Source organism: Impatiens glandulifera, chromosome 3 (assembly GCF_907164915.1).
Source record: "Impatiens glandulifera chromosome 3, dImpGla2.1, whole genome shotgun sequence".
Lineage (NCBI taxonomy): Eukaryota > Viridiplantae > Streptophyta > Magnoliopsida > Ericales > Balsaminaceae > Impatiens > Impatiens glandulifera.
This window is the reverse complement of record NC_061864.1, coordinates 28,799,682-28,871,770: the sequence shown is the minus strand read 5'-3', so window position 1 is coordinate 28,871,770 and position 72,089 is coordinate 28,799,682. Positions and strand designations below refer to the sequence as shown.

The window sequence follows — 72,089 nt, the reverse complement described above, 5'->3', positions numbered from 1 at the left end:
AGAGTAACCTAGGAACTATTCCTTAGGTTGCATTCCTGGTGATTAAGCCGAGTTCTTCTTGCTTGAAAGGAAAGAATTTATACCATCAATAATCTCACTTGATGAGACTTTACTTGTAGGATTGCACTTGAGAAGACCTTTAAAGAGATGTGAGTAAGGGGGGTTTGCTTTGTGCAATCTTAGATCAATTCATTCGCGTTAGTAAGCTAGCTTTGGTTGCTAAGCAAGCCTGGTTCTCCGGGCACTACGGTAGGACGTGGATCGACCATGAGAATGAACTTCTCTGTAATGTAATAGAAGAGTCACAGTCCAATTCCTCAGGCTTTTTGCCCTAAAGACCAGAGGATATATTCATTCCATTCAGGCGGACTTGGCTTGAGCGTGTGTTCTCTCCTGGTCGGGTCGGAGACGAAAACTAGAAAAGTTCATCATTCAATGGTAGTGAATATCAAATCAGGCTAAGCCCAACGAGTGGCAGATTTCTCTTCCGTCTCGCTCATTTCAGAAGAGTACGCGCGCTAGCGCGCTATGGCTTATGCAGCTGATCGGATCAGATAGCCCTTCGGGCAACCAACCGCACATACAATGTAATTCTGATCAACAAGATGTATGGCTGAGTGGCTTAAGGCATTGGTTTGCTAAATCTACATACAAGAAGATTGTATCATGGGTTCGAATCCCATTTTCTCCGGTCGGGAAGTCCCTGGATGGCTCTCAGTTATTGAGCATGTTGGGAGATTATGTAGTAAAAGAGTGAAAGCTTGACAAACAAGGGAAAAAAACCCTATATCAACTATCATTAGTAAAGCATTTTTCCCTTACCTTACTAGTAAAGTGCCCACGGAGCGTCCCCTTCTATCAGCTCTGGGCAAACATCCATTCACATTCCTGCCAGCAAGGTTGATTCACATCGTCGGTCATTGGCGATTACTTTCTTAGTGTGGCATCTTTTTATTCGCTATCCACTGGTTTTGAATAAAAAAATAAATGTAGATAGAGAAAGAGGCTAAGCTAAGCCTTCGTAACTCTAAGGAACATTTTTTTTGTCCGCTTTCAGACATATAGATGCGCTACAAGGTGTAATATCATATAAAATTAAAGTAGCATCCAGAGCAGCTAAGAAAATAAAATCGAGGGGATTGCGTGTTGGTCTTCATTGCGCACTAGCTTCAGTGGGAGTTATAAAATGTAGAGTTAGTGTTTTCAGTGTGACCTTTTCGAGGGACTATTGCTGTAGAATCTATTAATAGCATTTAAGGTTAAACATGACTCAACGAAAGTTCCCAAAACCCGTTCAGTTTCTGAAAGAGATAAGCTTTAAAATAATAAATGCAAGTATTAGTTCAGAGCCTCGGAGAGGTTGGGTTGAGCCCAGACCAAATCTGTATTCTTCTTTGTATAGTTCTTGTTGTTTTCATTTTGTCTCTTTTTTCCTACTTCTATAGACTATTGACTCTAAAAAAGTAGATGCAGTCATGGAATGGAATAAACAGTTTCTGATGCCAATGTATTTTAAATACAGTTGGCTCAGAGGCGTTGAGATTTCAGTCGTGAATGACAAAGCGTGACGAGAATTATAAAAAAGAGATGTTAGAAGGTGCAAAATCAATTGGTGTCGGAGCTGCTACAATTGCTTCAGCGGGAGCTGATGTTGGTATTGGAAACGTCCTTAGTTACTCGATTCATTCCGTGGCGCGAAATCCCTCATTGGCTAAACAATTATTTGGTTATGCCATTTTGGGCTTTTCTCTAACAGAAGCGATTGCATTGTTTGCTCCAATGATGGCCTTTTTGATCTCATCCGTATTCTGACAAAATACTATTGATTCTAGAAGGACTATAATGAGGAGGACGACAGACCCACTCAGGACTAAAGGGATAAGTCACCCGGTGATATTGGTTCGAATCCAATTCGTAAGCTAGCTACCCTTCCTTACGGACCTTCACTTCACCTGTAACAACATCTTATTTTCTTCGTGAGAAGAAGAGAACGAAAAATGAGGGAAATTCAAAATCAAATAAGGACTGGTAAATATACTCTTTCCTCACATCAACTTATTGTAAATCAAAATAAAGAACATCTTTTAGAGTTTTCTCATATTTATGATAGATGATTCCATTTTCTATGGTATTTTAACTACAATTCAGGAAGATCAACTTGTTCTCGTTTAATAATCGTTGATATCCTTAATACCCGTTCAGTTGATGAAAGAGATAAGCTTGATAAATGAGATTGAGTTTCACGAATATGTAGGATAGAAAGATGTTATTTGCTGCTATTCCATCTATTTGTGCATTAAGTTCGAAGAAGATCTCAATCTATAATGAAGAAATGATAGTTTCTCTATGTTTTATAGGCTTTATCATATTTAGTCGGAAGAGTTTAGGTCAGACTTTCAAAGTGACTCTCGACTCCAGAATCCAAGCTATTCAAGAAGAATCATAGCAATTCCCCAATCCTAACGAAGTAGTTCTTCTTTAATCCAATGAACAACAACGATTAATTAGGATCAACTTGTGAATTTGTGTCACCATAGTAGAATTATTACTAATGGCACGCTGTACGTCTAAGTGCGAAAAGACAGTGCAAGCTTTGTTATGTCGAAACCTAAATGTTAAGTCAGCAACACTGCCAAATGTCACTTCTTCCCGTCGCATCCGTCTTCAAGACGATCTAGTCACGGGTTTCACTTCTCTGTAAGTGAAATATTTGTCCCCGGGCGTACGTTAAAAGCTTCTATAGTAGAACTCATTCGAGAGGGCCTAGCGGTCTTAAGAATGGTTCAGGTGGGAGGTTCTCTTAAAAATAAATTAAATCCGTTCGAGTAGTGATTGATCTTGGTTTGACATGGTTTACGCCTTACTGGTTCCCGGAAGAAATAGAAGCTCGAGAAGGAAAAAACAACCTAGTTCACTCGCTGAGTTTTTTTTGCATTCGGTTAAAGCGGCCAAGAGGCAAATTCATAGGTTACACAAGGAAAGCCCACCAGTTCAGTTGCTGAAAGAGATAAGCTTGAAAAAAAAGAAATGCTAGAACTGAAGCAAATGCAAGTATTAGTTCAGAGTCTCAGAGAGGTTGGGTTGAGCCCAGACCAAATATTTATGCTTTTTTTTACTATTTTAATAGTAATTCTAGTCGCAATTTTGGGCTTTTTTTGGTATCCCCATCAACTGTTAAGCATATATTCTCAAAGGGTAGATGCAGTCATGGAATGGAATAAAACGTTTTTGATACCAATGTATTTTAAATACAGTTGGCTCATAGGCGTATCCATTTCAGTTCTTGATAAACAAAAGGGAACCTCTGACCGGAGCTCTAGTGCGCCTCAAAATCCAAAGGCAAGCTAGAGAGATAAAAAGGATAGTCCCTCGCGCGAACTACTAGAAAATGGTGAGATCATTAGTGAAAGAAGGACCAACAATGATCCTATCCGGCAAGGAGAAGGAGGAGTAGGAGGAGTCAGGTTTTTTGAAGATCGATGAGAAAATTGCACAATTATGCCATTCAGAATCAGCCTTCTACAGAGGGAAAGCCTGTTACAAGTAAGTGGAGAGGAAAGATCTCCGAAGATTCTTATCTTATTCCATTCCAGTGGCTCGACAAGTAACCAATGGCGAAAACTAAAAAATCTATGGTTTCCCGGTAGAACCCTATTTTGCCCAAGTTGTTGCGAAACCGGAAAAAAGAAGCAGTTTTTTGCACAGCTTGCTCATAGTGCAGGTCCTACTTGTATATTGTATTTGGCCGAAGAAGCATCGGACATGTTGGAGTTCTTACCTTCTTGGGACTCCATAGACCAAGATCTGCTTTCATTATATGGGCAATACCGATCTACCTTACTTTAGTAGATCATATGAATTTAGAAGAAGCTTCACATTTTGATGAATTGGAAACATCTCTTTTCCATTTCTATTTACCCATTTCATATCTTTCTTTCATGTTTTTCCGGGAGGAATTCGATCTCTTCAATCTCGGGATACCACCTAAATATCTGTAGTCAGAGAGTTAAATAGGTCGGGAAGAAAGAGTCTGAGGTCGGGATAGACGACATACATCTTGGCCGGTCTCACCACCACTAGAGATTAGAGATATATATAATCTTTCTTCTAAATAAAAAAAATAAGAGATTGAATTATTATTTAAATAGCTACAAGACCAAAACAGGATGCAAAGAACTGAAAGCTCTGATTTTAAGTTCCTCCCGCTTACATCCCCCACAACATTCTTGGAAAACAATCGAATCAAAGATCCGGAGGAGAATTGGCCATTCAATCTTGTGAACTAATCGAGACCAAAATAGGAAAAAGAGATACGAACGGAGAGGAATAACCAATCAATAAAAGACCATGAAACCATTATGTTTCAATAGAGATACGAGAAAAGGTTGGGGGCAATGAAGTAGGTGAAGTGGTTGAATTTTGCGAGCTGCTCCAACCACTGCTGGATTGAATTTTGCAAGCTGGCTAGCCAAAGCTTCTTGAATGAACAACTCTTGCTCGTCCTTTTGGCCCTTTACTTTGAGTTCACCAACCGAATATAACAGTTCTTCCATTCTTAATGCATTCAATAAGAGGTCTGAGGCTTTCGAAGATACTGAATTTTACGATACTTTAAAGTCTCCGGCTCCTAGCACCGAGGCCGGTACAAGACACAACCGCAGCAGTTCGACTAAGAGCATGGTTCCTCCAAATGGAAAGTTCTTTGCCTCGGGTCAGCGGATGGAACGCGGTCAGTGCAGTAGACAGGGTAATATCACAAACTAACAAAGCGGAATGGATAGGGATAACTCGCTTACTACCTTCTGGTCTCATCCAGCGTCTATAGTGGAGAATTAGTTGTAGCATGGAGGCAGAAAGAGGAAAAGGAAGAATGTTGCGTCAATCTTCTTTTCGCTCTCAAAAGCTTGAAATAGTTTATCCTTCGGGATTGGCTATTTCACTAGTCTTAGTTCGATGAAAGCATTCCATTACTACTAACCCAAAGAAATACGACCTCTCTTAGATATACGGTTTATGTTGTAAAGGTACGAAGTTTGACTAATTTGGAAACATTGGGAATTTACTTTATACCTACAATTTTGTCTGATTTTTGGTTCCTAATCTTATTTTATTAGTCGCCATGATTGGGACTATAGTACTGACTATGCATAGGACTACTAAGGTGAAAAAACAGGATCTATTTCGACGAAATGCTATTGATTCTAGAAGGACTATAATGAGGAGGACGACAGACCCACTCAGGACTAAAGGGAAATCCTTGTTCGAAAAAAAAAAATAGAGCTCGAACGGCACAAAAATCCACTAACCCGCGGGAAAGGGGGAGGGGGAAAACCCATTCAATTGGATGGGGACCAATAGCCTCGATGGTCTTATTTCAGCCGGGCAGTCAAGGCCCCTTCGATTGGATCTGCTATCCGGTCCAGTCCAGCGCTTTAGTTCCTTAATGCAGCTGGAGGGCTTACTGGCTTTACTTAGTCCAGAAAGTGCAAAAATATAGAAAGTAATTAGACGATTCGTACCATCAAATAGGAGCTCGTCAGGATAAAACAAGAGGTGAGGCAAGACTTTTCAAGTAGATTAGTTGAGTGACCGGAGACCAGTAAGAAGATAGAGAGAAGACAACTAGTCAAATTACACTCTTGACCGTACCAACTATTATATCTTTTCTTGTCTTTGACTAGAAGAGATTTCTTTCGAGACCGCCCATTCTTATTCATCATACGCCACGAGAAAGCCAAAACGAATAGATCAAGTAGAGTAAAAAGCATAATATAGGGAATCCGAAGCTACTTGCTGGTTTATCCATCATCCAATCCATAACAAATCGGGTGAAAGCCTGATACTTCTCACCTACTCAAATGAGATTGAAAACTACCATTCCGTCGAATTGGAAAAGGTTTCGAAGAGCGCGGAAGGTCAGTTCGGTGGTAAGATCTGAAGGGGACTTCATCAACAGAAAGAAATGACTGATACTCTTTCATTTACATCCGTTGGAATACTTGATGCTAGTAGATCTACTTACACAGCAACTAGAACTATAGAATACGCAGTTCTTGGAACAGCAACAGAGACTATTGAATTTCCTGTACCCTTCCGTTGAATATACGTATATATAGTTGCAGAAGATTCTACTACTGGAAAAAGCCTTCTCAAACCGATCGACCATCCCGCAATTCGTTCTGAAAGGTTCATCGGTGATGATTTCCACTCATTCATCATACTCAAAGTCGAAGTCACGGCATGGGGGGCTCGGAAAAATAACAAGAATTGGTGTCGTGGTGGTGCTACGAGATGGCGATTTATCGTATATAAGAATAGGTAGGAAAACTAGGTACTTTAAGTACAGACGATAGGGATAGAGAAGGGGAGACTTTTACAGTTCCTACCCGTATATAAGATAAATGAATTGATTCTTCCAGTGGATCGCAGATCGGAGAAAGTTTACCATTAAGAATGGTATTTGGGTCTGTGTTCATCAACCAAGTCAGCGCGGGTCCGGTCAAACTGCGCTGGAATAGTTGGACAAGTAGCTCATTGTCGATTCCCATGGGCTGTAGAGTTCCGACATACATTCTGCCTGCTCCGAGAAAAGCCTCTTTTTTATCCTATTTCGTTATGCATCCGGTTCCATTATACTTATCTATTTCTGGCCACTTAAAACCGCCTGACTTTGGGGTATAGGGAGATATTCTCAAGATCTGCAACATCATACTTGTCCCCACTTAACTTATTAACTTCCCGTTCAAGGCGACGGATCTTCTCCATCAGAGGATCGGACGGCTGTGGTGGGACGTATGGCACTATCTGATTCATGGGAGTGGGAGCCAAGTACACGGCCGTGTAGGATTCTTCGGATCTCTTCTCTTCCTCGTATCGTAGTGATCCACAGGTTCAGGAACTGCGCTGCGGGCTGATTCTGAACTGGATGGAGTACTGGGTGGGTCTACAGGTCTAGCATCTGCTACTCTTGGTTGGCTTTGTGGTTGTGGATCTGTGTCCCCTGAGTCGGGGTGGTAGATGGAGGGTTTGTTCCTTGAGCAGCAGGTTCGCGATTTACAAGTTCTCCTTATTAGAAGTCAAAGCCCTAGAGCACAGAACTAGAAGTCACTTGCACTTTTTCTTACCGGACGAGCTAACCTAATGAGCTTCCCTTCTACTACCGGAAAGATAAGTTTTCCACTGCCTACGCCTACATATTCCACTCACTCTATCCTCTTTCTTTATCCTATTCCAAGGCGAGGGAACGGGACTTCTATCTTTCTATACAAAGCGGGACTTTACTCTGAAGCTAACTAAAAAGAGTTCCGTGACTTCGCTCTTAGTTACACTAACTCGGATCTCAGAACCCAACCTCGGGAAGTTCTTTACTCAACTTTCAATAGTTGAGTTGGTAAGCTTTCTTCTTCTCATAGTACGGATGTTACTCACAGTAAAGTAAAGATAAGGTAACTAGTGGGATTCTAAGCTCTCACCCCTATGTAGCGAAGCTCTAGTAAGTGTACTAGCTTGGCAAACCGGAGTTATGTGTCCTCCTCGGGGAGGGAGAGGCCAGTAACCGATTTCTAAGAAGTGCCTTTTCCGAACAAAAGATTGAAGTTCAGCAGCAACCTTTTTTGGGGTACATACGAACGAGGGCTTGTATCTTTTTAAAGAAAGAGCGGGATTCCATGGAGGAAGCTTCCCAGGGCTTAGCTTTCTTTCCTTACTGGTGGTGTGAAATCCCTCAATCAGGGGGGCTACTAAGATAAAGGGATGGTTAGCAGAACTAGATAGACGGAATATATTACCACCTCTAGCTTCTAAGAATTTACCTCAACTTCAGAGGAGAATTAATTACTTACCGGATTACCTGCTACTATTAGTATTTACTACTATTATAGTAGTACTAATAAGACATCTTGTAATAACCATCCATTGGTAGAACAGATTCTCAATATCTTTACTCTGTGTGTTCTATTGTTGTCTTTTTCTTATGCCTTTACTTTATAAAACTATATTAGTAGTGTATAACGTTAATAGTAGCTGTTTATTCAGCTCTTGCTTTACTAGTATTTCAATAGCATCAAGTATTCCATCTTCAGTAATAGATGAATAGGGTTTAAGGGATTGTCTTTAGCTGAGTAAGATAGGTCTTGAAGAGCCAGGATATTGAATATCTGGCTCGTCTAGAAGAACTATTCAATTAGGAGCTACATGACTAAGGGTTATACATCCAGTGGCTACATCTAGCTGAAGCAAACTTGTCCTTATACCAGAAAGAAGGTAAGAAAGATATTCTTCCCCTTACGCCTAGCAACCGGAGGGGCTAGCTATCCGCCTTCTCTACCTAAGGCCTTCCATTACATTAGTGCACTAGCAAAGAAATGGATTCCCAGGAAGCACTCACTACCTACGCTACGTAGACTTCTACTTCTTTTTTGGATAGTGCCTGCTAACTTAACTCATTTACTAGCTTAGCCTTAGCTACTCAAAATCCATCTAGCTAATATAATAGGACAGCGGAAACATCCCATTGGGCTTAGAGTCCTTATGCAACTACCTGTAAGTTAAGCAAGTGAAGCTACCATCCAAAACCTAAGATATCTTCTTTCTTATCCCGCTCGTCGTCTAGCAGACTGTTAGCAACATGCCTCAGGATAGAAACAGATATTAGATATTCTCTAAGCTTTAGCCTTACAACAAGCTAAGACAACTTAACTACCGAAAACTGCTTGATTTATATATAAAAGCCGACTACCGAACTTCCGGAGATAGGTGTATAGATTTTTGCACTCCCTCTGCCCATCTAAAGAGATGTTAGAGATTCCCTTATGAAGCCGATCTTCAGCTGTCCTTATAGCTGATAGCTAGCCCCTCTCAGGGGATTTATTTATAAAGACTTGGAAGGCGGCCTGCTTACTACTTACTAGTAGGGAGACAGCCCAGAGCTCTCCAAGTTCCCGATTCTATGGGTATCGGCAAAAGTAGCTCGTTCGGCAACTACAATAAATACCTGCGAGGCGACCATTAAATAGGGGTCAAGTCCTTCTACGCCCCTTCCTACGTAAGATTAACCTTGTTCTCTTAGTTTATCTTTGATATTCCAATGAGGCTAAAGAGTGAGAAGTCTTAGACTCCAAGAGCTGCAATGCATATCTAGTCTAATTGATAGGTTTCCGCTTCTGCTTATCCGCTCCTCCCTCCTAGTAGCTAGTAGTTCTGGCTCGCTAGTTTTGTTCTCTCCTCCTGCCTAAGCGAAATGAATAAGTCTCGTCATCCTTTCTTTTAAAAAGTCCTCCCGAGGGCTTTAGCAAGAAAGATTGGGTTAAGCTTCCTCCCCTACCCAGGTGGGCCCTCGTCCAAGGCAAAAGAATATTTCCAGAGATACATCACAGAATTCCACCCGATCCCAGAAAAGATGTAACCTTGGACTAAGTGAGAGAATGGCTCTAATGAAACTCAATTTCAGCTCGCGCATACAAAGAATCATTCTATCCCGACTTCTATTACAAACTATTACACTTGGTTAGCGAGTTTTGTTCATACATAGGCCGTAGAAGCTATTTCCTTTGGCAGGAAAATCCACGCTTTTATGATGAATTTATGTTTGGGTTAGCGCCCCTTTCGGGCATGTTAGCTAAACCCATCCCCTAGCGAGTGAAGTGCTTACGCCCCTTTCTCCTTCTTTATCTAGCCCTGCCTCCAACCTTGAGCTATCCTTGTGAATAGCTGAAACAAGTCCTACTGCCAAGCTATTGGGATCGATCCCTTTAGTTCATACCGGGCTCCAGGCTAGAGAAAAGATAGGCTATTACTGACCATTCCATACCCAAACGCAACTCAGAATGGCTATGATTAGTATAGTTAACCGCTGGTGCCACTTCCTTAGTGAAGTATCCTATTCCGACTTCTATAGGGTTTGTTTACCGATCTTTCAGCATTGCACAAGGACGGCTTTCTTTCTTCCCTTAGAGTCCTTCTAGCGGGTCTTAGTGCCTTCCTCTCTTCCACAAGAAGTAAGATCTTAAAAAACTTCAAATACATACTTTTCTTAAAGAATTGGATATAACAAACATAGCATAGAATTACCTTCAGTCCCTTCTCTTCCGGGCTAGGACGATCAATAACCTCAGACGAAATAGCTTCCAAACCCTTAGTCAATCAGCTACCAATATCTCGTTCTTGTATTTTTACATGGAAAAATACATAATGATGAGATATCCTTTTTGTCGGCCAATCATCTGAATAGACTAATTGCTTTGAGAAATATCTTAAGAGAATAAAATCTGATCTTGAGTTGTGTGACTTCAACTAGGGCTGCACTGGCCTTCTATATTGTCCTTCATACTATCATCAATGATCACCGGTAGATCTTGATGCGAAGGATCATTTATTTCTCGTCAGACTTTACTTGCTGTTGTCGATATGATCTTTTCTCTTCTTTCAGAAGTGCAGTTTGCTGCTATCTACGATAAGAGTTACGGAATTGATAGAGCGGAATCCAATCCCCTAGCTAGGTTTGAAAGAAGAACCCCGATTTGAGATGAAATCTGGCCTCTAGGGCTAGAGGGGCTTAGCATTCACCACTGCCGCACTTTCGGAGAAAGATAGTTAGACACCTAACAGATAAAGATATCTAGTTAGCTTCCCCAGGTGACCAAGGAACCAATATTCACTATGTAAGGGAAGGTAGAAAGACTGACACTATTTCAGGATATATAATAATAATAATATATCTTGTATATTTCCTAATGTAATACTTTATTTAGATCTTATAAGCCTCTATACGGTAAACCCGGAGAAGACTTGCTTTTCCTCGAAAGCAACCTATAACCAGCTTTCTAAAAATCCCTTTTTTCTAAGACGGGCCTACTCTACTTGCCTAAAGGATGCAAACGAACTTGCTCGGAGAGAAGGCATCTTACACTCTTTCTCAGAGGGCGTATATTCCTTAATTCCTCATATTCAAAAGCCCTATTACAGACTTTTTCAAGCCGGATCATACCTATTTGTTCTATCGATATAGAAAGTATCCTATTATTCGATCGCCATGGAAGCACTTAAGTAAGACTGGCAGAAGAGATTATATTAGCACACTGGAACGAACCCCTAGACCCTTAGACAATGGCCTGCCAAAAGTCGAATCAAGGGAGGCTTTGGGAGAAAGTGAACTGGGGGGACCCCGCGACAGGTTAACTAGAGGAATGCCAGGTGATCCAGGCGTCGGCTTTCAAGGAAGCGGTTGAAAGATCCGCCTTGAGAGGACATTCTCTTTCTCGATCGTGGGTTACAAAATAAAAGAGCACTCCAGCCTACCTACTCTATCGACAGTCCAGCCAGATGAAGGAAAAAGTAGGGATCGGCTGCCTTTACTTTTTTACTTTAAAGGGTCGATAATCTCATGTCATCAAAAGTAGGCAGGCTTTCCTTCTTTCGACTGATTGCCTCGGAAATAAGAATGATTTTGAACCATAAACTGAAAGCTCCTCGTTCCGAGCCGTCCTACTATTAGAAGTGAGGCTTTTCCCGCTCTGGTGACAAAACTTATCTCTCCGTCCGACTAAAAAATGTAAAAAAGATTCCATCGGCACATCAACGGAAGTGTGCACGCTAGCGCTCTCCTCTAAGCTTCTAGTTAGCTCATCGAAAAACGGACTCCCCTAAGTGGGGGACATGGGTTTGTGAAGATGCGTTAGTTGATCCGGAGACATGGCCACTACTGGCCTACGGTCCTGTCAGATTGCATTGCACATGCTAAGAGCTGCGATGCCTGCCAGAGGTATGGGCCAATCCAGCGCAAGCCGGCTTCCGAATTATACCCGATTCTAAAGCCTTGGCCATTTTACATAAGTTTATAGAAAGGTAAAAGCTAATAGAATATTTTATGTAATTGCTCCATGTGTAAGCCCCAAGGGGCCCTTTATTCTATTTAAACGGAGGATCTCTCACATTGATAGAAACATCCTTCTCCTCATCACTTAGTATCCCGTCCATCGCCAACTTTGGGGGCAAAAAATTGACACAGACGAACTATATATCACGGAAAACCCAGGCAATGTCGTTAATTGAAGCACAAGATCTTCTCAGTTTCGTTGATGGAACTGAAAAAGAACCAAAGGAGTTGATTAAGACTGATGACAACAAAGGTGAGATCATGAACCCTGAGTATGTCACCTGGAGAAGAAAAGAGACCGACTACTCAAAAGTTTAATGATAGGCACCATGGCTGAAGACGTTCTTAGTCTTGTCGTTGGGCTAAGAATGTCTCGTGATATTTGCGGTTCAAATAAAAATAGTAGTGAAAACGAATAACCAGTATGTATAAAAACCAGCACGAATAGGAGTGATTTTACTAGAAAGGAAAGTTCTACTCGATGTAACTAAAAAATACAGGCATTTGTGGGTTCAATGCTCAAATTTTTATGGAAATAATTATAAGAAATTTTAAAATGAGTAGTTCAGATAGAATCGAACTTTTGATTGATCCAGGCACTTGGGATCCTATGGATGAGGACATGGTCTCTTCCCATTGAATTTCATTCAGAGCGGAGGAGGAGCCTTATAAAGATCGTATCGATTCTTATCAAAAAAAGATGAGGCTGTTCAAAGAGGCATAGGCCAATTAAATGGTATTCCCGTAGCAATTGGGGTTATGGATTTTAAGTTTATGGGGTGGGATCCGTAGTCGGGGAAAATACCCTTTTATAGCGAGTTTATTCCAGTCTCCTCAGGAATGATTCTCATAAGTTCCCTCTCCGGGAGGCATCATTCGGATACAACTGTCACCGCATCTTTCTTATCCAGAAAGCAAGCACCTCTGAGGCCTTTTGTTTTAATTCCAAGAAAGAACAATCGATCAGCTGCACCATTGTTCTTGATCTGAAGCAACGTTTTCAAAATGACTTCCCCATTCTCCAAGTTCAGAAGTGCCACAAGACCACAGGGCTATAAGAATAAAATCGAGGATCTGAAAAAGATGCTACCAGGAATCAAATTAGATCGACGGCACCAGAAACCATAAATACAACTAATTAACTAGAACCAACCAGATCAGACCGAGGAGAAAGAGGAAGACCTAAAAAGACCTTCCCAGCGAAGATTCCAACCATGACACAGACTTCCAGAATGGCACGGTCTCTAGGACGAAGAGAGGCAAAGATAAGAGGGATAGTTCGTTCCCCTGCAGATGATACCCGGACGGATATCAGTATGCATATGGAGATTCACGATGGTTCAGATTCGAGCAGCTAAACTAGTTCCCCGTGGGAGAATACTTTTTATATTCGTAGATCGGCTATTTTTAGGAATAATTAATGTTAGCTGATCTGGTAATAACTTGAATCTTTAGGCAAGTCTTTAACTTGTTGGGTACTTTACAAAGCTATGAAAAGAAGAGGGAAGAGATCTGCCATTGTTATAATGCTCTCGCGCGCGAAGTGCAGCAAGCAATTACGCCTTGCTTTAGTGAGTGATATCGTATTCTTCCTCAAGCTTGGAGTGGCTCTTAGCTAGTCGGGTTGCCGGTCCGTAGACCCCGCCATAGTTAGTTGCGGGCGCATTGGGCCCTCCAGTTTATCGATGACAGTACCTTAGACGATGAGTGGAAACAATACCACACCACTAGATATAGCTAAGGAATTTCACCTTAAACCTTTTTTGGGAATAGAGTCCATCCTCTCTTTCTATACCCACCCTTCTCTTCATTTCATTGACGGTAGTTCGGATGGATGGCATATCTCACAATTGTTGAGCAGGGGTCTCGCTCTCTTTGAATGAAACCTATCTCCGCGAATGAGATAGATGCAGGGGAAACAAAACCAGAAGACTAGTAAACTTACATCTCGGGTGAGATATATCGAAAAATTAACTTAGCCTTCAACCACAAACGGGTCCTTTTGGCAGCCGATTGCCTGTTTGCTTCCACTGACTTACCTTACGTCGTGAACATTTCTCCAACCCCAATGAAATGAAGAGAAGGGCTTTCCTCTTCGATCCATCCTATGAGCCCTGCGAGCTCACGAGTCGTCACGTCAGTGATGGTCAGTCACTCGATTTTTTCGACCGGCCTGAACTAACCTTAATAAGGAACGCAGCGATGGAAGGCAAAGACTTGTGTTTAGCATATAGCTAAGAGAATACGGGGTTGTCTCTGTTAAATCGTTTATAGTCCTTGTCCTAACTTTACTGAAATAGTGAGGAAAATCCTCGACTGAGAGGAAGTTTTCTTTTAATAAGAGTGACCTTTCAAAGACATTGCGATAAGGCCCGGCCCATCTTAAAGGAAGGGATGGGTCACTCTCCTTTAAAGGTGTCCGCACGCACTCTAAGGATGACATATGATTAACTAGCGCAGGAGAGAGAGTTAGCCTTGGCTTTGGCATTTCCTCGCTCAATCTCATATCAGTCAGTCTACTTGCCCGAATCCACTGCCCTATAAAGAGAAAGAGTTTCTCCCTCAATCAAGGCAGTTCTTCAAGCCCCCACGGAGCGGTGGGTTCGGTTCAATCTGGGATTGACGGCTTTGGCATGCATGGATGAATTGCTTATAGTAAGGTAGAAGCGATGCGGGATGGGATAAAGATTCTCTCTTTCTTTCTTCTAAGCTTGAAAGCCGAATATCTGTTTTATCTCCCAAGCTACTGGCTAAGGAAAGGAAAGCAGAGATACTCCACTCCAAAGTGCATAGAAACTTTCGTTCGGGTTAACCTAATATAATAGAGCAAATACCGATAACAGCTCCTGCAGTGCAGCTAAAATCGATGCGTCTAGGTAGGGGAAGGAGAGAGAGCTAAAGAGGCATGAAGGAAGCGACTAGTCCCTTCTTTCTTGCCGAAGCTTAACGAAGGCCGACCACTACATAGAGAGTACAAGCCCCCTACTTCTGGGGGAAAAGGGCAAGCCAAAACCTACCCCTAACAAGAAAAAAGACTTTTTTTTAGCGGACTACTTTAGGGCTTTTGTAATATATAAAGAATAGCCCTCTGTTGGCCTTTTGTTTAAGGGTTGCTCGCCTTTTTCCTAGAAGGAAGTGGGATATCAGAGGTGATTTCGGTAAACCAATGCATGAGCTGAGGCTCCCATGTCCCGCTGACCTTCCGAAAAGTAAGGTCGTAAAACGGCTCATAGATAGTAAAAATCAGGTCTCACATATGCAGGGGGAGATACATTCATGAAAAGCGAGAAAACGTCTCATGGGGGACTAACAAAGTATTCGTAGATCTTACTTAGGGGTAAGAGTAGGAACATTTATTAGTCCGTATCGTGGGTCTATTTGTTACAAAAGGCAAATATCCCCATTCCAAAACATTTACATAGGTCATCACGCAGACATAAAAAAGGGAACAAATAAGCGTGAGGGAGAGGGGGGCTATTTCATTATTTATAGAGATGTATATTCATAAACTTAAACCAATCCTATTAAAACATAAATTATAAATAAATAACCTCAAACATATATATTATTAACAATTAAGTAGGATAGTTTAACAAACCTTTTGGGACAAATTTTGTTTTAAAAAAATAATCTTGAAACCTTTGATTTTGTCACCAACAATCTGAGAATAATTTATCGGTTTTGAATCCTTTTTATTATATTTTTTGGGCATTCTTTCATATTAAAGAGTGCATCATTGCCAAATAACATAAATAGATATAACAATATAGAAAAGTTTAAAGTTTGTTGTTTTTCCATGATGAATGAATGGGTAATCCATTTGATTAAGGGAAGAACCAAACCACACAACTCTTGAGAATAGAAAATGAAGTAAATTGTGAAAGCTAACTCAAACTAAATAAGATAGATAATGTTACTAACCAGTGTAGCACCAAACAGTACTAGGTTGATCCAAATTATTCCCAATACCTTAAACTACTGCTTAACATTAAACCTACTCCACATCCAGCAAAATATCACACACTATCCAAGGAAATCCCAAGCAATTGGCACTACTCTCCCAATAATCGGGATGATAAGCCACATGATACCACGCCGACGCCAACTTGAGTTGTTCCCATTCCTTGCAACCGCCTTCAAACCACCCTTTCGCCTCCTTATTTAGACTCTTAACCGATACTAAAATCCGATCCCTCATCTCTATATACCTCCTATTATCCCTCTGCAAATAAGCCGATTTCATCTTCAAATCGCCAGTCAGTATCTCAACTTCACTACCCGCTTCGTAAAAGTTCATCAAAGCGCTCATCCTGTCCGTATACATCTCCTTATGGCCTTCCGCTGTTTTGATAAAATCCTCGTAACCGCTCACGACAATAGATTGGTCGTAAGCAGCCTCAGCTATCTCTTTCGACCAAACAGGCCCCCAACTTTTGCAAAGATTCGAGCTTTTTGTTGCTCGATAGAGTTTTCCAAGGACACCTTGGGATATGTAAGATGGACGGTCGTCTCTTTGCATGAAATCAGGGAATTCTCTCGGTTTTAGATAATTGGGCATCTGTGCCGGTGCCCCGGTTTTCGCAAAGTCAACAGCCATGGAGTGGAGGTCTGCAAGTTCAAGACATTTTGGACTTAAAGCTTTCATTGGCTCGCGGTCCGCATGGATTAGATGTGCATTGGATATGGCACCTAAGGAGTCGTTGATCATGTAGTCCATGAAAAATCTTTGAATTTCCTAAAAAAAGGAAAACAAAAAATGAGAACCAATTACGTTAAGTTTTGTTTCTTTTCTTGAAACCCGGGTTTACTCCTTGAAAACCCTTCCAGGCACTCTACTTCCAACAAAACTTTCTTACTAGGAATTTAACCCGAGAACTTTAGAAATTTAGGGTTGTTCTGTTAACAACTCTTTTTTAGGCGTTTCATTATCCAAAAACTCTACATTTGTTATAGTCAAATGAAAACAATACTTTACAAAAGTAATCGGATCATGACACAGCAAAAAATCTCTATACCAAATGAATCAGCATAGAATACATTTAAAACATGGTTCTGATCAACATCCAAACAAAAATCTTATACCATCAAATAAGGTGTATTTACCTCCATAGAAACGCGATGATCTATTATTCGAGGCCTTCGTGCAGTGTAGTCCATCGGTGCAACAGTTTCAGGTGGGATAAGAGTTTCATCCCACGATATAAAGTATAAGTCACCATCGAGATCTCCACCTGAACACTCATTAGGATGCGGCCTGCATAATAGTAAAGAATGCAAGACAATAATAAAATATACAAAGGATGATTTTTCATTTGAAAACACTTATGTTTTATGTATTTCAATACGTTTCCAACGGATAAAAATTCGTTTTCATAAGAAAAATATTTATGATTCTGAATCTTGAAAAAGGTCCCAATTCAAAAGCAAAAAGTGTTTCCAATTGGGTTCATTCATACCTCGCTCCATTTTGTGGGAAGAGAAGGCAATCGACGAGACCTTTTTCTTCTAACCCCACCTCAAAGACGGCATCCAAGACTCTAACATCTCCCGGGTGAAGACAAGGATTTTTTGTGACAACAACCTTACATGTTAAAACAGCGGTTTCATCATCAAGTTTCTTAAAGTATTTGTTGTCTCCATTTCTCAACTCGGTTTTATTCAAAGTTATTCGAACATAAACTTGTCCATATTCCAAAATACCCGTTTCGTCCAAACATCCAACAAGTAACCTCCCTTTCGGTACATGTAACCTACATCTGTTTCTCATTTCCGACAATTGGCTATCGTGAAGAGCCGAAAGAAGCATGGAAAGGTAAGGCTCCTTATTCGGTTCATACCCATGAACCAACATTTTCATCTGAATACTCTTACCGTCTTTCCCAAAACCTAAACTCTCTAACATTTCCAAAGCAGATTCTCTACTATTCAACATTCTATCCAAAAGACGAAGATGCCGATCTTGTATCGCAAGCAAGGATTCGTCTTTCACATTCAATGTGGAAAACAATGTAATGATTTCCCTGTTCAAGTAACAAGGCAAGGAATCGCTCCATTTTGTGATATTAAGCATTCGATTCTTCGATTCGAACTTGAGCATGCTATTTCGAAGAGAGAGCTTTCTGAACGAGTTACGATCAACCGCTATCACTCCTTTATAACCGCCAAATCGAATTTGGAAAGCGGAAGGCGTGTGTTCTAACCCGCATTTCTGAGCGACTTTCCTAGCGAACAAGTGCGAGATCTTCCCGATTCCATCGGAGAAGCAGTAACTGACTCCTTCGGTCTTAACTTCGATATCAGGAATGGTTTCGACATCTTGAGCCATGACTTCGAACGATTGCCTTGAGGAACTGAACAGCTGGCCCATCCTAGCCGCACATTTCGAAACACTCTGGATCTTCTCGAAACAACCCATCCATTCTCTTATGTCGTTCGCTTTCACCTTCTCGTTTGAAGCGAACATCCAAACGGAATTGTTTCGGAGTTGGCTTGCCGAGAATGCGAGAAACTCGAATCGTTTTTCCCCAATCACGATTCCATCTCCGAGAATCGACAATATCCTATGATATATATTCGTTTGGTAAGTCTTCGAAAACAAACCTTTCTGAATATTCGTCGAGATGGCATAAGCATGAATTTTACTCCAATCCTCGTCTACAAACGTAACCCGCAAGAAATCAGAGGAATTGGAAGAGAACTTCTTCACGACGTAATTCGAATTCTCGAGCTCGGGTCCCAAGCAGAAAATCTTTGAAGGCGTGACTAACACTCGATGACACTTCATCGTATTAGAATTCGACGAAGGATTCTTATTCCCGTTTGTTTCAACAATACTTGACCTGTTTTCTATATAGGAGACGGGATCGTAACAAGTGGAATGCAGCTTATGCATTTTTCGCAGAATTGTCACTGCTGTTTCCTCTTCTAAATGGCTGAGGATTTCAAAGAGATCATCATTTACAGAAGCAAGGCTTATCTTTTGCATTTGAATTACGGAATTGAGCTGGAAAAGGACTTCATATGATAATCTGAATTCCTGTTTGGATTTCACTAAAGGCACGAGCACGGATGTAGAACCTAATTCTTTACTGTCCTTGAGAACTATGTCTTTCAAATCATTCTTAAAATATGGTAATTTACAAATGTCCAAAGTTGTTGTTGATGCCTCATCAATTTCCCAACAAAGTACAGATGATTGTCCAATTGATTTGAGACCAGAAAAATCAGTTGTGCGTATCCAAAGGAACTCGACGTTTTCCTTGCAAATATGGTATCGGTCAGTAGCGAACTTTGATGTGACACCAGGACCAGAAAATTTCTGGTATATTTTTGGGGCGTGCTTGAGCTGGAAATCATAGAAATGTTAAAGAAAAAAAATGAGAACACGAGAATTAAAAACATAGTAACTAAATCCTAACGGAATAAGATGAAAAAAGGGGACATAGGATGAGTCTATTAGGAGAATATGTAAAAGGTTGAACAGTATATAATCTAACCATAGACAATAGTATAAGCAGGCTATTGAATGAATAGGCACTGCCCTCAGAAAACTTCTTGTTGCTTCAAGTAAATATTTAGATCTCTTCCAGCTTGAGTCTCAATCTCAAGTCAGGACAAATCATCGAAATTGTTGACCCAATCAAATGTGTGTGTCTTTTGAGGGCAGTTCGAGTGGTGTTGTGGGAATACAATGAAAACAGTTGATAGTTGGAAACTGATATGAAATGGCCAATCACATAACCAACACTTTTCATGAAGGAGGAGAATTTATCTTTTGTGCTAAATTGTGCATATTACCAATATTTTGATATCTAATATGTTTGATCACGCTGTTGAAAAAATAATAATCCTAATAAAATAACTCAATATTAATCATAAAACTATAGTTTGTCACACCCTTCGAAACCCTAGTCTCCATTCCATATCAGAAACCTTGCACTATTATTCTCAACAGAAAAGACATGTGATTAATTTTGGATGTGCAGGCCTCGTTTCGATGATTATCAATAACATGTAGGTGTTGTTTTGGTTGTTTGGTTTGTCAGGTTTCTGGAAATCTAAACAGGGTGATGTGGTTACTTGATTTGTCTGTTTTTGGGAAGAAAAAAAATCTCAGAAATGGGTATGGATGATTATTGATTAGTCTGATCCATTCCCACTTTGTGTTCCAAACACAATAATAATTAGGAATACACATTCAATATAATGCAGTAACATTTCATAATTTTGTAGAACACATTTAGGTTATGAAATGAAGTTTAAATAAAAGTAAGCAAAAAGAGACAAATCATACCTTAAAGAGAATTGCATTTGATTTTCCACCATCCAACCTGCAAACAGAGCTCTCCCAAACATGATCAAAAGGTATCTCCAGCTTATAAGAGTTTCCATCGTACTCCACCCAGAATTCAAGACTCCTTCTCTCAGGAAGAAACGAACCTATAACCCCCTCCCAATTCTCCAAAACACACATATAATCATCTTTCTTCAATACCCCACAATGCAGACGCCCATTTTCAACCCGGTTCAGAGCCTCCACCGGTCGAAAGATAACATCATCGGTAGATTCTACAGATAGTGAAGAACCCTTGAAGATTAGATTACCCTCTTTCGAAAGAAGTTCGACTGCCGATTTACCGGCGAGGGTTTCGAACTGAACCCGGCCAAAGCCTCGAGATTTCCAATTTTTATGGTCGGTTATGATTTCACAAGCAAAGATGGAGTCTTTGCCGATTTTGGATTCGAGGAAATCGAAGAGGTCTTGGGCTATGGCGGTTTTGGGAATGTTGGAAACCCTCAAAGTGCCGGTCGGTCTATTAGCCATCGTACAACCCGACAGTAAAGTGAGAGGGGAAACACTAAACAAGGTTCATTCATGGAAGCTCTGTTCTTATTTATAGGAGAAAAACAATCTCTTTTTCTTTCTTTATTTCCGAGAAGAAAGAAAGATACTTATTAATCAGAAAATAAAATAAAATATTTTCTCTAAAATCTTTCATTTTAGGTAATGTTAATCACATGAAATCCATGATTCAGTCAAACAGTATCACTAATCTGTTATAGAAGATTTCATCTCTTAATCCAGATTATACGATAGTTTATTTTTTTTATTTGTAATAAAATTTAATATTATATTTTTTATTAACTTAATTTTAAATATTAATAAACTATTTAAATTTAAAAACAATTCTGTATTAAAATAAATTTTATGAATTAGTTTTCATAAGTTTTTATTAAAATATAATTTTAAATTTAAATTAAATATAAAAATGTAAGTAAAAGAGTATGTTTTAGAAATAAAATGTTTAGTGTTTATTTTTTAGATTTTGTTTGATAATATAAGAGTATGTTATTTAGTTGTTAATGTTTTGTTTATGTGCTATTTAAAAAATGTATATAATTAATTTTTTTTTAAAAAAAATATTATATTATTTTAAATAATAAATAAAAACAAAGTGAAGATATATAAATTTAAATTTATCATGTGATCATAATTTTTGTATGTAATAAAAAAGAAGAATATATATATATATATATATATATATATATATATATTTATTTGATATAAATAATGAATTTAATTATTTAATGATTTAAGAAAATTATATAAAAAAATATAAAATGAGAAATTAAAAAATAATTAATAAAAAATGAAAAGCTGATAGAATAAATTAAAATATTAAAAAAAAGTTATGAAAATTAAAATGATAAGACAGATAAGGAAGGTAAAGAAAAAAAATGAAATATGTTTAATTATAATATTTTGAATTAACTTATTAATTAAAATGATAAATAAATTATTATGCAATCTCAATTTATAAGGAATCAAACACGTTATTTAAATTAACATAACTAGAAGAGAAATAAACCGTTAATTTTTATTAATAAAAAATATTAAAAAAAGTATAATTATATTTTATTAATTCAGTACAAATAGACCCACTAAAATTTATAAAAGGTTGCAAGATATGTATATAAAAATGATCATTTAAAAAAAAAGAGTATAGTTTACTATACTATATGTGTCATGATTTAAAAAATAAATTTTATATCAACTTAGTAAAATAAAAAAAATAAACAATTCAATAAATCATTTAAATATATATATTTATATATTATATCATTTAATCCAATTTTGGAATATATATATATTTATATATTATATCATTTAATCCAATTTTAGAAGTTTAGCTCTTCCACACTAAACAAGATTTTCTCTACTAAAATCATTATTAATTTTTTCTTCATAATTATATTTTTAAAATTATATATATATATATATGAAATTTATCAATCTTCTCTCATTATATTTATTCTATCCCTTCTTTGCTCCACCAATTTCTCTTCCTTATCGTTAGGTTTATTTTTAATTTAAAGAATATCATATTTATAACTTTCCAAACTTACAATATAGCATTTAACTTGACGAAATTTATATACTCCACTAATGTTTTGCCAATACCCAAACTATAATTAATTTTGCCACGTTAATATTCAAGTTTTTTATAACAAAATTAAAAAATTTAATTTTAATAAAACAAACTGAGCTTTTTTATTTTTCATCAATGGTATTTCTTCTCAGTCTTTTCTTTCACCTTCTAACATAAACTCAAACCCCTCTTGAATCTATCGGATCCTCTATGGGTGCTCATGTGGGCTTTGTTGCGTCTGGATCTGAAACAGGTAGTAGAGTGGGTCCTATCGGGTCCTTTTTGGGTGCTCATGTGGGCTATGTCACGGTTGGGTCTGAAACAGCATGTAGTTTTGATGCTTCTGGGTCTGGTGGGTTGGTTGCTCCGTTGGGTTTTAGTGTATTCGGATCAGGTGTCGTGCATGGTGATGTTTTGAATGCAAGTTCTGGTTGCAATTTGATATCGGGTAATGTCAACGATGTCTTGTTGGCTAGGTCTGGATGAAATCTGGGGTTGAGTGTTAGTGTTGAACAGGTTCAAGTGCTAAGGTTTCAGGTTATGTTGATGTTGTTGGGTCTGGTTCTGTTGGGTGTAGTTTGGGTGCGGATTATGTCAAGTCTGATGTTGTGTTGATAGCAGGGTCTAGGTATAATATGGGTTTAAGTGATGGCAGCTCTAGTCATATTAGCGTTGGTCCTGGTAGTGTGCGGAGGCTTGCTGTTTCAGGTGTTAAGTTGGATCGATGTGCTGAGGTTTCAAGTCTTTCTAAGGCATCTGGAACCGGTGGGGGTGATGGTTTGCTTGATATTGTTGATCAGCTTAGTTTTGGTGTTGTTGATGCTATCGGGTCTGCTAGTTCTGCTTGTTTGGTGTCCGGATGCTGTGGAGTGCTGGTTAAGGCTGGGATTCCTGACTCAGTTTATAATGCTTGCGGTCCCAGTTCTGGGTCTAATGAGCATCTGCTTTCAAGTAATGTCCTTGGTCTGGACCGGTCTATTATGTTGAATAATGTTCCTACTGAACATCCTATTATGAGGATAATGGATAACCAGTTGTTTGATTCTGAGGATGTCCCTAATACTAATGTCGTTTGTCTGACCATGGACCTGTCTGTGATGAAGGTTGGTCCTAACATGTCTGATGAGCCTGATTCTGGGGCTTGTCGGGGTTCTTCTGATACTGAGTTTGGTTTGGAACATGGATCCTCTTTTAGGCCTAGTGCTGTTCATAATTTCGTGTTGCTTGCTGAGGATTTCGCCCTTGCTTATGACATGGGACTTGCTGCTTTTGTCAAGAATGCTAGCCTGGTCTTAATGCTATTTCTGCAAATCATGTTGGGCTGGTGGGTAGCGGTGCTTATACTATTGATCCTTCTGCGTTAAAGATCTTGCCTGATTTTTCTAAGGCTACTTCTGCTGCCGTTAGATCTTGTGAAGAAATGTTGGACCCTGACTTTATTGATGGTGATAAAATAGATCATGCCATTCCTAGAGCTAGAACAAAAAGGATGAATAAAAAGTTGAGAAGGAGGTTGAAATTGTTTGGTTCTAGTTCCCGGTCGGATGGCTCTGACTCTGCTGGTTCCCCGTTTCCTATTCCTGGGCTTGTGTGCTCTACTGTGGTTGTCACTCGGTCTCCTGGCCCTATTGTCTCAATTCAGCCTGGGAATGAATCTGATCCTAGTTTCATGGAGACTGTAATCTCTGTTGCTCACACTTCAACATCACATGCTAGCCTCGATCCTATAATTCGATCTGCTGACCCTACACATGATATATTACTGCAGACCACTACGGGCAAACAGTCTTCACAGGCTGATGACGTCTTATCTCGGTCCTCATGTTCTAAAACTTCTGATAGTGCAGGTTTGTGCACAAATTCTAGTTTTTCTGGGTCAGTTGAGGTCAATAATAGCAAATCGAAGGCTAGGAGGAAGAAATAAAAAAAAAAACGGGTGAACATTGATCTTATGGAGAACGTAATTGCTGCGCTTGATTCAATTAACAATTGTCATGGGGTTGAAGACACTACGTCTGATTTGGAATGTGATGGTGCAATTATTGGTGAATCTGAATCTCATTTGTCCAAGCTTGCTGCCTTGTTCTAGACCTGCAACAAGTCAAGGTGTTTGTACTGTTAATATAGTCAACTCAACTGGTTTTGAATTTTCAGATTCTGTTAAAGAAAGGCAATGTGATGTTTTAATTGTTGAATTCAAGTTAACTAACAAAAAAGATGGGATTGATGTTAGTCTCTCCACTCCAGTTTTTACCCCTGATCCTGTCCCCAATGTAAATTTGGCTGCTGATTTTGAACTTCCAAACTTGGGGTCTGATTATATTGGCATTTATTCTCCTCTTTTTGATAATGACCCTGAGTCAATGGTTCATGATGGGAAAGGTTCTAGCGATTTGTAACTGTGGATGGGACTGGTCCATGGCTGAAGCCTAACCAAAGTAAAAGGGTGAGACCTCAAACTGGAGGGACAGATACTAATACTGATATTCTATTAAGGGTTGGGTCTGCTAACATTGCACCTGCTGGTAGTAAACGGGTTAGGTGGGCTGAAAAAATTAATAATGGGCATAAAGAAGGGGTTGCCCCGGCTGGGTCTGCACCTGAAGCTAAATGTAAGGCTTCTGAAGCAGATGCTTCTCATGTTCAGAGTCAACCAAAGTCTGCTGGAGGTCCAAAACCTGCTGAAGTTGACGTTACTTGGGGGGTCACTAAAAATGAGATCTCTAACTTAATTGGGTTACGAAATCAAATTAGAAAGAATTTGTCTCAGATTAGACGGCAAGAGATTATCATGGCTAGGGATCGGTGTGATATGCTCAATGTCCAATTTAATGCTCATTATATGCGGAACTGGAACCTTTTCAATAAGGACCAGTATGATACTGTTGTAAATTGGTCGGTTGATTTTATTAAAGAGGTCTCCAAATGCCCCGAAACCCAGGTTTATTCTGTTAGAGATAATCCCAACAAGTCTTGGCAAAAAGGCAATGTTTGGAATAATTCAACCACCCTAGATCCTGAGAAAGGGAAGTTTAATATTGACATTGCTTCTTTGGTAGCAATTACCCTTGATCAGCCATACAAATTCAAACTTCCCCTGAAATTGAAGAAACATGTGTCAAGGCTTGGGAGTCCGTTTTGGTGGGTCATTTTATGGGTAACACAAAGGTCCAATTCAACATTATTAGAAATTCTTTGCAAGAATTATGGGGAAAAGAGTGGGCTTGAGAGGGTGACCATTAATGATTTTGGGTTTTATTTTCTGAATTTTCGCAATGGAAGTGAGCTCCAAAATATTATAAATGTGGAATATGCCTTCATTAGAAATCGCAGATTCAAAATTTATAAATGGACTGAAACACTTAATACAAATTGCAAGCCTCCTAAAATTGAGCAGATCTGGGTTCAACTCAAGAACATTTCTCTACATATATGCAATCCTGTTGGACTAGCTTATGTTGCCAACATGCTTGGGAAACCCTTGTCGTTTGATCCATCCATGGAGGGTTATGAAAGGGCCTCGGTGGCCAGGGTCTGTGTGGAAATACTTTCGGCCAGCAGTCTACCTTTGAAGCTTGAAATGCAAGACAGATTGGGAAATGTTTTTAATATTGGAGTGCAGTATGAATGGAGACCAAATCGTTATATCCGATGCAGCACTTTTACCCACTCTATCAAAAACTGCCCTATCAATAATGCTTGCTCTCTCAATAGTGCTAATCACTCAAATTCTTATGCTCCCTCTTCAGCAACTGAATCATCTCAACAGCCTGATCCGAACCATATTAATACGCCCCAGGTCGAGAGCTTTGGCAACCGGTCTTATGCTGACACGGCTGATGTTGATAGGGTCAATGATTTGTTTAGGGTTTTGAAGTCTGGGAGGATTGTAGGTATTGGTGCTGGAAATGAAATAGTCGTTGGTCTGGAATAAATTCTTGAAATCTGGGAAACTGGTTAGCATTGGTGTTAAAGCTAAGGGTAAGTCAAGTTTGAAGCGTTTGATGAAACAAAACTTGTTAAAGCTAAGAAAGCGATTGTCAAGCGTGATTGGGCTAATAATAGGGTTAGGAGTCATGGCAAGTTGAATGTTCAGAAACGGGACCTAATAGTTCATGCTCCTGGTCATACTGTGAGAATGGTCACTCTCTCGGCAAGGATTGTGTTCCTCCATGTCAGAATGTTGGGTATGATCAGAAAAACAGTTCTACTAAGACCGTTTTTTGTGCTGGTAAGGATGTTAGTATTTAGTGCCTTGATGAATTTATACAGAATCGAGGATCTATTCAGCGGGACCGCATGCTAGCCATTAAGGACTTTGAGGGTCATTGTCAGGATCTTGTCTTAAGGTCGGAAGCTGTTGTTTCTGGTGGCAATCCTAACCTTCAAGGGCATGAGCTCCCATCAGCATTAAATCCTCTTATGAATGATGTTGGATTTGATATTTCAGGAATTGCTAAGGTGTCTAGCCGTGAAAGCATTAGGATTTCTGATAAGACCGAGGTTGGCTTGCGAACTGATGTCACCCCTCGGTCTGAAGGTACTAATTGGGTTGGTATTGCTATTATGGAGGATAAGTTTGACATTGCTGGTTGTGATCTGCATAAGAAAAGGGCTGGGCTTCAGTAGGTTTAAGCAGTAATGATCTGACTAAGTCAATAAATAGTGAAAGCCAACACGGTTGGTCATGAGATTGATGGTTCTGAATTTGGTCGATCTGAGATTGGGTTGGTTGCTCCTAAAGCTGATTTGGTTGGTTATAATGGGTTGGATGAAATTGATAATGCAAGGTCGGATGGGTCCTTTGAGTTGGCATTGGCAGATCGGTCTAATTCCGGGTTTGTTGTCTCAAAGGCTGATTTGGCTGGGCATTCTACTGCTCCTGATATTGATGGGTCTGTTGGATATGAAGGGGTTGATCTGAATGAATCTGGGCCGGGTTTACTTAGAATTTCTATTGCTGATCCTATCTCAATAAATATGCATGCTGGAAACAAATTTGACAACCATGAGCATCATGTTGACTTATCGGGCAGAAACTTGATTGAATGTGGTTCTCATTCCTCCAGCAGGCCTAGCGTTGATGTTAATCACTATGTGGCTATTGATGACAGCAAAGACAGTGATTCCTATGGTTAGAAGTCTTGCTAGCTGTAATGACGTTGAAATTCAGGAGTCCAACCCGTATATCCATTCATGAATATTATGACATGGAACATATGGGGCCTCAATGATCCTATCAAATGTAAGGAAATTCGTAGAATCATTGAGGAGTATAAGCTTACTATTTTAGGTATTCTTGAAACTAAGATAAAGGACCGCAATGTTGATCGCATCAAATGCCTTTGTATGGGCAGCAATTGGAATATTTTACACAATTCTAACAGCAGAACCGGCAGAATCTGAATTGCTTAGAATAGTGATGTGGCTGACATCAAGATGATCTACTCCTTTGATCAAGTTATTATGGTTGAAGTTAAAAGCAAAGTTGACGACAATCTTTTTCGTTTGAATATTGTTTATGCCTGTAATTCGGGGTCGGATAGGAGAATTTTGTGGAGCTGTCTGAAAGCCAAGATTATTGATGAGGATCCTTGGGATATTATTGGGGATTTCAACGTTACTAGATTTGAAAATGAAAGGAGTCCTGAATCTGATATCACCCAAGACATGATAGACTTTAATGAGTGTATTCGTGACATTGGGTGTGTCGAACAGACCAACTCCGGCAACTTGTTTACTTGGTCTTCTACGAGGGGTGATGAGCAAATTAGAAGGAGCAGAATTGACAAAGGTCTTATTAACTCGACTTGGGCTGCTAAGTTTCCTAGAAGCCATGTTCATATTCTTAACCTGAGAATCTCTGATCACTGTCCACTTAAGCTCTATTGGGAAAAGAAAAAGAGAGTGAAGCGTCCTTTTAAGTTTTTCAACTTTTGGATGGAGAATGATAAGTTTAAAGACATTCTCCATGAGGTCTGGAACACTCGCGTGGATGGCTCCAATATGTTTTGGGTGTCGGAGAAATTCAGACTTCTTAAGAATTGGCTCACTAAATTTGATCGTAAAAAATTCAGCAACATTTCTAAAAGAGTCATGGCTGCGAGGGCTGATCTTGAGGTTCAATCCCGCTTTCTTCATGAGGACATTGATGATCTCCTTCGGGATGAGGAAAAATCTACTCTTGCTTCTTTTAGAGAGCTCAGTTCTATGGAGGAGAGTTTTATAAGACAAAAATCAAGACAGAAGTGGGTTTCTCTTGGGGACAAAAACACGGCTTTCTTTTATCAGAAGGGTTCTTCTAGAAATTTTCAAAACAACGTTCATAGACTCAAGAAGGATAGTGGGGACTTTGTGCATGGACAGGAGCAAATTCAGAACTTGACTGACCAATTCTACCGTGGGCTTATGGGTACTAATAACGGGCAGAATCTTAGTCACCTCAACACGCTTTATTAGATTGTTGACAAGAGGATCTCTACTGAGGATAATTGGGATCTTATCAAGGTTGTGTCAAGGGATGAAGTCAGAAAGGCTCTCGCGAGTATCAATGGTGCCCCGGGCTTGATGGTTCCAATGCGAAATTTTTTAAGGTCAATTGGGATATTGTGGGTAATGACATTACAGAAGGGGTGCTTGAATTCTTTCATAATATGAAAATATTAACCCAATGTATTGTCACTATGCTTAATCATATACCAAAAAGTTTCGTGCCTGAAAAAATACAAGGCTTTCGCCCCATTTCTGGTTGTAATTTTGTGTATAAAATCATTTCCAAAATTCTTACTAAGAGCTTTCAAAGAGTTATTTCTAAGTTAGTGAGTCTAGGACAATCTGCATTTATTCTCGGTAGGTCCATATTGCATAACATTCTTCTAATGCAGAATCTTCTTAAGGGTTATGGGAGAAGGAAGATTTCACCTCATGTTGCATTTAAAGTTGATATTCGTAAGGCTTTTGATTCTGTTAAATGAGGAACTATTCATGAATTTCTTGTTGTTTCTGGTTTTCCTAGAATATATATTGGTTGGATTATGCAGTGTATCTCTACCTCCCGCTTTGTTGTCTGCGTTAATGGTGTACACGGGGGCTATTTCAAGGGAGAAAATGGTGTGAGGTAGGGCGATCCTCTCTCTTCTTACATCTTCGTATTGATCATGGAGGTCTTTGAGAGTGTCTTAACGACATTCCGAAAGAATCACCATTACACTTTCCACCATTTCTGTGAGAAGGAGGAGATCACCCATCTTTGTTTTGCAGACGACCTATTCTTGCTTGCACATGCTGATGTTGAGACCATTCAAACTATAAAAGATGTGCTTACATTATTTTATGATGTTACAGGTTTATCAATTAATGTAGATATGAGTGCAGCGTTCTATGGTGGTGTTGATGATGAGACAAAGGCAAGGATACAAGACATTATGGGCATCTCTGAAGGGTCGTTTCCGGTACGTTATTTGGGTATTCCTCTCACAACAAGGCAGGTCCAAGTTATTCACTGTAGGCCGCTCATTGAAAAGGTCAAGAACGTCATTATATGGGTTGGGCGGCTAAGAAGCTTTCGTATGCGGGCATAATCGAGTTGGTTGGAAGCGTGGTCATGGGGTTAATTGGATATTGGTCTCAACAAATTGTTCTCCCGAAGAAAGTTATGAAAGAGTTGGACACCATTATGCGTAACTTTATTTGGGGCAACCAAGGTCGTGGGGGCAAGAAAGTCAAGTGGACTGACGTTTGTAAACCGAAAGACGAAGGTCGTATTGGGCTGAGGAGCTGTGTGGAATGGAACCGGGTCGTTACTTACAAACATCTTTGGGAGTTGCAAACAAAACAGGATTCCTTATGGGTCAAATGGGTGCACTCCAAGTTCTTGAAGCGTGAATTGAGCATTTAGACTTGTAGAATTATTGACGACATGACTTGGTCTTTGAAGAAGATTTTGAAACTAAAAAACAACATTGATTTGATCTTTCATATTCGTCTTGGAGATGGGTGTGGCACTCTCTTTTGGCACGAATCTTGGTTCGAAAACCGACCGTTGATCATTAAAGAGGAATTCCGAGGATTGAAAATTAGAAAGGATTGTGCGGCTTCCACGGTTTGCGATATTGATGTTGGGCTTTGGGCTTCAATTATTAGACGGGTTCCGGAAGGAAGACGAGTATTAGATTATTTAAGTAGTATCCGTCTAAGTGATAGGACTGATGTTCACTCTTGGGTAGCTGAGGAGGATGGTAAATTGAAGTCGAGTATGGTTGGGAATGCTATAAGAGAAAGAGGTCAAATTGTCAATTGGGTTGCTCTCGTTTGGTCTTCAAAGGTTATTCCAAGGCATTGTTTCATCCTTTGGTTGGCTTTCCGTGGTAGACTTAGTACCCGTGATCGTATTCTTGCTTATATGGATATTCCGGACGCCAATTGTGTTCTTTGTAGTGGGTTTGCGGAATTCATTGATCATCTTTTGGGTGGCTGTGTTTTTGCTAAGTCTATTTGGAATCTTTTCACTTTAGCCATGGGAATTGTGAGCTTGTCGGGGTCTTGGGAGGATATAAAAGTTGCTGCCCAAGTCTTATCTAAAGGTAATAAATTTCATGCTAACGTCTTTAAGTGTGGGTTTGCTGCCATCGTTTATCATTTGTGGGCCGAGAGAAATGCTAGAGTCTTTGGTAGAGTTCGTCGAAACGTTGATCATGTGTGGAGCGACCTTGTATTTGATTGTGGTGCGCTAATTAGAACGTGGAGGTGGGTTCCTAAAGGCGAGCGGGAATGGGTCCTTTGTCGCGAATGGAAAGTCAATTATGATGAAGTCACATCTTTTAAATGTTTTAAGGCTAGCTAGTTCTTTATGTTTAGTTTGTAAGTCATGTGTGTTGCTTTGTTAGAATTGTTTGTTTCTTGATTTTTAATCTAATTTTCTAGGTTTGTTAGAAAGTTAGAGGAAAATATGTCCGTTTTCTTTCCCGTTTTTTTTTTTTAAAAAAAAAACCCTAGACCTTTCATTTTCTCACCTCTCCCACCATTTATACTCAAATTTCACATTCATGTTTCAGGTTTATTGATTATTAATAATGATGTGAACTGATTCTTATTCCTATTCCCGTGATATTTACCTCACCACTATTCTTACTCAAACTTTACATTTTCGTTTCAGACTTATTGATAATTAATGATGATGTGAACTAGTTCTTCCTCTTTTCGTGAAATTCGTTATTTTGCCTGATTGCATTTTAGATTTTGTCGTTTTTTATTTTAGTTTGACGATGGATGATGATGTTTTTAAGCTAAAATTTAATTTTTGTCAACAGTAAATTAGAGAATACGTTTCAAAGGAGATTTCGTTGTTAGTTGTTGAAATTTGTTTTCCGTCGTAGTCCTAATCCAAGACCTCACCTAAGTTAGTAGTCAATATGGATTGTGAAAAAGAAATGTGTCTTTATTTTTACCATTTTTCCATTATAAAACTGTCTGTAGGTATAATTGAAAGAACAATTTTGTAATGTTTTTTATTACAAAATTACTTGTACAAATTTAAATTTCAAACATTATATGTTAACTTATAAATGTTTCTTTTTGTTTGTATTTAAAGCTAAAAATAAAGTAAACATATATAAATTTAAATTTATCATGTGGTCATATAATTAAAAAAGAAGAAGAGGTATATATATTTAAATTTATGTTTTATTATTATTATTATTATAATTTATATAAATAATTAATTTAATTATTTAATGATTAAAGAAAATTATATAAATAAATATAGAATGAGAAATAAAAAGAAAAAATTAATAAAAAATGAGTAGCGATAAAATCAAATCAAAATATGAAAAAAAAAAATAATGATATATACAGCACGGAAAGAAAAAGAGAAAATATTTTTCTTTCTCTTGTATTTTTTTTTTTAAATTTATTTTCTCTTTCTTTCCAAATGAAGTAGGTGTTATGTGAAGGTACTGTATAAGGGTGTTATATGTATCATTACTCTAAAAAAAAATTATGAGAATTAAAATGACATGACAGATAAGGAAGATAAGAAAAAATTGAAATATGTTTAATTATAATGTTTTGAGTTAAACTTATTAATTAAAATAATTAAATAAATTATTATGTAAGCTCAACTTATAAAGAATCAAACACAATACTTAAATTAACATAATTATAAGAGAAATAAATAGTTAATTTTTATTAATAAAATTATTAAAAAAAACATTATTATATTTTTAATTCCGTAAAAATAGACCAACTAAAATTTATAAAAGGTTGCAAGATATTTATATAAAAATGATCATCATTTAAAAAAAAAATAATTTACTATAATGATTTAAAAAATAAATTTTATATCAATTTAGTACAAATAAATTAATAAATAATACAATAAATCATAAATATATATATATATATAATATTAATATATATATATATATATAATATTGTTTAATTCAATTTTGGAAGTTTAGCTATTACTCACCTAAAATAATTATTAAATTTTTATTATTTTTATATGAATATTTATTATTGATTATTTTTATTTTTATTTTATTTTATATATATATATGAGCATTTATCATTAATTATTTTTATTTTTTTTATTTTTTTTTATATTAACATTAATTATTAATTATTTTTAAATTGTTTGGTCCCAATGATTAAATATAATAATGATTTATACTTTCAACAAAAAAATTATTCAACACAAAAATAAATTAATTAATATTTGAATAATAATAACAACTCATTCATCGAACACCAAAAAAATAATAATCAAATATTAGACAAAACAATGTTCCTTACTATTACTATAAATTATGAATAAAAATTAAATAAAAAATTAATAATTTCATTTTTGTTCATATAAAATTAAATAAGAAAGAAATCCTTTAAAAAAATATTACAAAAATATTACAGTAAAACATAAAGTTCAAAAATAAGTTGCTAAATTTTTTTCATAAATGAGAATTTAAAAATGATGAGAAATAAAAACCGATAAAAAAAATGGAAGATTAAATATAAAAGAGAAATTAATATAAAAATAATAAAAAAATTAAGAATAAAATAAATTATCTGGTTTAATTAATGTAAAAGAAGGAAATAGAAAATATATTAATATTTAATTAATAAATATATAAATATAAAAATAAAAATTAACTATAATTACTAAAATAGGTTAAAGGAACCAAATTTTTTGATATTACATAAGTTTAAATGATATTTTATTAGTAAATACGTTTAAGTAAGTCAATTTTACAAGTACATAAGTGAGCTTTTTTTTTATCTAATTACTTAATTTTATTTATTTATTTTACTATTTAATGTTTAGTATGTTCAATTAACTTAATTATAAACAAAATATTTATTAAATTTTAGTATTATAATTAATTTTATTTATTTATTTTAAAACCTCTAATTTGTTACTTTCTAATACTTTAATTAACTAATTAAAATTGGATAGTAAAAAAGATATGAATCTGAAAAAGAAAAATATAAAAAAAAAAATCTTATTAATAAGTGATGCGGAAATAAGTAAAATAAATTATATTTATGTGAAATATAATTGAGAGAAAAATAAATTGAAAATTATATTTTTATTTGGATAATCCTAATTCAATTCGAATTTAATTCAATCTGAACTAATCCGATAGGATCTCATTTCAATCTGAAATATCTAATTCAAATTCATATCAGATTGGATTTTAGATTTTGGATTAATCCGTCAAATGCTCACCCCCTTAGAGGAAACACGCCATCACTAGGTTTTAGAAGAGGTAGAAGTCGAGAAAAGGGAACGGTTGTAATTTGTGCGAAGAACATACAACATGGTATTGGGCCATCATAATTGATGTGGAGAGGTAACGAAACACTCTCAACTAAAAAATTATAAGAAAAGGGCCACCGGAAAAAAGGAAATTGTATGATAGAATTCAAACCTACATAAAAAAAACTTCAACAGATTTACAGTCTATAGCTTTTGACCACATAGTTCAAATTTTGGATGTAGAATAGTTTTGGTTGATGGATTTGATGATAAATTATAGGTGATGATTACTTTTTGTTATATCTTACGTTGGATGAAATAGATTGTTATATTTTGTAAGTGTCGAGATGGAGGTTATGTAACTGTCTGAATACTATATTATTATATTTTGTAAGTGTCTATAGGTTTATTATATAAGATAAGCTTATAAGATCTCATTGTTAACATATTGAAAAGTTAAGTTAAGGAATCATGGATTAAGTGTTTGTTAAAGTATTGGTTTGTTGTGGTATTAAGTATTTGTTAAAAGTAATGAATCAAAGATTAAGTGTTGGTTAAAGTATTGGTTTTGGTTGTGGCATCAAGTACTTGTTAAAGTATTGAAAGTGGGTAAAATTTTAGAAAATAATAGTTAATTGATGAATATTCTAAATAGTAAGATCATGTGAAATTGAGAGGAAATACATTAATCATTGTTTACTTTTGTTTCAATTGTATTATTTCATTTTCTATATAATTTTACTTAGAATAAATTAAATACAAACATTAAAGTAATAAAATAAACTCCAACAAATAACCATTGAATTAAAATCTTGTTAGCCATTAGTTTAAATAATACGAAATTGATCACACATCTTGAAATGTTGCATATTTATATTTTTGTTCAAACTAGCATGTAGCCCGTGCATTTGCACGAGAATGATATAAAAAACCGTGAAAAAATATTACAGTAAAAATATGATAGCATTTTTAATTTTATTTTTAACCGTTTTAAGTTTATAGGCGAGTCAACCCACAATTCGACCCAAGTATCTATTTACTCACATACATGATAGTTTTTTTTCCTAATATTTATAATATATATATATATATGTGTGTGTTGTGCAGAATGCAAGAAAGTGATGAACAATGAAGTGTGGAAAAAACAGATGAAGAGAGATATTTTATTGTCAAAGATAAAGATAAAACAGATTACAACTAATGAAAAAGAATTACAGCTATCTAAAGTCAGAAAGAAAGAAAACGTAAAACACCTAACTTGATAAGCATAACTGTGGAATAAATGTGATGTAACTGAAATTATTAATTCCTATACTAAAGACAAAATGTTACAAATCTCCACCTTGCCTTAGTATCACCCAACAAGAAAAGCCTTATCAGGCTACTTCCAACTGTCAACATTTAGCAAATCCAAACAATGAGTGAATTTTCTAAGTGGGACCGGCTTCGTGAACATGTCAGCAAGATTATGATTTGTGCTGATCTTCTTCACTTTGATTCTCCTCTCAGTACGAAGAAAATGATAACGAACATCAATATGTTTGGTTCTATCATGATGCACTTGATCTTTGGCCAAACAAATAGCACTTAAGCTATCACAAAAAACAATTGCCTGATCATGATGTATACCAATGTCACTGATTAATCCTTTCAACCATATACCCTCCTTGGCTGCTTCAGTTAGCGCCATATACTCAGCCTCTGTAGTGGACAATGTCACCGTCGATTGTAATGTTGCCTTCCAACTAACCACAGAGTCACGAAGGGTGTAAACATAATCAGTCATTGATCTTCTACCATCGATATCTACAACATAATCTGAGTCCGAATAACCAGTTACGAGACACTGGTTATTACTCCCATAAATGAGACCAACATCGGATGTGCCTCTCAGATAGCGAAATATTCGTTTTACCGTTTGTCAGTGTTCCTTACTAGGTCGAGACATAAACCTGCAAACAACACTAACTGAATACGCAATATCAGGTCTAGTGCATACCATGACATACATTAAACTACCCACCGCACTAGCATACGGTACATTAGACATGTATAACTTCTCAGCTTCAGACTAGGGTGCGAATGTAGACAAATGATCAGTAACAGCTGCAAGAGTATTGAGAGCCTTTGTTGTACTCATCCCAAAACGAGACAACATTTTCAAAATATAACTCTTTTGTGAAAGAAATAGCTTCTTTTGAACTCGATCTCTTACTATTTCCATGCCTAGAATTTTTCGTGCTCCACCTAGATCTTTCATATCAAACTCAGAACTGAGAAGGTCTTTCAGCTTTTGAATCTCCGACATCTTCTTGGCTACGATTAACATGTCGTTTACATATAGGAGTAAATAAATCAAAGAACCATCACCAATTTTGTTGTGATAGACACAACAATCATATGCACTCCTATTGTAACCATGTTCAATCATAAAATTGTCAAACCGCTTATACCACTGTCGAGGAGACTGTTTAAGTCCATACAAAGACTTCTTCAGACTACAAACATGTGTTTCCTTACCAGGAACAAGAAATCCTTCAGGCTGACTCACCAGTATATCCTCCTTAATCTCACCATGTAAGAAATCCGTCTTCACGTCTAATTGCTCGAGTTCCAGATCCTGATGTGCTACTATAGCTAGTAGTACCCTGATAGAAGTGTGTCGGACTACATGTGAGAATATCTCATTGTAGTCTACGCCTTCCTTTTGACTGAATCCTTTGCAACTAATCGTTCTTTATATCTGGTCCCTTCAGCACTAGATGTTCCATCTTTCCTTTTGAAAATCCATTTGCACCCAATGACTCTTCTTCCCTTAGGTAAAGTAACCAGCTCCCATGTATTATTCTTGTGAAGTGATTCCATCTCCTCACACATGGTAGTAATCCATTGCGCAGAATCAGCACCATTAACAACTTCAATGTAAGAAGATGGCTCGTTATGTATGACATCTTCAGCTACCTGAAGTGCATAACTTACCATTTCTTCAGTATCATTCATAGAGGGACTGGTTGTCCTATTTCCAAGACCAGTTGAGATCTTTCTTTCCTCGATTGAATGAATTAACTTTTCAGAAGCTTTAATTTGCCTTCTAGGTCGTGTTGCAATGTCAGATTGACTTTCAAGTGCTCCAAATTGATAAACTTCCTCATATGGCTTATCAGTATCGTGTGTCATGTCAGTTGTCCCTTGAACTGGAGCCACCTCAAGCTCCACCTGTTTCTCGATATTATTATTTTCTCCAGAAAGTGATGGCTTGATAGAAGAGTTAAGTATAAACTTCTAATTAAAGGTGACATCCCTGCTGAGGATTACTCTACCTTCAGAAAATGACCAGATTCTATATCCCTTGACTCCATCTCCATAGCCCATGAAAATACCCTATTTTTCCCTTGGTTCCAACTTTCCTTCATTAACATGATAGTAAGATGTGCACCCAAAGACTTTCAAATGAGAATAATCAACGACGTAACCAGACCATACCTCGTAAGGGATTCTGCAATCAATCCCATTGTGTGGTGCACGATTTATCAGATAGCAAGCTGTTAAGACAGCCTCGCTCCAATACTTTCTAGCCAATCCAGCATTAGAGAGCATGCTTCTAACTCTCTCTAACAGTGTTTGATTCACCCTTTCTGCTACACCATTCTGCTGTGGTGTACCTCGGACAGTGTGATGTCTTACAATCCCCATATCCCTGCAGAACTCATTAAACTCAGATGAACAGAATTCAAGTTCATTATCTGTTCGCAGCCTCTTAACCTTCTTTTCAGTTTGATTCTCCACCAGTGCCTTCCAATGTTTGAAGGTCTTAAATACCTCGCTCTTATGTCTTAGAAGATACAATCAGGTCATCCTTGAGTAATCATCTATGAATGTTACAAAATAGTTATAACCTCCTATACCTTCAACTTGAGCAGGACCCCAGCAATCAGAGTGGATATAATCTAGTGTGCCCTTAGTTTTGTGAACTCCCTTACTGAACTTACGGCGATGCCAGATAAAAGATCTCGTTTGGACAGAATTTGCATCCCCCTCTCCCCCATATGTCCAAGTCGCATATGCCACAGCTTGGTTACATCAGGGTGCCGATTCACAGATTTGGATGCGATCGCAGCGGAACCTGTCAGCGTCTTACCTTGTAGTATATACAAGGTATTCTGTTTAATACCTTTCAGTATTATTTTTGAACCTTTACTAATGCACAATGTCCTTATTCACCGCTAAACTTGAAACCTTTAGCATCTAAAATGCCTAAAGATATTAAGTTCTTCTTCAGTTGAGGAACATGTCGAACGCTAGTTAGGGTCCGTATCTTACCATCATCAGTCAGAATTTTGATAGTCCCAATACCCACCGTTTTACATATGGCATCATTTCCCATGACAACGTTTCCACCATCATAATCTTCATAGGTATCAAACCATTCTTTGTTCGGACTCATATGATATGAACACCCTAAATTCAACACCCACGTATCAATAGGGTGTAGAGAAGCGTTAGCTACAAGGGCAATGTCCTCCTCCGAGTCGGTGTCTCTGTCTTTATGTGCTATCGCAGCCGTAGAATATTTTCCCCTTTTCTTAGGACAATTATACTTCCAGTGACCAGGTTCTTTACAATAATTGCAGATGTCTTTAGCACTAAGGCCCTTAGCTTTGTATTTCTGATCCTTCTTCTTTCCAGACCCTTTGTAGTTGACTGTGCTGGCAATCAACCCAGATGCTTGACTGTCTACAATTTCACCGCTCGCCTTATGACACAGTTCTCTAGTATGAAGTGCTGACCGAACTTCCTCTAGAGTTACAGAGTCTTTACCCACAACGAACGATTGAACAAAATTTTCAAACGAGTTGGGTAAAGATACCAACAGAATTAATGCAGCATCTTCATCTTCGAACTTAAAATCTATATTTCTCAATTCAAGTAATATAGTGTTTAACTTATCAAGATGTTCACGAAGAGACTTACCTTCAAGATTACGAACACTAAACAGACGTTGCTTCAATAACAACTTGTTAGTCAGTGACTTTGTCATGTACAAAGCCTCTAACTTCGACCACAGACCGATTGCGGTATCTTCATCTGATACCTCAGTAATCACTTCATCAGCCAGACAGAGTAAAATTATTGAGTGTGCCTTCTTTTCCAAGACCTCAAGCTCAGTAGTGATTTTACCAGAGGAAGACTCATTTGCAGGACCTGCAACTATCTTCGCCTTTTCCTTCGACAATGGTGCCCAGACGCCTTGTTGTTTAAGCAAGGCTCGCATTTTGATCTGCCATAGACCAAAACTGTTTCGCCCTGTGAATTTTTCGATTTTCAGATTCATTGAAGACATTCTCTCGCCAAAAAACAAAAGTGATAATCTAATCGGATCTAACCCGCTCTGATACCAATTGTTGTGCAGAATGCAAGAAAGTGATGAACAATGAAGTGTGGAAAAAACAGATGAAGAGAGATATTTTATCGTCAAAGATAAAGATAAAACAGATTACAACTAATGAAAAAGAATTACAGTTATCTAAAGTCAGAAAGAAAACGTAAAACACCTAACTTGATAAGCATAACTGTGGAATAAATGTGATGTAACTGAAATTAGTAATTCCTATACTAAAGGCAAAACGTTACCATATAAATATAAATGAAAGAAAAAATCACATTCATTAATTATTTATATATATATATATATATATTCATATATTTTTCACATACAAAATATATTTATACTAAAAAAAATTAACATAATTTTTTAGAATTATTTTCATACATTTTAAAAATAATTCAATGTTGGAGGACATATTTTAAAAAAAAATTATCATAATTTTTCAGAATTGTTTTCATACATTTTCTTATTTATTTTTGTCCAATCATGGAAAGCATGGTTTCTTGGCTAGTTGTATTAAAAAAATCAATCTTAAACTAAACAAAAAAATAAATCAATTTCAATTAAGCTCAATATACTCTTACAAGATTTTAAACAAATTGTTCTCCAAACTTTTGTAAAACACTATAATAATCCTAATAATAATTCCCCACTAAATGCAATTTGATGTTAAGATTTTCAGTTAAATAACTCACATTTACTTCATAATTATTATTTAGCCGGAAAGGATTACTTGGAATTTTCAAGGGTCGATTTTTGTTCTCCTTCAAAGGATGGATCGAGTCGTAGACTACTAGGATTTAGAGGGGTCGGGCTTAGTGGGATTTTTTTTCCTTCTAAACATAAGATTAATAGAAAAAAGTTTGTCTAGAACTCATTGCAAAAAAAAAATGAATCCTTGTGTTAGAGCAGGTTGATCAATGATCCAATCCAACTAAACTTTCATAATTGTGTCATCTACCTTAAAAGCTAACAAACATTTGCTTCACATGAAATCTATATTCAAAAAATGGTGGGACAAAATTGGAATTATACCATCATCAGAGATTATTCGAAAGTTGATATCTCGATCTTAAGGTCAGCCGACATTGCAGAAGCTATACCATGAGTTTTAAGGATGTCTGGGGTGGCTGCTTTCGCAGATTTAGTTCTAAGCACAACTATCTGCAATGAAGTAAAATTTTGTCAAAATAATCGAAATTTATTTTCTGGGCAGGAAGAATAAATAATAAAAGACACTAAAGAAGCATACTTACATGGTCATATTCTAAATCAAACTTTAGAAACTTGTCCTTGCAGTTCTCAACCATGGTGGCCAAACTCTTTAGATTCTTAACAGGCTTACCATTAAAAGAAACAACCTACAAAAACTATCCTCATTTCAGAAAATCCTCGTTTTTTCCATTGTGTCAGTAAAGAAGAAGAAACAATCATGACCTGCTCATTTTCTATTGTCTCATATCCAATATTAATATCAGCCACAAGAACCTGTAATAATGAATGAGTAAAATTTGCACTAATATTTAAGAAATATATCAGGAATCCAACATGGGAAAATCAAGAACACCTGAGAGATCACAATTAACTGCTCATTTTCTGATTTTGGCATTGCATGCAATAGTTTGTCCAACAGTTGTATAGGAGCATCATGTTCAAATTCTTCAGTATACTGAGAACAAGACAACAATTTTCAAATGCACACACAAACAGAGAGATCACTTTAGGCCATGTTTCGTAACTAGATTTTTTGTGTAATAAAAGAAAGTTTTCACCTCAGAGAGAAGATAGGGTACAGTCACATTGGTGAAAACAAGACCCGCGACAATATAATAGGATGGAGGTTTGCCATTACAGTGAGCTGGAATTAGTCTTCTGTGACTCATAAGCATGATATCAAATTCAAGAGTTTCAGAGTTGCGAAGGACTTTGAGTTTTGCGACATCTCCAACATATTTTTGGGAAACCAAATAGCTAAAACCAATGCGCTCACCATGCCTGAAAGGGACTAAGTCCCAAATGAAGGTCAATATTTCTAGTCCATGGAGCATATAAAAGGAACAAACATTCTGATATTATAGATTAAAGAAAAACCTCAACACTAAAATTCAAGTGAATGCAACACTAGTCCTCAAAATAAAATATTCATGATCTAGTGCTACAGAGAATATCTTGAAATCTAGCAAGGAAACAGCTTAGCTTATGGATGTGTTTCAATTATGAAAACAAGTTTAAAAGAAGGAAAGCTAGACTAAATTTACAGTTCAAAGAAATATTGTTAATTTTATACAAATGTTACCCAACACTCTTATATAAAAGATATACAAAATATACAAAACCAAAAGTGTTGAAAGAAAATGGAAATGAAACTTTTGTTGATCAGTCATGAGTGAAAAAGGGAATTGATATTTAACTGTTTAATGGTTATTTTAGCAACCTGGAGAAGTTTCATATCTATTTGGAAAATTTTCCATTGATATTGATGGTGAACTGAATTGATCAATAAGAACTGTAGCATAATTCAAGCTGCAATATTTACTTAACTTTTTTCTATAGAGAAGAAAATTTAACTGACCCACAAATCATGTACCAAACTAGTAGTATTTCACCATTAAAAATGCAGCATTTCTTTTAATGAGACGAAAACTTGAGTTGGTGATGTAGGCACACAAAATACATGTAGTTCTAAACACATGCATTTCAAATCCCATTAAGCTATTGATTGCTATTCTTTAGTACTAATAAGTAAATTACCAAGTCCATAATGGAACATAAAACTTTATACATGTAGTTCAAAGCAATATGAATTTCAAGTCCAAAGCTGGTGTTTGCTGTTGGTTAGGACAAATAAGAACTTTTATCAGAGAAATTTAAAACCTGAGAAGAAACAACGACTGTGGAATGTGGATATCAATAAGCAACAAATACTTTCTTTATCATTCAAATTGTTTTAATACCCTCTTAATAGAAGAGAATCAGGAACAAAATCAATATTACCTGTCCCATCATTCGCAATATTAACCCCATCAAAGCTTAAAATAATATCGGATGGCTTTAAGACCTTTGATCCTGGAGCTGTGGGGTCAAGTCTTCTTATGCGCACACCCTTCTGGCCATGCTTCATCCCCATTGACTTGCGCAAATCTGAGTTTTCCATCATTTGCAACTCAATCCCAAGAACAGGGAACCCTACCAAAAGAAAATGGTGCTGTTTCATATATATCATGAAGTAATAAGAATAAGACTAGTCTAAAGATACTTCCACTTCTACTTAAATTTATTCTGTTATGGTCTTTCATAGCCACAATCCCAATGAATGTAATTTCACATCAGTAGAATATTGTTATACATTGGATAGTGATATACATCTAAACGAACAAGCGAATAAAAGGCGCCATGTGTAATGGCATTCATAAGGATGGAAAATAGATAATTTATAACAGCTACAATGAGCAGATATATAATGCAATATGTTTAACTGATGAAAAGTTTAAGCAAGAGTATGGACCAGTGTATGCTCCATTCTTCTCATAATCTTGAATGAAATGCATAATAACTGGCATGGGAATAACATAGCCAATATTCTCCGCATCGTCTTCCTTAAGTGATTGAAATGCAATACCAACACAATTGCCTTTATCATCGAGAGCTGGTCCTCCCGAATTTCCTAAATTTATTGCAGCATCTATCTGTTTTCAATAATATTCGCTAAACATCAAGTCACTGGACTCACAAATAATGGAGTAATAGAGAAAGAAGAAGAGTGAACATGAAGTCATAACCAGACACCTGCAAGCCCAGAAGTTCCATTGATCCCTGATCATAAGACAGGATCTCAATTCGGGATACCACACCACTTGTCACAGAGATAGTATCCCCACCAATTGGGTATCCCACAACTGTCACTGCATCTTGGAGTGCAGGCAAGTCCCCAAATTGTACAGGGGATAACCCTTCCCAAAATTTATCATTATCAACTGTAAGCATAGCTGTACCTCGGAGAAAAAATAAATAAATATCAAAGTCATCCAAGTATTTTTGACAAGCACAGTATGTCAATAATTACTTCATTTGCAATCATCGGCTGATTCCAGTTTGTGCAAATAATCAGCTTATTGATGTTGTATGTGAATCTTAAAACCTTGCTCTATGTAGATTTGTTTTTAAATAATCTGATGATTTTGAAGAAACAAAAATAATCACCTCAATTCTATAGATCTTTAGATATCAATTCAATCCTAAGAATCGCCATCTATCAGACTACTTACTAGTTACTACAACAATGACAAAAAGTTCCTCTACATAGATGCATCTTATCCTCAAGAATGTACCCAAGAACAAAGATTATGTGGACTGCAAACCCTAAGAACCGCCATCTATCAGACTACTTACTACAATAACAATGACAAAAAGTTCCTCTATCTAGATGGATCTTATTCCTCAAGAATGTACCCAAGAACAAAGATTATGTAAACTGCAAATCAAGAAAGATGACATTAAATGATTTAAATTCTGTTTTGTTTTTCTTCACTGCAGAAAAGGGATTGGAAGGTTTGCACCAAATGGCATGTATGGTATACTTAAAAACTTTCTCACCAATATCGCATTCATTTCCAATAGCTAGCACAGTAGCCACATACTTTATATCTGAACCACGTTTCTTCAACTTCACCTGCGTGTGATGCTCAACGGAATGAGCGTTCGTTAACACCCTTCTTCCTCTGATCACAAAACCTGTACTGTTTGAACTATCTTGCCGGTTTTTTTGCCATGGCAATGAAAAGTTAGGTTCAGTATGAGTACAGAAGACCTTCACAACAGCATCCAAGGAAGGAACAGCCCTCGACACATCATTTTCCCATATATCATCATCTTCCATTTGCAAGTACTCTGAAACCAAACTCTGAAGACTTGAACTGGCCTTCTTTAGTTTTTTACCGGACTTGTCAGCTTTGTGATGAGATTTCCGTGGACGGCACCGCCGTCCGGCGTGAGTATGTGAAGTACCAACATTACTTGCGAATAAGACATCGTCCTCCATGTCAGTTTGCAAATCTAGGTTTTCAGTCGATCGATTATTGGGATTTTTCTCTCGCTTTCTCTTTGTATCTCCCATGTGCAAGGTGTTTGAAATGAAATGAGAATAGAGGAAAAAATGATACAATTTCAAAAGACGGTTAAATTAAGACTTATTGGAGGCAGTTATGATTCAATAATATTTTTGTTTTTTCTTAAATAATTAATTTTTAACAATTTTTCAATTAAATGTTTGAGAGTATGAAAGTTTCCAATTAGGCATTAACATGCACAATTAATCTTTGATTCAATATAAGTAAATATTTTTATTATTCAATAATTGACAATAAAAAGAGGAACATGTGCAACAATAAATAGAATTATTTTATGTTTTTTTTTTTCATTTTTATCTCCCTATAATTTGACCATTGTCCTGATTGGCTCATCAACAAAACTTGTAACAGAATTGAGTGAAAATCTTAAGACACTATATACTCAACTACATTTCTCACACAATTGGTACATTGATTTTGGCTCGATCTTCTTATCTAATCTAAAGTTCGTATCAATTGGTATTATAGCAACATGCCCTTAGGATGGTCGATAATAGACATCAATCAGAAAATGACTCACTACGTGTATTTATAGATTTTATTGCTGAGATTATAAATAAAATGTAGAAATGGATGGAAATCAAAGTTGAATCGATCGAAGACCCACTACACTTATTGTCGAGTAGGGATGTGCCTATATGTTAAGATAATTATATAGAATCATTTAGAATAGAAGCACTAGGGGGAGAAAGTCTAAAAATTATGCAAAAGAGAATACAAGTACAAAAGAAGACCATATTACTCGTTTGAAGGTGTGTCGGGTTCGAATGATGGATTATCAAAAATAGAAGAGCATATTAGATTTAGTCAAATTCCTCCATAAAATATGATTAGAATTGTGAAATATAAGCTAATTGGAGAAACACACATGTGGTTAAACTCTTATTTATTTTCAAGAAAGGTAGGTGTACACGATAAAAAGCGCACAACTTAACTATGGATCTTACACCGTTTAATCTACTATTTATTTATTTGTTTTATGTGGGGAATTTATTATTTAAATGTGTGATCGAAAAAAGTAAAATAATGAAAACTAGAATTTATAGGCAACCTCATAACTAACTCTCCCGCCGAATCTCAGCTGGATTGAGAATTTAATGGTAGGTTGACATAGGCCTCTTTAAAAAAAATCGATTAAGAATAAACATCACGACTAGAGAGTCACCACCTAACTTCTTAAAATAAAGAAAATGATTTGGGCGTATGTACGTCCTAATCAGAGATTATTTATGAGTTTGGTGCTTGATTACGTGTGAGAAATGACTAAAAGTGTATGTCCCACAACGCTCCTCTAAAACGAAGGTCTCTAGTACAACAATTTTGGCATTTAGAAATATATTTGTGCACTTTACACTTTAGTTTTCTTTTTTTCCTTGTTTAAACTAGAACTAAGGGTGATTATCCACATCTGTGTGGATATTTTAATTTTTGTTTACAAAGTATACAAACATACATGCACAAGCAAAGAAAATACAAGAATATAAATCACACATATATATACAAGTATATAAAATCCTACAAAAGAAAAAGAGCAGAAAAACCAAAAAAGTCAGGAAGCATAAAATAAAAAGAAGGAGATAGAGGAGGCCAAACTCAAAGATCAAACAGTTGTAAAAGAAAACAAGAAGGATTCTGGGAAAAAGGAAAACAGTGAAGGAAAGAAAGTAAAAGGAATCAAGGTGAAGAGGAAAATAAAATTTTATGTAATACGAAGGATCGTGATAGAAATGGAAGATGAACCTCAAGTTGTTGTTGAGGAAACTCAAGAGGAAGACACCCAAAATTTCAAAGCTGAAATAGAGAATTTAAAAGTCAATAAAGAAGATTCCAAAACCGATGTGGAGTCTGAAGCTGAAACCGAAGATAAGAAAGATAAAAACACAGAAATTCAAGTTGAAGATAACAAAGGTAAAAGCCCTAAAATTCTCAGAAACAATTATTTCTATCAAATTAGAACGGGCTCGTACAAAGAGAGAATTCAAAATGAGAAACAACAATACTCATCATCCTTTTCAATACAATCTCCTAGTTTGAATGTAGTCTTTTCTGTTTGTAATTTCTATTTTTTTAGAATGTATGAATGCTACTAATCAGTTTATTTAGGGTCTTTTGATTGTCATCCTTAATCATAGCTAGGGTTTGTCTAGCTTTGATTTATGACCCTCCCACTTTTGGGATTTTAATGAAATGATTTTAACCATTTTCTCAAAAACAATCCTACAAAAGAGAGAAAGGGTTAGACAAAAACTTCACATGCATCACATCTCAAACATAATCATTCATTCAAAGTGTTTTAGAAATTTATAAAATCGATGGTTAGATAGAAAATATTCTTGTGATTTCAAATATATTGATTTTAATATTTTTTAGACAAATGGTTTGAAAGATATGATCAAACAAAGTGAAGGAAATGTTTGATTTTTTATGTTTTGATTATGCATTTTATTTAATTTTTTGGTATTTTTACTAATTAGATAAGGCATAAAAATAAACCAAGCACAAGCTTACACAAAGCAATCGAGGCCTTTAAAAGAAGAAAAATAAGCCAAAAAGAGGTTTCTCGGTTGTGGGCTAAGTTTTCTCGAACGAAAACTTAGGCAGACAAAAAAATGCGGTTGGATGACTGAAGCTGGCTAGATTTCTCGGTCAGATGGCTGAAAATTTTTGCCATTAATTATAAGTATCAAAGAAATTTAACAATCAAGCAACCATACAATCAAAGATAGTAAGTTGCAGCTCTATTGAAAATTGAAAATCAAATGGATGATTTACAAGATAAGGATTAAGTATCCTTTAAAAGCTAACTATAAAATCGAAATAACCTAATTAAGGCTCCAAGAGACAAGCTTGAGATTTCGACTTAGAAAAATAAAAAAATAAAAATAATTAAGAGATATGAGAGATTGTTCTCTTTTATAGTAGCTAATGTAGGTATGTATAGAGTGTTATAAAAAAAAATGGGTTAAAACTCTAAGTTCAAACCATGGAATTTTGATTCTACTCCCATTTTTTTATCTAATTAGTTGCGTTTGATCCTTACTGGCAATTTTTGAGTTGGTGATTGGTTGAATTCGTTGGAAAATTTAAATAATACACTCTCATAGGTTTTCACATCCCTTGAGCACGTTAAATTTGGAGTTCAAATGAGGGAGAAAAAACGATTTTAAGAAATCAAAAGTTCTTCCCGTGAGTTTAAGCATTGATTGTCAGAAAATTGAAAGTTGTGGGTCTTTATTGTCTTTTAACAATTATGATTTATTTAATTATTAATAGGCTTGGGCCTGTATGTATAAGTAATTTAGGGTTTCTAGGCTAATTACTCCTTTATAATTGTTGTTTGTAAAGGTTAATACAACACTTAAGAATAGTATGACTTTTTCCTCTTCAACAAATCTTATTGTCCTTCCCAGTTTTCCAAGGTTTTCTTTCTTCGTAATCGTTTTTCAAAGATCCAATAGTCAAAAGACAACATTTGGTATCAAAGCTAGATTGAAGAACATGGTGTCGACAAGATCAACTAGAGATGCGACGATAATGAAGATTGGAAGAGAAGGGAACGTGACGCTCTCCTATCAGTTACTCACGAAGAGTAACTACTCGGTGTGGGCGTTGAAGATGCGGGTAAACTTACAAGTACAAAGAGTGTGGGAAGTCGTGATGCTCAACGATGTCGACGAATGGATGGATAGAATGGCTTTCACCACCATCTATCAAGCACTCCCTGAAGACGTCCTTCTCATGGTGGTTGAGAAGGATTCCGTCAAACTAGCGTGGGAGATGCTAAAGACAATGCATGTTGGAGTGGAGAGAGTTAAGGAGGAAAATGTACAAACCTTGAAGACACAATTCAACGCGATTCGTTTGAAGAATGGGGAATCGGTGGATAATTTCTCCATGAAATTGACATCCATCGTGACTGGTATCCTCTCATTGGGAGAGACGGTGGAGAAGATCTTTGTCGTTAAGAAGTTTCTTAGAGCCTTACCACAAACATACATGCAGATCGTTATAGCGTTCGAGCAATTTGGTGACCTCAAGAAAATGACCGTCGAAGAGATCGTCGGTCGTCTCAAAGTCCACGAGCAGAGACTTCACGACTATGGAGACTAAGAGGGGGAGCATTTATTGCTCACGCATGATGAATGGATGCCACGAATGAAGAAAAATGGAGAAGCCGATTTTTATTCTGGATTGTCGAGTCGCAGCGACAATGGTGGAGATAACCGAGGTCGTGGCAAAGGGAGAGGTGGAGGTCGAGGTCGTGCAGAAAGTTCACCTCAACAAGAAGACACCAAGCCCCGCAAAGACAAGAGCACAATGAAGTGTTACGCTTGTCAAAAGTACAGGCACTATGCATCTGAGTGCCCTAATAAAAGGTCTGACGATGAGGCAAATCTCACTAACTTCTATGACGAGGAGCCAACATTAATGTTTGCTGAGATAATGACGAATGTTTTTCCCGAAGACGATGATGCAAACCTCATTAGCTTCTATGACGAGGAGCCAATATTAATGTTTGTTGAGGGAGACGAGAAGACAAACCTTGAAGAGTTCATGCAAGAACCGTCCAAGGAAGAACCAGAGGTTGTGTTGTTCAATGAAGAGAAATTCATGGAGAAACTCCTCGCAAGTGGCAATGAGTGTAATCACACCGATGTGTGGTACCTTGATAATGGAGTAAGAAACCATATGATGGGCCATCGAGAGAATCTCAATGAGCTTGACGAGAAAATTACCGGAAATGTGAAGTTCGAAGACGGAAGTAAGGCGCACAAGTTTCCTAATCCAGCTTGCAAGAAAATCTATGTGAGTAGAGATGTCGTATTTGAGGAGGAAAAGAAGTGGGAGTGGTACAACAACAACAAGCTCATACAAAATTTCGTGGAGTTCGAAATCCTACGAGATGTCTATGCGGAGGCACCACTGGTAGAGATAGATCTCGATGAATTGGTGTTGCTCACCACCGACGAGCCAACAACATTATCACGAGGAGGTAGTCAAAGAGTCGTGGAATGAGGCCATGAACAAAGAGCTCGAGTCTATCAGGAAGAATTAGACATGGGAGCTCACCGACTTATCATCCGGTCACAAGACCATCGGGTTAAAGTGGGTTTTTAAGTTGAAAAGAGATAGCGAAGGCAACATCCTCAAGCACAAAGCGAGATTGGTAGCAAAAGGCTATGTGCATTAACAAGGAATTGACTTTGAGGAGACATTTGCACCGGTGGTGAAACTTGACACAATTAGGTTAATTCTTGCCATCGTAGTTCACCGTGGATGAAAGATTCACTACTTGAATGTCAAATCAGCATTTCTCAATAGTGACATCGAAGAAGAAGTCTATGTCACTCAATCTGAATGCTTTGTCATCAATAATAAAGAGCACAAGGTGTACAAGTTATATAAGGCTCTCTACGGACTACGTCAAACATCAAGTGCGTGGAACACTTGCCTCAACAAGAGAATGATGAGTCTCGGTTTCGTGAAGTGTTCTCAAGAGCAGGTTGTGTACACGAGAAACCATGGAGAAGAAGTACTCATTATTGGTGTATACGTCGATGACTTGATTGTGACAGTATCAAGAATCAAGGGTGTTGAGGAGTTCAAAAAATAGATTACGAAGGAGTTCAAGATGAATGATCTCGGACTACTCTCGTACTATCTTGGTATAGTTTCAGTAGTGCTGATGATTTCGTTATTCAAGCACCTTCATATAGTGGCCGTTTAGAATCATCAAGCAATTTATGAAATCTTTGCGCATCCTCGTCTGGTTCATGGTTGTCCAGGCCATCATTAACGTTGGAGAACATATCGTTTATAAAATCATTCATATAACGTTTTTCATTGACCTCTTTATTGACTGTATTATTCATCTCAGTTCTAGGATCGTTGAATTCCGGCACGGCATCCTCCAATTGACCATCATCATCATCCAAGTCATCGGCATCATCATCATCATTAACCACGTTAGCAGTAAGTCTCTTTTCTTCATGAAAATATCAGAATTCGTAATGAAGATTTATTCCATAAATGATGAGGTGAGTCTTCATATCGTCTATGGAAATAGACGTCATGTTCAAGAATTTCACGCAAGGACATTTCACTGTTTGTCGTCTTGTACTCCTAATTGCAAACTCGAGGAATTTGTCAACATCTTTCTCGTAATCTGGATGATCTCGATGTAAGGTCATCGAAGTTTTATCGGGTACCTCCATATTTCTAATAAGATGGAAAACAACCCGCATTATTATTTATTTAACTTTATCTAAAGTAATTAGGCTTACATTTATCTTACATAATCTTAACCAAATCCTAATCCAAACCTAATATCCATAAATCTAACTAAATATCCATAAATCTAATCGAAGGTCAAAAGCGAAGGTTTTCCAATAAACCTTTGCAATTACCCCCTTCCCAACACTTCGAATTTTTTTCAATTTTTTTATAAATGCTCATAAGCAAAGGTTTTCCAAATAACCTTCGCAATTACCCCCTTCCCATAATTTGTTTTTTCAATTTTTTTTGTAAATGCTCAAAAGCGAAGATTTTCCAAATAACCTTCGCAATTACCCCCTCCCATTTTTTTTTTGATTTTTTGGGCATGTCAAAACCGAAGACAAACCAATACATATAGAAAAACATTCATAAACCAAAAGATAATTAAAATTCAGAATTCTAAACCAAAGTCAAAACACACCAAAACATGTTATCAGTCGAACGGAAACGTTTACAAATAATTATTCAAAAACTTTAATCTACTTAGTGGTTGGGGGAGGAGGGGTGGTTGAGTCTGCCTCACGAAGAATTGAACTTGTTGTTCAAAATTCTCCAATTTTTGCGCCAGTTGCTCCTTGTCTGCTTTAATTTCAGTAAGCAATTGAGCTCTTTCTGCATCTCTCAATTGAATTTGCTTTAATGTCATCGTTATGTGTCTCGCATCCTCCTCAAGTTTAAGATCAGCAATAGTAATTGGGTCCGCCGTGACAGACCATGGGTCATAATTTGATTGTGCTAGCAACTTCTAGAATGGCAGAGGTAGTTTCTCTGGTATTTTCCGAATATGCTTCCATTCACTCATATTGAATGCATTTTATTAATAAATTTATGAATCTAACAACAATATATATAACATTAATAAACCTAATCTAACATGAATCCAAATATAACATATATCAAACCAAATTTAACATAAATCATATTAATCAAACATAAATTAAACGAAATAACCTTAATCCAAATGTAATATAACTTAAATAAAACAAAATAACCTAATCCAAAATATATCAAACAAATTATAACCTAATCCAAAAATATATCAAACAAAATATAATCTAAACTAACCTAAATAAAACCTAAAACTAACCAATAACAAACCTAAATCTAACCATATAACCAAACAAAGAATCTAACATAACCAAATAAAACAAAATCTAACCTGAAATTGGCGGGGACGACAGTGAAATGCGAGAAAAATGCGGGGTTCGGTCGGCGGCGCGGGCGGAAGAACAAAAATCGTCTTTAGATGGTAGTGGGCGGGAGGCGGCACGGGTGGAAAGAAAAATCGGAGAGAGAGAGGGAGAGGGGAAAAGAAATCTCCTTCAGATGGTAGTGGGCGGGAGGCGGCTCGGGTGGAAGGAGGAATCATAGAGAGGGAGAGGGGAAAAGAAATCGGTAGAGAGAAGAAAAGATGTAGGGTTTTATTTTTAAAAAGGTCATTACCGAAAGTTTTCATATAACTTTCGGTTTTGACCCTTCCAATTTTTTTAAAATAGAGAAAATCGAAGGTTTCTAATAAACCTTCGCAATTACCAATTTATGAAAAGTTAAAACCGAAGGTTTCTAATAAACCTTCGGTTTTGACCTTTTCCAACACTTAGAATTATTTTTAATTTTTTTTGGGAAAGTTAAAACCGAATGTTTTCCAATAAACCTTCGGTTTTGACCCTTTCCAACACTTAAAATTATTTTTTATTTTTTGGAAGGTCAAATCCAAAAATTTATTAGAAAATCTTCGCAATTACTAATTTGGGGAAGTTAAAACCGAAGGTTTTCTAATAAACCTTCGGTTTTGACTCTTCCCAACACTTAGAATTATTTTTAATTTTTTTTGGGAAAGTTAAAACCAAAGGTTTTCCAATAAACCTTCAGTTTTGACCCTTCCCAACACTTAGAATTATTTTTAATTTTTTTGGGGAAGGTTAAATCCGAAGGTTTATTAGAAAACATTCGCAATTACCAATTTGGGGAAGTTAAAACCGAATATTTTCTAATAAACCTTCGGTTGACCCTTTCCAACACTTAGAATTATTTTTAAAAATTTTTTGGGAATGTCAAAACCGAAGATTTATTAGAAAACTTTCGATAAACCCTCATATCACCGAACGTTTTACACACCTCTCAAAATCTTTTTTTATTAACGAAAGGTTTCTTCCTCTCGGTACCATTACTGAGAATTTTCTATAAATCTCGGTAAACTTTGTCGGTAAAGGTCCCTTTTTTACTAGTAAAAATTATAGCAATTTAGGAAATTTCATTTTTTAGGAGCATAATTTAATCATTGAGATATTGTACTCTCTAATTAAATTATTGATAGGGCTAGTTAATATCTTGGTTTCATAATTTTTTAATGATATTATGTATAGTTTGATTGTGCTTAAAATATATTAAGAAAAACAAATTAATGGGTTAATTTAATTAATTTGTTTTTTTAATTTATATATATAAAATGATGCTTAATTTCAAAGTGTCTGGATTATTGGGTCGAGAGTTGTGGTTAATTTGAATATATATATGTGAGAGTAAATGAATACTTGAGTCGGATTGTGGGTTGACCCACCCATAAACTTAAAACGGTTATAAATAAAATAGAAAATGATATAGGTATGTTTCGAACTTGCAACCTAACAAAACAAATACAACTCTTTAACTAACTAGACTAATAATAATTTATATTTTAAAATCAATACCAAATTTGAATGATGCTTAATTTCAAAGAGTCTGAATTGTCGGTCGAGAGTTGTGGTTAATTTGGATATATATGTGCGAGTAAATGAATACTTGAGTCGAATTGTGGGTTGACCCGCCCATAAAATTAAAACGGTTAAAAAGAAAATTAAAAATACTATATATATATATATATTTCGAACTTACAAACATGACAAAACAAGTATAACATTTTAACCAACTGTGATTGAGAGATGTGGTTTGTTAAGGGATAATATGTCGGTATCAATTGAAAATGGTTAAAAAATATGAATCAAATATTTGATTGACCAAAGTGTGAGGTCGCGATGTTAAATATTAAAAAATATGAATCAAATATTTGATTGACCAAAGTGAAAGTGTTAGTTCATGAGATGAGAGGTTCATTCAAAAAAAATATGTGATGAGATATATGAAAAAATAAGTTATTTTATCGAAATGAGAAACATGTGAAATAAGAGTATTCTATTTTTTATTTTAATATATTATTCGTGATTTATTAATATTTTAAACATTCAATACATGTTATTATTATTTCTTTCATTAAATTTATTTTATTTATATTTTTATCCGTGTGACGGAAATCTTACTAGTTTAATGTAATTCAATTAAAGTTATTTTTGTCTTGTTACATATTATCTAAGATTAAGGTCGTGGTTGTGGTTCGGACAATTTATTTTATAATTTATTTAAAAAATTATATTTTTTATAATATTTTATTAGGTGTGTTGATTTAAATAATTAATGTTATAAAATATTTATTTTAATTATATATATATATATATATATATATATATATTAACAAATATAAAAATATTTATTTGTTCAACACAATTCCACTATTCCAAAAGTCTTCAAAAAGAAACAAAGTGGAAAAAAAAAAGTAAGAGCATAGTATCTTTGTTTGATTTGTGATTATTTAAAAAAATATGGATTATAATTTTGTGAGAAGTGATTAAATTATTAAAATATTATTTTTTATTTAAATTAATATTATTAAAATAAATAATAATATTTTAATTAATAAATTAAAAAATTTTAAAAAAAAATTAAAATAATGACTGAATACCATTTTGGACTGTCCTAAAAGTGTAGAATCTCGTATATTGGGAAATTTGAGGAAATGACCCTAAAGAGGGGTCAAATTATGATCGGTGCGGGCCACTAATTTTTATAGCGCTGGTGACCCCCAAACAATTTTCTGCCGAAAATACCCCCATTGCGTCACGCACCCTCCCGTTGCGTCACGCACCCTCCCGTTGCGTGACGCACCTGAGGGCATTGTGAAAAGTCCACAATGCCCTTACTATATAATAAAAAAAATCTTAGTTCTTTTCATTCTTTCTTTCTTCTTCTCTTTCTTCACTTCCCTTCTCCTCATTCTCTCTAAAAAACCCAACCACCGACCGACGAAGACGACGGCGGAATCCATTCTCTTCCTTCACAATGTCTCTTTCTGCTGCTACAGGTATTCTTCTCCTTCTTCATTTCTCTCTTTCCACGCTTTGTTTGTTAGGGTGTAGTGATTAGGGAATGAGTAAGTGGAATGCCACCGTCGCGGCGGAAACTGGGTGCGTAACGCAGTTGCGTCACGTAGTTGCGTTACGCAGATGCGTAACGCACCCCATACACTTTACTTGCATTTCATTGTTACGGTGTCTCTCGATTGATACTATCATTTTTTCAATTGCAGCTGAAGTATTTGCTGATGTATTTGTTGTGTACAATGGAGAGTGGCAAATTGCAGCCAATGGTACCAGGTCTTTCTCTGCACAATCATGCAAAACCATGGATATACCTCAATGTACTACATTTGCTGAATTAGTTGATACAATCTATGAGACGATTAACGTGCAAAAGTCTGCATATGATTTAGTGATTAAAGTCATGTATGATCCTTCTGCAAAACTTCCCCCTGTTCTTATTGAGGGAGATAAAGATGTGGGCATGTATTTATCACGGTTGATGTCGGGTCGAAGTTCGTCATCTTCGTCACCACTTTGTGTCTCATTAGTAGAGAAGTACCCAAGTCAAGATACTACACTACCAATCATTACTCAAAAAAGTATACCCGGCGTTGTTTCTCGAGTTGTTTCTCAACAGATTTTATTTGAAAGTGATAATGAAGGAGGAGGAGAAAAAGATGAACGGGCTCATCATGAACTGATTAATCATGAACACGTTATTGACTTTAATTATGAACGGGTTAGTGATTTCCAAGCTACTACTAGTCCTGCATCAGCAGTTGCACGCACGCCGCACCGGTCAATACCTACACCAATGGGTACACCATCTAGTGCAAGAGCGTCAATGGGTACACCATCTAGTGCAAGAGCGTCAATGGGTACACCATCTAGTGCAAGAGCGTCAATGGGTACACCATCGACAGACCCTACAGACGTATCACCGACAGACGTATCACCGACAGACCCTTCATTTGCATTGGCGTTAACTAGTGAAACCGTATTGGAAGTCGGTACGTTATTTGATACTAAAAAAGAACTTCAACTGACGCTATATAAATATGCGATGACTTATCATTTTGAATTCAAAGTGAAAAAGTCTCGAAAACATCTTTGGTATGTGAAATGTATGGATGAGACATGCAAGTGGAGCTTACGTGCTGTGAAAGGTAAGTTTTCCGAGATGTTTGAGATTCGGAAATTCAATCGACAACACTCATGCTCAGTTTTGTCGAGGCCGGAAAAAAAAAATGCAAACACCGGCATGGGTTATTGGGCAGTGCATGAAGGGTAAGTACATGGACCATCACCATAACCACTTGCCTAAAAAAATAATTGAAGACATGCAGTCAGATTATGGGATGTTTTTGACTTATAATAAGGCTTGGAGGGCAAGGGAAACGGCTTTAACGGCGGTGCGAGGAACGGTAGAGGATTCCTATGGAAAATTGCCTTCATACCTATACATGTTAGAGAAGAATAATCCGGGTACCATAACAGATATTCAGACAGACGAGCACGGACACTTCAAATATATGTTCATGTCTCTAGGCCTCTCAATTAGGGGTTTCAAAGCCTTCTGTCGTCCCGTATTGTGTGTTGATGCAATTTTTCTCAAGCACAAGGTGGGAGGTCAACTATTGGTGGCTGTTGCATTGGATGCCAATGAGCAACTATATCATGTTGCATTCGGCGTTGTTGATTCAGAGAATAATAACTCGTGGACTTATTTCATGCAAAAACTTAGAGAAGCAATTGGATTAGTTGATGATCTCGTCTTCGTATCCGATAGACACCCAAGTATAGCCAATGCCTTGTGTGCTGTTTTTCCAGAAGCAGACCACGGTGCGTGCACATATCACATAAAGATGAATATTAATGCCAAATTCAAAACTGATAATTGTCATGTCGAGTTTGATTTGGCTTCTCGTGCGTACACTATCCCCCAATTTAATCGGTTTTTTGACAAGATCAGGGTTAAAGATCATAGGATTGCTGCCTATTTGGAAGAGATTGGGTTTCAAAGATGGAGTAGAGCATATTTCCCCGGTAAGCGATACAATCAACTCACAAGCAATTATGCAGAGAGTTTGAATAGTCAATGCAGGGAAGCCAGAAAGTATCCAATTTCAGCAATGCTTGAGTCTTTAAGAACAACATTACAAGGGTGGTTTAATGATAGAAGAGAAAAAGCGTCCAACCACCAAGAATTTTTATCTCCAACGTATGAAAAGTTATTATGTGATGGTTTTGAGAAAGCAAGATTCTATACCGTATCATCCCTTAACCGATTTGAGTTGTATGTGCATGATAATGAGGCACATTATAAAGTCAATTTGAAGGACAAGGACTGCACTTGTAGGGTATTTGAAGTCTCCGGTCTTCCTTGTACACATGCACTGGCTGCTGCCCGTCACAGGAATGTGGTTCCTTACGACTTATGCTCAAGGTATTTAATCGTTTTGAACTTATTTATTTAACATATTTTTAATAGTTTTATTTTCCTTCTCATAGGTATTATACAACTGTATCTTGGTTGAATGCATATGCGGAGACATGTTATCCGGTTGGTGATGAAGAGAATTGGGATCTTCCCGATATTATCAAACAACGCGTGTGTCTAAAACCATATGTGAAGGTTAAGAAAGGTCGTCCACAAACTAAACGTAGGACATCCCAAGGTGAGGTCCGTAAGGTCCCGAGACGATGCAGTTCATGTGCAGGTCTAGGACATAATAGAGCAACATGCAAAGTAGTGATGCATGCACCGTATACCGCAAGAGCAAGAGCATCATCTCAGCAGCATGAGCCCTCATCATCTCAGCAGCATGTGCCCTCATCATCTCAGCAGAATGAGCCATCATCATCTCAACTGTACGAGCCCTCATCTCAGCTCTACGAGCCATCATCTCAATCTTACGAGCCATTAGCTTAGAATGAACTTGTTAGTGTTGTGTTGTGGTGTTAATGTTGTTTTTGTAGACTTATTACCAAATGTCTTGTGTGGAGGTGTTAATGTTGTTTTTGCATCAAGGATTCAAGGATTCAGTAAAGTGTATTGTATTGTAACAAAGATTCATTGAATGTTGTTTTCTGGTGTTTTCTGGTGTTTTTGTAGTTTTCTGGTGAATGTAATACAGGGATAGGGTTTTTGTACCAAGTGTTTTTGTAGACGCAGCTGCTTGACGAAACTGCTTGACGCAGCTGCTTGACGAAACTGCTTGACGCAGCTGCTTGACGAAACATGGTTTACATTAGTGCAGAACCTATTACATTAGACATGGTTTATATAACTGTGTACTTCAGGCATTAAATTAATTACAATAACATATATATCATTAACAACATTTGATATCATTAAATCAACCATATTACAAAGGTTTGAGATTAACATTACAAAAATTTGATATCAGTACAGTACAAAAGTTTCATAAATAACCTATGGATCTACAAGTCCATGAAATAACCTCACTGCCCACTTTTCTCTCCAAGCTTTCATCTCATTTGAGGTCACTTCTGCTAGATTCAGACCTGCAGTCAAGTACTCAATATACATTAGTACAAATACACCACAATCTCCACTCTTAGTTGCTTTGGGAACTTCTGACTCTAGAAGTCTTGTGTATGGCAAAACGGAATCAGGGTTGAGCAGAGGAAATCTTTGTTTATCTTCAAGAGGCAATGCCTTGTCAAATATAACCGGAATCATTTGGCACATCGGTAGCACAAACTCATCAAGATTAGCATAACATCCAGGATCGCAGTCATATACGTCTACGCGCCATTGCTGTAGACGGACAACACAAAGTATCCAGTGGACGTCTTTGATGTTCAAAGGAATATATATATCATCGCATACTTTCCAACTATTCCTATAGTTGCTTTCATCGCCCAAGAAGTATTCAAAAAAGTTTTCAATGTCAAACTCAATACGACTTTTCTTAAACGCAGTGTACTCAGTAGTGAACCTGGTGTGGAGCCAACAATCTCCAATAAAGAAGTTCTTCTTATATGTCTTTGGATATACCCAAGCTCTTCTTCTCAGAATGAAGCAACCTGCATCGATTTCCTACACAAGAGAAACACATTTAAAATACAATCTGCAAATCTAAAATTATTCTAACATGAATATTACTTACATCATCAGTCAGCCAGGTGAACCTTTTTAGCATTCGGCGAAATAATGCCTTATCACCTAATATAGTATGGAGCTCAATTTTTGTGTTGTCAGTTTTTGGATCTTTAAGCCATGTTTGCAATTGATGAAGAAGTTGATCGTCATATTTTAGAAGTGGATTGAAGGTGATAGGATCTTTTAACTTGGGCTGTTTCAGATTGGGGTCGGTGAAATCTGGATCATTCTTCGGCCTTCTATTCCTTCTCGTGACCAATATGACTTTCTTAGGAAGAGGAGGAGGAGTATTCACTATTTCCAGTTCATCTTCGTCATTTTCGTCTTTCTTCTTCCCAACCTTCTTCCCCACCTTTTTCTGAAAAGTCTTTTGTATAGGTTTTCTCTTCACTTCTTCTTTCTTCTCCACTTCTTCTTTCTTCTCCCCTTCTACTTCAATCTCCCCTTCTTCAATCTCCACTTCTTCTTTCTTCTCCCCTTCTTCAATCTCCACTTCTTCTTTCTCATTCTCAACAACAGCCTCTTTCTCGACAACGGCCTCTTTCTCGACAACGGCCTCTTCCTCGACAACATTCTCATTCGGCGGATCCTCAACATTCTCATTCTCAATCTTCTTCTGCTCCAATTCAACATTGTCTTGCAAAATGGCTCCATTATTAACCTTCTCATTCTCCTTTTGCTCCTCTTCTTCATCGAGAATGTCATTCAGACCAATGGCATTCTCCTCTTCTTCGTCACGAATGTCATTCTGCTTTTCTTCCTCTTCTTCAACACGAATATCATTCTGCTTTTCTTCCTCTTCTTCGTCACGATTGTCATTCAGACCGATGTCATTCTCCTTCTGCTCCTGCTACAAAAGTGAAAAGAATTTAAATTAAGGATGCGTCAAGAAGCTGCGTCAAGCAAGCAGCTGCGTCAAGCAAGCAGCTGCGTCAAGCAAGCAGCTGCGTCAAGAAAGCAGCTGCGTCAAGCAGCGGCGTCAAAGACATAAAGTAGTAAAAAACAGAAAGCTCTAACAGAATTACCTGGTTGGTGACATGGCTGGCGAACTGGTTGCTTAGACTGAGAATCATCTTTTCAAACCTCGTAAAGTAGTTTTGTTGATTCAATTTGATGTCTCTTATGTCTCTCTTGATTTCTTCGACATCTTTCTTTATCTCTTCGACATCCTTCTTTATCACTTCGGCATCCTTTATCTGAACATGAGATGCCGGTGCCGGTTCACGTGCAGGTGATGATGGAGGTGTTGAAGTTGCGGATGGGGGAGTCATGTTACGCAGGCTACGACGCTTGATGGCTGCTTTGCTGGGGGGGATATATCATCATATTCAACATTCCTCTTCCTCTTGGAAGGTTGGACAGTAGTAGGTTCTTCATCAACATCTTCATCATCATCATCTTCAGCAACATCTTCATCAGTCTTTCTCTTTTTTCCCCCATCAGTAACTCCCTCAAACAAATCATCGTATGAATTGTTAATGTGTTCAAAATCCTCCCCACTGTACAAACTCGTCTCCTCGGAGGACTCTTCCATCTTAGAAAACACAGCGCTGTTAAAGGCAGATTGCATCTCCTGAAATGTATTCTTCCCTTTCGATTGATACAACAGTATCCTTGGGCGAAAAGGGCCATCAACGTCTTTCCTTGTGGCGAATTTAGGGACCAAGTTTTGAATGATCTCATAGCTCCACACTTGTAGTGCTAGTACAAACCCATACACGTTATAAGCAAAAGAATTAGTAACTCCACTCCCTTTCTTGGACATATATACGGACATGTGGTGTTTCATGTCCTGGTCAAGACCCCTCATGGTGAATCTAAAGGACACCTTCCCCCATGGAAATCAGAGGAAATCTTCAACATCTTCAACCATATGGATGATTTTGAGATTTAAAAGCCGTTTTGGGTCATATGAGAAGAGGTACTGGTTAATCAAGCAGATCAACCCGATCTTCCATGCGTCTTCCTTATCGGTGCATTTCATGAAAATAGATTCCAAATCCATCATTCGAATTGACGTATTCCTTTTGAAATATTTTATCAGCAAGGGTGGACAACCTCGGCATTCATCTTTGTATTCAGGCAATCTGTCGAAGTTGAGGCCTGTAATCAATGCGTACTCTTTCAGACCAAAAGTATATTCCTCCCCATTAAAGTTGAAAATCATCCTATTCAAATTGGCCTTCACCTTCCGAACCAGCAACTGATGTAAAATGGTCCCTGAGAACAACAAGTCTGGGACTCCTCTCAATAAATACTGAAATTGAGAATTTAGAGCCCTCTCCATAAGACCCAGCGCTTCAAACCTATCAGATACTTTTTTCAAGGCTAGGACAGATTTCAATGAAATCCTACCAGGAAAATCATAAACCGTGAAGTCTGCCATCTACAAAAGGGAAAAGAAAAACAACAATGTTTGTGAAAACATTTCACAACAAATATAAACAAACGAGAAGAAAAGCAACCGTCAAAATAGCTAGAAACAACTGTCAGATGCGTCAAGCAGCTGCTTGACGCAACCCAACCCATAAACCGTGCATGAACCATTTGAAATCAAGAAGCATCCTACCATAATTCCTAACATAAAACATGCATGAACCGTTTGAAAGCAAGAAGCAACCTACCCTAAAACCCTAACATAAAACATGCATGAACTATTTGAAAGCAAGAAGCAACCCTAAAAATATAACATAAAACATGCATGAACCATTTGCAAGCATGAAGCAACCCTAAACCCTAACATAAACCATGAATGAACCATTTGCAAACAAGAAGCAACCAACCCTAAAACCTAACATGAACATAAACAAACATAACTAAAACTAACCTCATGAAGTCAATGAATGAACGAGAAGATGAAGACGAAGACGAGCAGGAAGAGACGTCGAGGCAGGTGCGTCGTCGAGGCAGGTGCGTCGTCGGGTGCGAGAGAGAGAGAGAGCATGAATAGTGGTCGAGGCTTATTTGGGTTTTTATATAAAATAAAAATAAATGTGACGCATCGTATCCTACTTGACGCATCCGAGTTGACGCATCGGAGTTGACGCATCCGAGTTGACGCATCGGAGTTGATGCATCGGAGTTGACGCATCGGAGTCGACGCATCCATCTTGACGCATCGGAGTTGACGCATCCATCTTGACGCATCCGAGTTGACGCATCGGAGTTGACGCATCCATCTTGACGCATCCATCTTGACGCATCCTACGTGACGCATCCTACCAAACAAACAACCTGCATTCAACGAATCAGCGAATCAATGAGGAACGTTCTGTAAATGAAATATACACGAACTGAATAGGAAATCGAAACAAACAATAACGAAATAAACACAAAATATAGTGGAATGGTCGAATGAAATGTCAATTTGTTCGAAATCCTCAGCGCTGTGCAAACTCGTCTCCATTGGATGTTCTTCGAAGCTATAGGCCGTTGAATATGTTGCCATGGTCGACGGTGCCTCTTCGATTCGTTCTTTATCGCTGAAAAAGAAGAGAAAATCTTCTCCGCCACCATTAGGGTTTCACGGCGGAGAAGACGGATGAGAGAGAAACTGAAACGAAAATGAAAAAAAATTAAGTCTTTATAGGGTTCAGGGTGCGTCACGCACCTGGAGGGTGCGTGACGCATGGGTAAAATGGTCATTAAAAAATTTGGGGGTCACCAGCGCTATAAAAATTAGTGGCCCGCACCATCGGCTATTTGGCCCTATTTTGGGGTCATTTCCTCAAATTTCCCCATATATTATCTGCAAGGCTGCAACCAGGACAATGCAATCCATGCATAAAACCTAAATTTTTTTATTTTTTAGTATATATAATATTATTAATTATATATTATATATTATATATTATTATCTATTTTATTGTATAATATCATTTTTTTTATATTTATTTCCGTATGATAAGTTTAACTTTTTTCCTATATATTATATATAATAAAATAAAAAATCTCTCTATATTATATAATAATATATATTACTTGTTTTTTTTTTTCTTTATATTATATATAATATAATAAGATATTAATTTTTTTCTCTATAATAATATATTAATTTTTTCTCTCTTTAATTTTTAATGACTTTATTAAATTTTATATAATTTTATTGTACCTCTTTTATATCACTAACCTTAATTATATTATTTATATTGTAGCCGTCTTTCCATCTTTAATATTTTATTTTATTTTTATCATAAATCCAACCCTAACTTCAAAATTATTTTTGAGGTTACATTTTAATATTCTTAAATTTATTTATTTATTCGTATTTTTTATGTTTATCTTTATAATCTCTCCTAATTTTAAAATATTTATCGTATTTTGTTCATCATAGAAACATCATACATAATATATTACAAATATTATTGAAGTAGGCTTCAAAATCACCAAAAATATATCGATATGTACCACCATAGATTTTTTTTCCCTTTTTTAAAATCAATGATCTAATTATATATTTAATATATTTTATAAGATGTACAGTTGTTATATTTATTTTAATTTTGGGGCCACAAAATGGAGACCGACCCTACAACAAGCCATTATATTTTGTTCTTTCTTTTATTATGCGATTTATCATTTTTTTTAAAGAAAGGAATGGATATATAACAGCATAAAAAATTAAACAAAATACATCTGTACACAATAACAATTTTTTAAAGAATATTCCTTTAACATGTGATTCCTTGAAAATTATTTTGATGTTTTTTTTACTAAGTTCTCTATAAAAATAACTAAAGTATCCTTAATACTTTTATATGGACAACCATGTTTCTTATAGTATATGTTATGAGCCAAATGTTAAATAACATAAAATATGTTAAAGATCATCTCTTTTGTGTTCTTATCATGCAAATTGTTACATCATAGGGTAGTAATCATCGTGATTAATCAATAAATTAATTGAAGATACAATTGAACGATATTAGTTATCTATTTAGAAATTCCTAGAGAAAGACTAATCTTGTTGAGGTTAGTCAATGTTATCATGATGAGTAATTAATGAATGAATACTTAATATTCTTTAAATTAGGCCCCTTTAAATGAAAATCAAAGATGTGAACTTACTTCAAAGAATTTGTTTACTGTAAATATATTATCTAATAAGATAATAAGAAACTAAATTTTCTTTTAAAACCAATAAAATAAACCGATAAACAATTTGTAATTACAATAAACTGAAATACTCTTAAGTGATAATAGACAGAAATACAATTAAATGTTAATAAAAATAATAAAACTAATATATGTAACATACTCCCCTCAAAAGCATTAAGAATTTGTCTGTCATAAAACGAAATCACAAAACCAAACCATATTATTATAAAGTATTCAATATTTTTTTCGCTATAAACAAAATTGTTGTTCAAATTTTCGAGTATATAGACAGTCAAGGTCATAAACATGTATATACTGCCTAATAATATTCGTCATTAATTTATAACATGTAAATCTTTGTACCCACTATTGTAATGATTGTGATATATAAATACATTGAAATAATGTATTTTCTAACCAAATCATTTTCTTGAAAATGACTCCGATTCAAGATCTATATAATGAGCTGCAAATCAGAAATAAATATAAACTTTTAAATAGACATTGAGAAACATTATCTACAAATTAAATACAGATATATTTAAAATAATAATTATATTGAAGCAATGATTTATTGAATTAATACACTTACATATAAGAACATAAGAAGATTCATTTAGATTAGTTAATAAAATATTTAAAATAAAAATAAATATAAAATATTAACATAATACATACTATTATCTTCCTTAAACATAGAATCAACACAGTTTTGAAATTTCGGTAATCAATCTAAATAAACAATACCAAAATTAAATATGTAATAATTAACTGCCTTAATAATCATTAGATTGTTATTTAACTACATAACATTTTTTTCTTCTCATCATCATCCATCTTAACTATCCAAAGTTACATATTTAGATAAATCCTAAAAACATCGTACAATATATAAAAAAGAGGAGTGATAGAGAGAGGAAATTTGGTGAAGAAATTTGATGAGAAAATTTGGTAAGGGAATGACTTGGCATCACAGTGAGAGAAAAGAGAGAAAAAAAGAAAAATTATTTGATTTTTTCAGCGAATAAGATTATGCCAAGTCATTCTCTCACCAAATTCTCTCACCTAATCATTTCTCATAAAAAAACATAGATAAAATCCTAAAAACATGTAAATATCTGTTTGTAGTGAGGATTAATTATTAAATATAAAACATGAATTATATTAATCAAATTATTAGAAATTTGGACAAATCATTGTCGAGAGGGTTAACAAAATAATGAAAACTCTTGAGTTGGACCTATACTATGAGATTGAAGGTTTGTTTGATCTTTAGTTATTGAAATAAAATAATATTTTTTTATCTCAAATTTGACAATTATATAAGTCATTTAATCAATTATTTTAACATTAAAAATTAAAATTACTCTCTACTTAAATATTTTATTTTATATTAATAAAAGACATATTTGATTGGGAATATTTTAATCATAATAATTTAAATTTTAAATTTTCTTTTAATTTATCATGGTTTCCTTGTGTAAAACCCAAAAACCAGTTCATCGAAAGAGCCCTAAGATTAAATAATAATAATAATAATTATTATTATTATTATTGGGTATCTTACTAAAATAACACTACTAATAAAAAAATAATAAATAATATTTCTAAACAAACATTTTCTAAAATGTACGTGATAGAAGGTTGAAAACTGAATAAAAAAAATATAGCTGCAATTTTTTTTTGTAAAATATTTATACTTATTTTTATTAAAATAAAATTATAAAAAAACATATTTTAATTATGAAACTAATGAATAACTCAAAAAACTTAATATTTTTTATTTTATTGTATATTATTTATCAAATATAATTTTACTTTTAACAAAACCAACAAAACCAATTTAAATCTAAGAATTCATTTCTATAAAAAAAGTAAAACTGGAAAGTCAACAAATTAATTAGATAAGATGGGTCAGCAATTAATTTTCAAGACTAATTAGATAACAGTTCAAATAATGAAATTAATATAATAAAAATTAACAAAAAGTTAATAATATCTTAATTTTTCATACCTCTGTAATTTTGAATTTCATATCATCCGTCTTCTTTTAAATAAATTATTCCTATAAAATGATTGAAATAAGTTATTATAACACAAAATAATATAACAAAACGTAAAATAAGTATAAAAGAATTCGAATAGAGAAATTCTGATAATGAAATTAAGGATGGTTAGAAAGCTTAAAAGAAAGTAGTGAATCAAAACCTTAACAGTGATCCGCTTCTCATTTGAAATCTGGAGAAAAGAATAGTAAAAAAAAAAAAATAAGTGTATCTATTTGAATAGCCGAAAGGGTTTATTTATACAAAAAAAAAAAAAAAAAAAAAAAAAAAAAAAAATTAGGAATCGAAACCCTAAACAAAAGTGGAATTCCGAAATGACCCGTATGTGATTTTCGGCTGATTTTTGACCCCTTCAGAGGCATGGCCTTGGATCGTGCGGATGAGGGCCTTTGGAAAGATGATCGGACGATCAGGCATTGTTCGGGCAGAGGAAGGACAAGCACGCCTCTTTCCTTTTTTTTTGTTTTACTTTATTGAGATAAAGGGTACTTTTCAGATCAGATCTTCTGCTACCGAATTGGGTGTTCCACTGTTGCGGACCAATCAAAACTCAGCATTATTATTATATTAATAAATTAAATTTGGGTTGAAAGGAAGAAAGAGAACCCGGAACCCGTATTTTATTCCGGGTTCAGCAGAAACAGAAATGAGTGAAGCTTTCTTCGTTTCACTCTGTTTTACATGACCATTGAAGAGACAGTCTACACTGTTTTACATAAGGTTATCCATGTAAAACTGATTGATATATATTCACTCAGGTGAATATAAAATACATTCATGTAAAAGCAGTTGATATGATAGAAGTGAAGCAAACTTCACTTGATATTAAATTTGTAATATATTTAAATGATTTTACTTTAATTATTTTATATGATTATATATTAAATATATATATATATATATATATATATATATATATATATATATATATATATATATATAAACATGTTCAAATTTTTTGTAATATATTTAAATAGATTTGTAAAACAAAATATTTTAAAATTTATTTGTAAGATATTTTTTTAAAAAAAAATTTAAAAAATTTATATTTTATATAATTATATATTAAATATATGTAAATGTTCATATAAAACCACTAACACATTTATGTAAAAACATTTATACGTTAATGTAAAAGCATTTATGCCTTCATTTAAGTCTGCAAAAAATATATAAAAAAAAACAAGCGCTACCAGGTGAAGCTAGCTTCACCTGGGTATTTACAGCGCTCAAATGAGTGAAACAAGCACTACCAGGTGAAGATTGTTTCACTCAATATTTACAGCGCTGATAGAAGTGAAACAAACTTCACTTAATATTTACATTTGTAAGATATTTAAATTAGTTTATTTTAATTATTTTATATGATTATATATTAAATATATATATATATATAACAATATATTCAAAAAAATTTGTAATATATTTAAATAAATTTGTAAAACAAAATATTTTTAAATTTATTTGTAAGATATTTAAAAAAAAATATTTAAAATATTTAAATTATTTAATATTTTATATAATTATATATTAAATATATATAAATGTTCATGTAAAACCATTAACACATTTATGTAAAAATATTTATATGTTCATGTAAAAGCATTTATGTCTTCATGTAAGTGTACAATAAAATAAAAAAACAAGCGCTACCAGGTGAAGCTTGCTTCACTTGGGTATTTACAGTGCTCAAATGAGTGAAACAAGCACTACCAGGTGAAGATTGCTTCACTCAATATTTACAGCGCTGATAGAAGTGAAACAAACTTCACTTGATATTAAATTTGTAAGATATTTAAATGAATTTACTTTAATTATTTTATATGATTATATATTAAATATATATATATATAAAACAACATGTTCATATTTTTTTTTAATATATTTAAATAAATTTGTAAAACAAAATAGTTAAAATTTATTTGTAAGATATTTTTTAAAAAAATATTTAAATTATTTTATATTTTATATTTTATATAATTATATATTAAATATATGTAAATGTTCATGTAAAACCACTAACATATTTATGTAAAAACATTTATACGTTCATGTAAAAGCATTTATGCCTTCATGTAAATCTGCAAAAAAATAAAAAAACAAGCGCTACCAGGTGAAGCTAGCTTCACCTGGGTATTTACAGCGCTCAAATAAGTGAAACAAGCACTATCAGGTGATGATTGCTTCACTCAATATTTACAGCGTTGATAGAAGTGAAGTAAACTTCACTTGATATTAAATTTTTAAGGTATTTAAATAAATTTACTTTAATTATTTTATATGATTATATATTAAATATATATATATAAAACAACATGTTCAAATTTTTTTGTAATATATTTAAATAAATTTATAAAACAAAATATTTTAAAATTTATTTGTAAGATATTTTTAAAAAAATATTTAAATTATTTTATATTTTATATAATTATATATTAAATATATATAAATGTTCATGTAAAACCACTAACACATTTATGTAAAAACATTTATACGTTCATGTAAAAACATTTATGCCTTCATGTAAATCTGTAAAAGAATAAAAAACAAGCGCTACCAGGTGAAGCTAGCTTCACCTGGGTATTTACAACGCTCAAATAAGTGAAACAAGCACTACCAGGTGAAGATTGCTTCACTCAATATTTACAGCGTTGATAGAAGTGAAGCAAACTTTACTTGATATTAAATTTGTAAGATATTTAAATGAATTTACTTTAATTATTTTATATGATTATATATTAAATATATATATATAAAACAACATGTTCAATTTTTTTTTGTAATATATTTAAATAAATTTGTAAAACAAAATATTTTAAAATTTATTTGTAAGATATTTTTAAAAAATATATTTAAATTATTTTATATTTTATATAATTATATATTTAATATATGTAAATGTTCATGTAAAACCATTAACACATTTATGTAAAAACATTTATACGTTAATGTAAAAACATTTATGCCTTCATATAAGTCTGCAAAAAAAAAAAGCGCTATTAGGTGAAGCTTGCTTCACCTGGGTATTTACAACGCTCAAATGAGTGAAACAAACACTACTAGGTGAAACTTGCTTCACTCAATATTTACAGCGTTGATAGAAGTGAACTTCACTTGATATTTAAATTAATTTATTTTAATTATTTTATATGATTATATATTAAATATATATATATATATATATATATATATATATATAACAACATGTTCAAAATTTTTTGTAATATATTTAAATAAATTTGTAAAACAAAATATTTTAAAATTTATTTTTAAGATATTTAAAAAAATATTTAAATTATTTTATATTGTATATAATTATATATTAAATATATATAAATATTTATGTAAAACCATTAAAACATTTACGTAAAAGCATTTATATGTTAATGTAAAAGTATTTATGTCTTAATGTAAGTCTTCAAAAGAATAAAAAAAATAAAAACAAGCTACCAGGTGAAGCAAGCTTCACCTGATAGCGCTTGTTTTTTTTTTATTCTTTTGCAGATTTACATGAAGGCATAAATGCTTTTACATGAACGTATAAATGTTTTACATAAATATGTTAGTGGTTTTACATGAACATTTATATACATTTAATATATAATTATATACAATATAAAATAATTTAAATATATATATTTTCTAAATATCTTAAAAATAAATTTTAAAATATTTTGTTTTACAAATTTATTTAAATATATTAAAAAAAAATTGAATATTTTGTTTTACAAATTCATTTAAATATATTTACAAAATAATTTAAATATCTTACAAATGTAAATACCCAGTGAAGTTTGCTTCACTTTTATCAGCGCTGTAAATATTGAGTGATGCAAGCTTCACCTAGTAGTGTTTGTTTCACACATTTAAGCGTTGTAAATACCCAGGTGAAGCTAGCTTCACCTCACCTGGTAGCGCTTGTTTTTTTTATTCTTTTATAGATTTACGTGAAGGCATAAATGCTTTTACATGAACGTATAAATGTTTTTACATAAATGTATTAGTGGTTTTACATGAACATTTACATATATTTAATATATAATTATATAAAATATAAAATAATTTAAATATATTTTTTTTTAAAATATCTTACAAATAAATTTTAAAATATTTTGTTTTACAAATTTATTTAAATATATTACAAAAAAATTTGAACATGTTGTTTTATATATATATATATATATATATATATATATATATATATTTAATATATAATCATATAAAATAATTAAAGTAAATTCATTTAAATATCTTACAAATTTAATATCAAGTGAAGTTTGTTTCACTTCTATCAGCGCTGTAAATACTGAATGAAGCAATCTTCACCTGGTAGTGCTTGTTTCACTCATTTGAGCACTGTAAATCCCCAGGTGAAGTTTGCTTCACCTAGTAGTGCTTGTTTTTTTTTTTTGCAGACTTATATGAAGGTATAAATGCTTTTACATGAACATACAAATATTTTTACATAAATGTGTTAATGATTTTACATGAACATTTATATATATTTAATATATAATTATATAAAATATAAAATAATTTAAATAATTTTTTTAAATATCTTACAAATAAATTTAAAAATATTTTATTTTACAAATTTATTTATATATATTACAAAAGTTTTTGAACATGTTATATATATATATGTATATATTTATTATATAATCATATAAAATAATTAAAATAAATTAATTTAAATATCTTACAAATGTAAATATCAAGTGAAGTTTACTTCACTTCTATCAGTGCTGTAAATATTGAGTGAAGCAAGCTTCACCTGGTGGTGCTTGTTTCACTCATTTGAGCGCTGTAAATACCCAAGTGAAGCAAGCTTCACCTGGTAGCGCTTATTTTTTTATTCTATTGCACACTTACATGAAGACATAAATGCTTTTACATGAACATATAAATATTTTTACATAAATGTGTTAATGGTTTTACATGAACATTTATATATATTTAATATATAATTATATAAAATATTAAATAATTTAAATAATTTAAATATTTTTTTTTAAATATCTTACAAATAAATTTAAAAATATTTTGTTTTACAAATTTATTTAAATATATTACAAAATTTTTTGAATATATTGTTATATATATATATATATATTTAATATATAATCATATAAAATAATTAAAATAAACTAATTTAAATATCTTACAAATGTAAATATCAAGTGAAGTTTGTTTCACTTCTATCAGCGCTGTAAATATTGAGTGAAGCAATCTTCACCTAATAGTGCTTGTTTCACTCATTTGAGCGCTGTAAATACCCAGGTGAAGCAAGCTTCACCTGGTAGCGCTTGTTTTTTTATTCTATTACAGACTTACATGAAGACATAAATGCTTTTACATGAACATATAAATATTTTTACATAAATGTGTTAATGGTTTTATATGAACATTTATATATATTTAATATATAATTATATAAAATATAAAATAATATAAATAATTTTTTTAAATATCTTACAAATAAATTTAAAAATATTTTGTTTTACAAATTTATTTAAATATATTACAAAAATTTTTAAATATATTGTTATATATATATATATTTAATATATAATCATATAAAATAATTAAAATAAACTAATTTAAATATCTTACAAATGTAAATATCAAGTGAAGCAAACTTCACCTGGTAGTGCTTGTTTCACTCATTTGAGCGCTGTAAATACCCAGGTGGAGTTAGCTTCACATGGTAGCGCTTGTTTTTTTTTTTAATATTTTTTGCAGACTTAAATGAAGACATAAATGTTTTTACATTAACGTATAAA

At 34.9% G+C, this 72,089-nt stretch overlaps 4 protein-coding genes across 4 annotated transcripts; 2 read left to right on the top strand and 2 right to left on the bottom strand.

The window, feature by feature from the left end:
• The first annotated feature begins 1,554 nt into the window (after positions 1-1,554).
• Positions 1,555-1,863, top strand: LOC124932897 (ATP synthase subunit 9, mitochondrial-like). Its single transcript, XM_047473606.1, has one exon. It carries the CDS (start codon positions 1,555-1,557, stop codon positions 1,810-1,812), a length of 258 nt encoding a protein of 85 aa, XP_047329562.1. The 3' UTR covers positions 1,813-1,863.
• A 13,898-nt stretch (positions 1,864-15,761) lies between these two features.
• Positions 15,762-20,730, bottom strand: LOC124928984 (RNA-dependent RNA polymerase 2). The gene is made up of 4 exons (XM_047469237.1): positions 20,166-20,730; positions 17,329-19,217; positions 16,976-17,126; positions 15,762-16,607 (listed from the first exon to the last, which is right to left on the bottom strand). The coding sequence occupies exons 1-4, from the start codon at positions 20,694-20,696 to the stop codon at positions 15,867-15,869; spliced, it is 3,312 nt and encodes a 1,103-aa protein (XP_047325193.1). The 5' UTR covers positions 20,697-20,730; the 3' UTR covers positions 15,762-15,866.
• Positions 20,731-30,220: 9,490 nt separating this feature from the next.
• On the top strand, positions 30,221-31,144 carry LOC124930119. The gene has a single exon (XM_047470480.1). The coding sequence runs from the start codon at positions 30,221-30,223 to the stop codon at positions 31,142-31,144; it is 924 nt and encodes a 307-aa protein (XP_047326436.1).
• Positions 31,145-40,487: 9,343 nt separating this feature from the next.
• Positions 40,488-44,553, bottom strand: LOC124930118 (protease Do-like 9). Its single transcript, XM_047470479.1, has 9 exons — positions 44,034-44,553; positions 43,227-43,426; positions 42,946-43,126; positions 42,435-42,626; positions 41,213-41,445; positions 41,008-41,109; positions 40,878-40,928; positions 40,697-40,801; positions 40,488-40,604 (listed from the first exon to the last, which is right to left on the bottom strand). Exons 1-9 carry the CDS (start codon positions 44,551-44,553, stop codon positions 40,488-40,490), a joined length of 1,701 nt encoding a protein of 566 aa, XP_047326435.1.
• Positions 44,554-72,089: the final 27,536 nt, after the last annotated feature.

Coding starts and splice junctions, on each gene's coding strand:
- LOC124930118 (XM_047470479.1), bottom strand. CDS start 44,553: ATGGGAGATACAAAGAGAAAGCGAGAGAAAAATCCCAATAATCGATCG. Junction 43,427..44,033: donor TGGAAATGAATGCGATATTG/GTGAGAAAGTTT, acceptor TCCGAGGTACAG/CTATGCTTACAGTTGATAAT. Junction 40,929..41,007: donor AGTTAATTGTGATCTCTCAG/GTGTTCTTGATT, acceptor TCATTATTACAG/GTTCTTGTGGCTGATATTAA.
- LOC124932897 (XM_047473606.1), top strand. CDS start 1,555: ATGACAAAGCGTGACGAGAATTATAAAAAAGAGATGTTAGAAGGTGCA.
- LOC124928984 (XM_047469237.1), bottom strand. CDS start 20,696: ATGGCTAATAGACCGACCGGCACTTTGAGGGTTTCCAACATTCCCAAA. Junction 19,218..20,165: donor CAAATGCAATTCTCTTTAAG/GTATGATTTGTC, acceptor TATGATTTCCAG/CTCAAGCACGCCCCAAAAAT. Junction 17,127..17,328: donor TTCCCACAAAATGGAGCGAG/GTATGAATGAAC, acceptor ACTATTATGCAG/GCCGCATCCTAATGAGTGTT.
- LOC124930119 (XM_047470480.1), top strand. CDS start 30,221: ATGACTTGGTCTTTGAAGAAGATTTTGAAACTAAAAAACAACATTGAT.